The following is a 68586-nucleotide window of genomic DNA, read 5'->3' as shown; positions in this document are numbered from 1 at the left end:
GAGAGGGAGCTGATGAAGTACCCCATGACGACCCGGGACCTCCAGCATTTCCTCAACACCACCTGCATTGACATCTTGCGGGCTCAGAGTGCCTGGACAGGTCTGTGCCAGGGCTGGGGGTGGGGGAACACGGTGGTGTGGTGGCGGTGACCCCAGTCATCACCTCCATTCCTCTTGCCTCTTGCAGGAAAACAGAGCAGCCGGTCGCATGCCCCGCTGGTGCTGGGCCTGATCCTGGGGTCCTTTGCCTTGCTGGGCATGGCTGTGGGGATCTTCTTGTGCACAGGAGGGAGCTGCTAGCAGAGCCAGCAGCCATCCCATGTCACCCTGTGGAGGCAGAGGACAGACCCATCATTCACCCCGTGGAGGCAGGGACTGAGCCCATGCTCCGCAACAGATGCCGCTCCCCAGCACCACAGGCTTTGCTCCCAAAGGACACCAGTGGCTTCCCTGCCTGGTTCCAGCTCGGTTGACCCCCCCCAGCAGCAGCAGCCTGCCCTGGGGATGGTCCCCACACCAGGCTGGCGCAGTGCATTGAGACTTAATGCAGAAATATGCTTGGCAGAGGGAAAAAGTGGGGAAGGGGCAGGGAGGGAGGGGAATTGGCAGGAGAAACAGCCAAAAAAGGGTTAAAAGGATGGCATTGAAACCCTTCTTATCCCTGTTCCAGTGGGGACAAATGCCCTGGAGGGAGGATGTCACACCTTTGTGGCACTGCTTCAAGATGTCATGTAATAAAACTGCCCATCAGCTCCCAGGGCGTATTTGGCTGCTCTCATTTCCCCCCAGCAGCACAGACGTGGGGCTGCAGATCCATCACGGGGTGGGGGGCACGATTGCCAGTGCTGGGTGGGCTGGTCAGCGTTGCCAGCCCCTGCGTCAGACCCCAGGCCACACACCCAGATTGCAAGGCCTCTGGAGAGAGGCACCTCCTGAGCTCATTTCAATCTGCCCACAGCTTTTGTTTGACTTAATTATTTCCCCAATGGCCAAGTGGTGACGCTTCATTTATTTTTCATTTCCTCACCTTTGTAGGAGACACTCAGGTTGAGTACAGACAGCTGTAACAGGACAGTTTCTCTGAGCAGATTAATGTGTTCACCACTCTCCCATAAGGATGCTGCCCAGAGGGATACAGGAGTGTGGGGACACTGGACGAGTGGCAGGGCAGGCATGGGGTGATGTGCTGGGGACCCCAAGGCGAGAAACGGCTCACCAAAGACCAGCTAAAGAAATGCAGAGCTGTATTACTAGTACTGTACAACAGCATTCATTGCTTTATTTTCCTTTTCTGGAATCTAGATCTGAGCTAAAAACTGCTCGTTGACTGTTTAAACTTCAGTTATATTAATAAAAAATTCTTGGCTGCGTTTCCTTTTCACCCATTGCAAGATTTTCAGCATGACACCCCTCTCATGCTCAACTCCGCTGCCCCAGGGCAGGAAGGGCTGGGGATGAGCCAGAAGCTGGCTTGGGCCACCAAAAGAGGGGACAGCACAGGAGCAAGGAGCTTTCCTGGATTAACTTCCAGTTTATTCCTTTCCAAACACCCTTACCTACAGCTCAAAGCCAGAAAGAAAGGGTGGGCAGGGGGGAAGATGAGAAAAGAGCTGCAGGACAGAAGGGGGATGGGAAGATGACATAGTTATTGTCCTTAAGGAGAGATGGAGGAGGAGGTCTCCAAAGACCACATCTCATCACCCTGGCTGCTGGCCACCCCCTCTGAGCAGCCCCCGCCTCCACCAGGCTCCTGGGGCAGGGGCTGGGGTGCTCCCCACCCTTCAGCAGGCTCCTTTGCAAAAGGAAAACAGCAGCCAACAGGCCAGAGGATCCAAAACAAGGCAGAGGTATGTGAACATCATTGCTCAGCCTCTAAAGAAGTACCTTTGGAGGGAGCTCTGCCATGGGCCAAGCACTGTGCATTCCCACCCTGGGCATCAGGGGACATGAGGCTGATGCTGAAGGTCAAATGTGGTAGGTTTGCTCCCCGTGAAGGAATAAAACCACTTGTAGCCAGCTTCCAGCAGGGAGAAACTGCTGCATTCACAGCTCTGCTTTGGTTTTTAGACTTGGGGCATCTGCCTGCACATGGAAGCAGATGTTGCACTGCAGTCCCAAGACCCACAGTGATTCTTATGCCAAGTCCCGCCCCAGGCTGCAGCTCCTTGCTCTGATTGGGATGGCAGGGCATGGATCCTGCAGGAGAGTGATGCCCCAAGGCTGCGCTGATCCCATTGGACACAGGCTGGCAGCAGGGACAGCACCTGGGAGAGACCCAGTCAGGAGAAACTGGGGAGGTCTAGGAACAACGGGGCTTATTTTGCTTTTTGCTTCTGAAATGCGTCATCTTTTGGACAGATGAGGAAGTCTCTGCTTTAAACAACTCTGCTTTAAACAACTCTGGAAAAGCCTTTTTCCTGCCCCTGGGCCATGCCCCATGCATGCCTGTCGCAGCAGGAGAGCGCTCCGGAAAGGAGCTGACTTTGCTGCTGGTCTCTTGAGTCTCTGCCAGCGATCACAAGGGGATGCGGCAATGCCTAGCAGCGAGGATCCCCCCAAAACTGCAGGACAGCAAGAAACAGCCTCATCTCAAACTATGCTCACAGGCAACGCACCCAAAGCTGCCACACCCCCATCCCAGGGCCACCTCCCTGGTGGTGACCAGTGCCTGACCTGGGCATGGCAGCCAAGAGCTGAGGGGTTATGGCAGTAGCATCCACTGAGCACCCCCAACCTGCCTCATCATGGGGTCACCAAAACCTGCCCCAGTGCAGCATGCTGGGGACACAGAGCCCAGCTGCCCCAGCCTGGGAGCTGGGCTCCCTCCCCACCACCACTCCAGCAAGTACCATCCCTCCAACAGCTGGTAGCCACATCCATGGCCAATCCTCTCCCCAGTTTGGCTGTTCTTCCACCCTTGATTACAGCTTGGGACAGGCGCCAACAGTTAACCACGTATCCTGTCAACTGAGGGTTGTTTTTAATTTGCTCCTTGGTTGGGGATTTTTTTTTTTTTTTCTTTCTGCAAGAGGGTGAAGCAACCCACACACAGACCTTTGGAGGCTTTAACCAACTCCCTTATGCAGCTTCTCCCTCAAAGCAAACCATCCCCGTCACATGCACCAATTGCCACATGAGGCTTTGCTTTCCATGCACTGCATGGTTTCCATCACTCCGCTCTGCTAGCACTGGCTTGGATAAGGATTAAGATAAGACACCCAGCCTTGAACATCATTCCAGTGAGTAAGATGATGCCAACGTGCTAGGAACCAACTTTCCCCCGTGTCCATGTCCCATGCATGCTCCAGATGGGGTGGGCAGGTTCCCCTCCCACCTAGTAGGGACATGCAGTCCCCCTACTGCCTTTCGGAGATCAGCTCCCAGCACAAGGTCAGCATCCCCAGACATGTCCTTCAGGAGCCTCCAGCTGCTCACACAGCCTCCTTGGCTCCACACCCTGCCCGGCAGCTGTGGTGCCCTGCCCATCCCCAGGGGCAAAGGCCTGGACAGCTCCAGAGGCTGCTGGAAAACACAGCAAAGGGGTCCAATGCCTGCTCTGCTTGGGTGGGGAAGGCAGCAGCTGGGAAAAAAAAGTTGGACCAGTAGTATCAGTGCTTATCATGAAAAGGGGTAGCACCAGATTTAAGTCTCTGGGGACAGGAAAAAGGGATTATCCTTGATTATCCTTATAAACATCCCTTATGCACTCAGTGCCTGAGCTGGTGTAATCATCTCTTTTATGGACTAAACAAGGTCTGTTCTTCTGAATTCCCCCAGAGGTCACAATGTCACAGCCCCAGATTCATTTCTAGCACTGCTTTTGCAAACATCCTTTTTAACCCAGGGGTTGCACTGTGGTGAGGGGATTTGCAACATGTGCAGCCCTGATCAAGGGATGTTTTTTTTCAGGCAACATAGTTTTAGGGGTCAAGGCTGTTTGGGCTAGTTAGGTATCTGCTTTCTAGCAGCCTCCTGCTCCTGCACAAGAACAGGCAGGTCCCTTGAAACATTTAACAGCAGAGGAAAGGGCTGTGCTGGTGAGTCCCTCCTCAGAGGATGTACAGGTGCCCAGGACCCATCACTACCCTCTTCCCTTTCCTCTCACCTCCCAGGTCAGTGTGCCTGACCGAGCCAGAGGAAACAGGAGGAGAAAGCTGGCTGCTGGCCACAGTCAACACCGAGCAGGACTACGTGGCAGTTTGGATCAAGGGAGGCTTCTGGGCAGCGGGATACCACCAGTCCCACCACACCTCCCGCCCTGCCCCAAGCATGCTGTCCCCTCCCCTTTGGCCTAAGCAAGCTATGCCTTGCAAGATGCTCCACCACTGCTCTTGCAGTGCTGCTTATCAGCCCAATAGCATGGGAGCAGAGATAGGGGCTGCTATCTAGAAATCACATCGCAGACTCCAGTGAGGAATCATTGCTTCACCTGCCCTTGCCAGCCAGAGACCCCCATGGTCTTCAGATATGTGAGCAGATGTATTCAGGGACATTGCAAATCTGTGTCTTCAGAGCAATCTTCTGGCACCAGTCACTTCCCCCCTCCTATCTCTGCTGCCTGTCTCTCAGAAGCAGAAAAGTTTAGATATAGATAAGTACTTTAAAATAATAAGCTCTTCCGAGAAAAAACAAGCCTGCCTGCACTGTAATTGCAGAGAAGTTTCCATGGAGAAGTTTCTGCTGTTTAGGAACACTTTCACCCCCTGTCCAGACTTGGGGAGGAGGGGTTGCTCTGTGCAAGCAGCGCCACTTGCTGTGGCAAGAAACAAGACACCAGTAGCCCTCTGCATGGCTGAAGTCATTGGGAACAAACCACCCCCTTGGCCCAGACTGATCCCCAGGACCCACATACCTAACGCTGAAGCTCCTGTGAGCAGCTCCAAAACTTCAACATCTGGTCTGGAATGGGCAACATGACTTTAGATACAGGAAACCCAGACTGTGGAGGGACAGGAGAAGCAGACTAGACTGCTAGGGCATGATGCTTTCTGGAAAAGCAGATCTGAACTCTGTTTTCACCCCCATCATCTACCTGCTATGGAGTCCTCACCCCATCTGCTCCTTCACCTCTCCTGGGATGGGAGGCATCCAGCCAAAGGGTGGTAACATAGCACTGATGGAGGTGATGATATCTTAAAACGAGCCTGTAGTGAGGCCCTGGAGGAACACACACAACTTCTGGAGATGATCAAAGCCATTCACTTCAGAAATAAATCAGGATCCCATTTTAGCCAGGCAAGGACCATGTGCTTGTTTAAACTCCCCCTTCTCAAAACAGCAAGGACTTCTAGAAATGTGTTTCAAGGACAAGTATTTTGCAGAAAGAATTGAGCAACATGCCCATATCTAAACCCTCAACAATCCTTGACTTGTGCAAGGATTTAGGGTAAAAGCAGACCAGGAAATTAGTTTTTTTATTTGATCTAACTTGGGAACAACAGCATTTTTTAGAAGGGGCTGGCAATTAAGACTATGCATTACAGGATTCCCAGCTCAGAAGTTAGCATCTCCAGGCTGCTTACTTGGTCCCAAACCAAGAAGAGTTGGTGTGAACATCTAAGCCCCCTAAGAAGCATTTATGTGAGATAAATGAGTCCATGCACGCTTGACTCATTCACACAAGCTAAATGTTACTGAAATAAGGAACACGGGATGTCACAGACACTGAACAGCTTCCACATCTCCCTGGCCAGACACCAGAGGGCCGTTGGAGGACAAATACCTTCCCATGATCCTAGAAGCAGCACAACTTTCCTCAGGCAAGCAGACGAAAACAAAACCAAGTGGAAATGTTTGAACCAAACCCTGGCAAGCACTAGTGTATGCTGCTGCCTGCGGAGAAAGCACAGAAACCCTGGAAGCTTTGTCTGAAGGTGGGAAAGGCAGAGGACCCCAGCTCTGCGCACACCCCACAACAGGGGGGAAAAGGAAGATGGAAGGAAGCAGCGTTCCTTGGTATGATTCGGGGCTTTCTTTTTTGTTTTTCTTGTCACCCTTGTAAAAGCTGGGGCTTTGCAGCTATTATTGCTGTTCTACATAGCACTGGCCTCTCAGAGGAATACAGACCCACAATGAAAAAACAAAAAAAAAAAGCCACAGGAAGGAAAAGAATTAGCAGGGAAAGGAAAAGCAGCAGCAGGAACAAGTACTCATGCTTGAAATAAATGCACTGCCTGCTGCTAGGGGTGCAGGTAGGAAAGATTACACCACCTTCTTCTGTGGAGAAGTTGACTTCAGTGTCAAGTCCCAGCTTTTTGGCTTTATTACTACATGCAAGCACTGACAGCATGATCGTGCGTCAGTGGAATATGAAGGCAGACAGGCAATCAAATGGACCCTCAAGGGGCTGAGATAATAGGAACTAGCCCCATTCACAGGGATATTGGAAGGAGAGTTTCTTTGAAATCTGAGGTTTCTTACAAATCTAAGCTAAGGGGGAGAAGCAGGGGCAGAGCTGCCTACAGACACCTGGAAAGAGCTGGTCATCAAATGGGCAGACACTTGAGGTAGCAGCCTCAGCTGGGATTAACAGCTTATGCTTACAGATTTTGAAGAAGATGAGCATTGAGAGCGACCAAGGGTTTGGCATCCTGGGTTTGCATTGACCCCCTCTCTCAGCTGTTCCTGAAACCCCCTGCTTTGCTCTGCCAAAGCAAATGTACAAAGGATCCAACAGGAAGCCTTCCCGGTGCTGCTGCTTCCGCTGCATCAGCTCCCACTGGAGTTTAAGGGTTGGGTGGGACATTGCTAGACCAAGGGCAGCACACAAGGGCTGGGCCACAGCTGCCCTCCACCTCTCTGAGCTCAGATCTGAGCTACTTTAGAGTTCACAATGAAGAAAAGCAAACAACAAAAAACAGAATGAAAAAACCTACCTGGAGTCTCCTGCTGCTGCTCCCAAGCAAACATTTCTGTGTAGACAAAACAGATCCCATCCGCTTCCCAGGTAGGGGATGAGGTACAAGGGAGCAGCTGTAAGGATCCCACTTTATAGCCCCTAAGAGCCTGGAGGGAAGGAGCAGAACACCATCCTAAACAAACAACTGACTCATTTCTCTTGCTGCCTGCATCCCTGTCACCATGAAGCACAAGTCTGACACAGGCACCTCTGAGAAGTTGTTTAGCTACCACTTCATGTGGAGATAGGAGTCTCTGATGTGGATGCTCAAAGCAGCAGGGTCTTCATGACAGTGACCAGAGCAGCACAGGTACCTCCCTGTCAGGTTACCAGGCCCTCAGTTCAAATAAAAGCAGCTACAGAGCTTTTTCTTGTTCTAGCAGCTCTAGTTTCACTCTTTACAGCAGCTCACAGCTTAGATCACCGAAGGGACCATTCCTTGTCAGTCCAATGACTTGCAGCTGTCCCAGAGTATGGTCTGCTGAAATATATAACCAGGTAGTTTTTGCCATTCCAACTCAAACATCTTTATTTCTGTGCTGTTAGCTTCACCTGTCCTCATTGAGGATAGAATGCAGGAGGTAAGTGAACTTTTCCAGACAAGCTGTTCATTACATTTAGGGGCAACAAGGAAGAACCAAGGCCACGAGGAGCCATTCCCAATATTTTCCAAAATCCCACCGTGAAGGTCTGAGGAGCTAAGCTGTTGAGACTTCAAATGTAAAATGAAGCATTAACTTTTGGGACAAGAGGACTACTTGGTAGTTGAGAGAGTCCAGAGGAACCTTAAGAGACTCTTTTCCCCCTGCTTTTCCCCACAACCATATGTGGGGCCCAACACAGCCTATAAAGGCTCTCCTGCCAGTCCACTCCCAACAGCAGCTGTACTCCTAGCCCAGAAACACAGACTCTGAAGCAATACCACACTCTGGACTCAGAGGGGAAGTGGAGGAAGGGCTGGGATTAAGAAAAACCCAAACCAACAGAAACTCAGAAGAGACTGACACAAAGGACATAAAAAGCAGGAGAAGCTATGAAAATATGTCGAGATGTCAAGATAAGTCACATCAAAATATATTTAAAAACCAGAAATTCCAATCTGCGTGGAATTTAAAACTCCTTTCCCCACCTTTTTTTCCTGCTCAAGGAGTCTTGTTGTTCCAGGATGTGGAACATGATAGGCAGCACCAGTTATGCCCTGAAAAGGGTAGTATTTCCCCCAACTTGTTTGAGCACTTCCATCATTTACAAAGAAAAAGTTATATATACCTCAACAATTGCCCCACCCTCCCTCTCTTCCATTCTACAGTGGGCAGGAGAAGAGACTGCAAACAAATCTGACTTTTCATTTTCAGTTAAGTCCAATTTTTCCACACATCAGTATCCCTGCAATCCATTGTACACCTTCTGCACCGATCCTTGTTTCAACAACTGTTTGAGACCTGCAAGAGAAAGGAAAGTGTTACTGCACAGCACAAACAGGAGGAAGACTGCATTTGCTGCTCCTGCTGCATTTACACATCTGGCTTATAGGCCCCATGATACCAGCCTCTCAAGGCTGAGCCCACGTATCTGAACAATGCAACCGCTAGTACTCTAAGAGCGTCATTTAAAAAAAGAAAAAAAAAAAAAACCCAACCCAGTGGTGCGACAGCTTTACTCCTCCTCCTTCAGCATTCCTACAAGGAGAAACAGGACTGAGGTTAGTGATGCTGTTAACAGCACTTTCATGTGCTCTTGGGACCACACAAGGCCAGTGGTTCCAGGGAGAACGACTCCTCTGCTACAACCTAAAGCCCAGCGTGCCACCTCAAGATCCTCACAGCTCTGAAAGGGATAAAGCTGACTCCCAGAGCTGTTTTGCTGTTGAAGTTGTACTTAAGATGACAAAATTGTTGTCAAGTGCAACAACAAACAACTTGCTGAGTATTTCCAGAGTCTAATTCATCTAGCTCATCTCCCCAGGCTCCCTCTACAGCCCAAGAGAAATCTGCTAACAGCAAGCTTGGGAGGGCTATGTTTGAGGCCACCTGGACTTGCCAGCTACAGAAACCCTCATAGGTAATTAGAAAGCAGAGGTTTTCACACTGGTATGTGGTACCTGGGGACAGTACTGTCCACTAGAAGCAGTCCCTGAAGCCAAGTAAGAGAACCAAACTCATTACTTGGGGGCTTACGTATCCTACTGAAGGCCTGAAGTTTTTTTGAAATGAACTATTTCACAAAGGAGTCTAGATGACTTTTCAAATATCATCTTCCCCACCCCTGAAAGCCCATTCATAAAACATTTTAAAGAACTGACTGCTTTGAGGTCTTGTCAGTATCAAATTCTTACCAGAGCAGGATAAGAGAAGAGTGAGTCAGCCCTTAAAACCATAATAGCTCATCTACTGGGGTCAGTATGTTCAGGGAAAGACTGATAGGTCTCCACTGCTACTTAAAGGGCAAGTCCACACAAAACAGAGGAAGCAGACTGGCAAGAACAGATGTGTCACACTGTTTTTCCAGAGATAATCGGAGGGGACTCCCTCTTTAAAGTCAGCCTGGTCACACACTGCCAGGACTCTCACTGCCCTGGCCACGGGCCCCCTCAGGGCATGGCAGCACCTCTGCTCTGACCAGCACCAGAAATCATTGAGCCTGAGGAGGGGCTGTCAGGACCCAAAACAGAGATGAGAACTCCCCACACTATGGGTAACTTTCAAATAATAATAATAGAAAGCAAACTGCTATAATTCTGCTGCTGTTTTGCAACAAAGCACACAAGCAGCTGGCTTGCACCTCAACATGACAGAAGACAGGATTGCAGTCCTGCCTCAGATCAGCTTGCTCCGCTGCTCCACTGAAGCCAGAGTCATGGTGAAGGGGGGCTGGATGCTTTACATGTTTGTACAACAACTCAGATTAGACTACCTAGAAAACACTGCAGTAGTTGTTAACTTTAAGTGAGGTACATAGGCAGGGAGATGGAGGATCAGTAATTAAATCAACCAATCTACTTGTCCAGAAAAAAACCCCAACCTTTCAGGCATGCAAGTCCTTCTTCAGGAAGTCCAGCTGAAAGAGAGTATGCCTCCCTACAAACCTTGTCCTGCTTGTCTACCCTTCAATCATTCTGGCCGCAAATACTACTGTCCTTTAAGATCAGTGGTTGATGCACAAGGGTCACAGTAGCTCTGTTAAAATGCTGGAAAACTATCCTGGAAGTAGTAACTGGAACCAAGATGGCTCTTTGCTGGGCAAGAACTATTCATGCCTCTTGCTTGCTGCCCAGATAATCCTGAACTCTTCTACATTCAGAAACATCCTCACCAGCAGGGCAAAGTGAACCCCTATGGAGGAGCTGCTAATCATAAGGGATAAATCATTCTCTAGGGGAGTGCAAGGCAAGTTCACTTCCACTCCACAGCCCAAGAAAGCTAAAAGCCACTTCCTAGCTGATGAGTAAGAGGATGTGCCTCCTGGATGTGCAGTTCTTTGAAAGGAAGGACATAGCTGGAGAAAGGTGTGCTCCAGTAACACTGAAAAAAGTGGGATTAGCACCATTCCCATACCTTGTTTCCAGCTAGCTAGCTTTAGGCAGCTGCCTGCTGGCCTGAAGGACATTATTGCATAGGATATTTCAACATATATCTGATGTTCAATCAGGAATTCCAGCCAGGAATCCTGACATTTGGTGCTACTGCACCTCAGGTTTTTTTGGGGGGTTTTTTTGGTTTTTTTTTTTTTTTTTTTAAACTAGAGCCAACTTGGAGATTTTTCCGACACCACCAACAGGTGTCAGGTTACAATACAACCTGGGCACTGCGCTGCCTGCTGTTGCTCTCCGAGTACTCCAGAGGTAAAGCATGGGATCCAGAGCTCCAAAACAGACAATAAACAAGTGTCAGTAGAGATGAACGAGAGATATATCAAAGAGAAAGTCACCTCTGATCAACGGGCAATAAATTCCCTGATGTCACACTGGCAGGAAAGCAAGCATATTATTTCTCTAACTCTAAAGCTTAGACTGACCAGAGTGATGCTCTCAGAGTCAGAGTATCTTCTGACTGCCCCAGGAGCTGTGCATATGGTTATGAGATAAGAAGTTAGGACCACTGCCAACAATAAAAGGGATGTTTTGAATTCTGAAGCCTACAGTCTTCCTCTGAATGTGTACACTGAGCTGCTGCCACACAACATGAATAGACCTATTCTCTCATAAAACTCCTTAAATCACTGGATGTTTGGAGATAATTCTAGCACACAGAAATCCATCTGACTGCCTACCCAGTCACCTTCCCCTGGAAAGAATGGAATTGCTTTAGGAGGCAGTGAAACAGCCAAAGGCCCTGTGCCCGAGCACACTCATGCCAGGACCATCACCTCTCTGTCCCCGGGATATCTGTAAAGGCGTGCAAGTAATTTTGACACTCACAGAGGCTTCTGTCACTGCCCAGTCTTTTCATAAACTGTCAAGAGCAACAGCTGGAAAAACCTCTTGTCTTTTTGAGAGGTGCTGTTGCCTTATGAAGCCTCAAGAAGGGCAGCAGAGCCTGGAATGAGACTTCACACTGATGCAGTCACTGTGCTCTGTAGCCCTCACTGGACACACCACCTTGCAACAAGCAGGAAAGCACAAGTGTCAAAACACAGGGTTCACTCAAAGCATAGCCCAGAGGCACAGACCTCACAGTCCAAACAGCTGCAGAAAGATCCACAGAACATTAGTCAATCCTGGAGCTGCAGCTACCAACCAGGCTCCAAGTGGTAGCTAGCACAGTGTTGTCAACGCAGCAGTAAGTGCTGCAGGGCTGAGCAAAATCCACCTAGGGCTTGGCTTCCCTCTACAAGCTTGAGGAGTCCAGGAAAGCTGACAGAATTCACTAAAAGGGCACCTTCAGAAGAAGAAAGTATGATAGCCCTGACTAGCAGGAAGAAGTTCTGGGGATGGGAATTTTCTGAAGAACTACACTGGTACATGCCAGGAACTTCTTTGCCCCATAGCAAAGAGGATGGAGCCCTCAATGCCTACTCTGATGCCTTGTGCAGAACGGCAGAACCTACCACAGAGGCTGCTAAAGCAAAGAGGAATTTCTAGCTAGGAGTATAGTATTTACCCTCCTATCAATTTTAGGATTTCTACATGGTTCATCAAGTTCCCATTTGAGCACTGAAGCTGAGAAGCAGATCTCTCCTACAAAATATCTGCATTGCACCCTTCTTCCCTATACAGCCACAAAGCACTAAGGGTAGAAGGAGATGCAGAGAGGAACAATCCTTCTGATGCTGCATGACACTCTTTTACCATTGACAGTAGAGTGATTTTTCACAAGTCTTGTCTACAGGAAACTAGAAGCAGGGGCTGAAAAACCACTTGTGATCCCATTCCAGCAGAGGCAAAGCAGACAGAGGCTAAGCCCAGCAAGTCTTTCAGTTCAGACAGATGGCCAGCTACCAGACAAAGCACCTGCAAACTTGCCAAGTGCTATGTCCCAGCAGTGGCACATCCCAGCCTAATCTGGTTCCCTACAACTACAGCAGCAAAGCTCACTTGCTTCAAAGGGAAATGGAAGTTGATCACAGGCCATCAGCCAACTGTGTTATACGCTACAAGGGGCACAGGGAAAGGAGAGCCCCTCCTGACTGCTACAGGCCACTGGTTCAGCTGTGCCAACTTCTTATCAGCTTTGGCGAGAAGTCTGTGCAGCCCGCTGCCATGACAGAACTTTAAAAACACACACCTTCCCGCTGTTCGTTTGTTAATTGCTCTTTGGGGAACTCCACATCAAATGTTATTATTAGTGAGCCTTTGATATTATTGTTATCAAAGTTTGGAAGACCTTCTCCCTTCTTCCACAGTTTGGCCCCAGGTTTTGTAATTTTATCCCGAGCGATATGAACCTGGAAACAAAAGAAATTTCAGAACATTACTAGCATTCTGTGTGTGTACCCCAATACTCCAGTGTACTTTTCCAACATGCTGGAAAGCTTCAACTGATATTGATTCCTTGCCGAAGTCAGTGATATTCAAGGGATCCAGGCACTATTACTGCCAGGACACGTCCCAGAACTAACACCACCCAAGACAGCACACGCAGTAACTGCTGTGACAGCCTGGAAACGAGACCCACACTGAGCACCCCTTGTACAGAGCCTGTTTTGGCTCCATGGGAACTGGTCTGGAAGGCTCCAACACAGGGGACACAGTTATACAACCAGCAGCTGCACAGACCCTGAGCAAGTTAACCCTCAGCACAAGAGGCCTGCTGTTAAATTTTGTCTACACACAGCAAGAAGGCAAACCGTTGCCTCACCTTGTGCCCATCCAAGTGGGCAATATCCATTTCAAAGCCTGTAAGTGCCTCAACCAGCGAGATTGTCACATTTGTATACAAGTCGTCTCCTCTTCTTTCAAACACTGGGTGCCTGTGGAAATAAAACACATTAGAACTTTTCTCCTTCCCCATAGGGGAAATAGGTTCCTCCCCTCTGTTTGTGAGCTTGGAGAATTTGCAAATCAGAGAGGAAGTGAAGAAAAAATGAAACTTAGCTTCATTTTCCTGTGAGAGGTATGTACTACTAAATAACCTTTCTATTTCTAGGGCAATGAGTGGTGAGGTGTGTCAAGAAGTTGTGAGTCACACAACACTTTTCTTAGTAGTGCATTTCCTTACAACAGGGAGATAGCATGTTTATGGAAAAAGAGAGATATTTCATGTGATTCACACAGGAGCTATTAATGCATGGCAGAATTCAAGCCAAACAAAATAAAAGTGGAATTATCACAGCATCTTAACAGTGATGAATCCAGCTACTCTAGCATCATCAGGGTTGAACATCCTGCACAGCCCTGCATACCACACCCCTTGCTGCACCAACTCTGCTGAAGGGCAAGCTACATGCCAGCCAAGTGGGCAACACTGGCCAGAAAATTGTTTGCAAGCTTCCTTTATAGCAACCAGAAAGAGTGGTCTACCTAGGCCAGTTACTTACTTAAGAACTTTTATTCGGAAGCGCAAATCACCTGGCTCCCCATCCACATGGGGTTCACCTGTGAAAAAGAAAAGCTCTGTTTAAAGGAGATAGTTAGTAACAACTGAAGAAACAAGTGGCTTATTAAACACAACAGAGATTTGCAGCTCACATGTTAAAGGAAAAAAAACAACCAGTTGATCTTTACACGACTAAAACCCTGCTTACACATATCTGTTATTAAAGAGCCTAGGACTTTCCGAGTATTGCCTCAATGAGCTCATACCTCTCTGCTGTTCTGAAAGACTTGCCTGCATGTTAATGATGTCCTTTACTTGTTGAAGGACTTCTTGGGCAGAGGGGATTCCCTCACATACTCAAGCCTGGAACAGATGCTCCTACTCAAAAGTTCCAAAACATCAGATTTAGAGCTTTTTTTTCTTTTTGTGTATTTCCCCAGTACTAGCAAAGGGAGTGAAACTCAGAGCATTATCCAGACTTAGCAAAGAGTATGCTCCTGGATTTCAGCAGCATGCAGTGGACACAGCACTTAAAACCACATGTGCTGATCAGTTACCCAAAGCAGGGCTTGGACACTTTCACTGCCATGAAGACAGCCTTGCATCACAGAAAAGGAGCAAGTCAAAGCTGAGCAGCAGGGCAGCGCCCATATACATACCTTCACCAATGAAGGGATACTCCATACCATCCCTCACACCTGGCTCTATCTCCACTTCTAGTGTTCGCTCCTCATTCACAAGCCTGCAAAGGGGAAGAGCAAGCAAGCAATAAGTTTTCAACAGTAGGTGGTAGCACCTACTTATGTTACTGGTATATTGACAACACCCCCACAAGTTAACACATACTCTCTCCTTGCTCATATCTAAAACTGGAGGCAAGTGCTGCCTTTGTGTGCTGATACTCATCTAGTAGAGAAGGCAAAGTTAAGCTCCTAAATGCACAGTCAGCATCTGGATGTACGACTACAACGCCAGAATTCCATGTCTATTCCCAGCTGGAAACTGCAGGCCTCCCTGACTTTGTTTATTCAGATTTACTTATGGAACTTCCACTGCAGCATGACTCATTGTTCAAGGAATAAGAGGCTGAAAAAGCAAATTGTGGAGCTCTACATCTAATAGAGGTGGCCATCTCTACTATAAGAATAAAGACTGGCTCCTTGGAAATGAGAAACATATGCTAAGTTTTTCCAAATTCCCCAGGTCTTACTGGTAGTACAGGCACTTTCCTCCATCTAGTGGCAGGTTTTGAATAAACATTCACAGAGCAGTAAACAGCACCAAAACTCACTTGACATTCGGACATTCATCACAAACAACTTCTTGAGTCATCTGGAAACGTCCAGGACCCAACTGGGTGGTCCTCATCTCCTGCCGGCAATTGCATTTCCGTTTGCCAGGTGCCTGTCTTGCCACTGGCTTGTTCCTGACAACCTGCGTGAGAGAGGAAGAGGTTAGCACCAGCACAGGCCAGCACTCCTGGGTCTCCACAAGGGTCTGGATTTCTCAAGCAGCCTGAACACAGTTTGTGTGGGGTTTTTTTGGTTTTTTTTTTGTGCCTTCACAGCAGCTCTACACACCCTTGGTGAAACATGCCTGATAAATTTTCACCTTACACCTCTTGCTGTCCACACATTAAATACCAGGATATCAGAAAAAAAATGTCTGGCACCATTATCACCATTTTCTTTCTTTTTCTGGCAGACTAGGATGAAACATCCAACACCTTTGGTTATGATAGCTTCCTCATTCTACATACTGTGCAAAATTATTCAGAGTTCCCCATCTACCCAGACACTCACAGACTCAATCAATGCAAATTCTAATGTGCATAATAGCAGGGACTGTCAGCACCAGAAATGTAGCTTGCTTTAAAAAAAAAAAATTAAAAAGGCCACCATACATTTGCCAAGTATGTAATCCAGAAATTTGCAGTGGCATGTTTGGCCACATAAAGAGACTATGAAAAAATCATCAACATGGTTTTGCAAGAATTGCAAAATTAATTTGAGGCTTATGAATGGGTCCTCAAATATCACTAAATTCTAGAGAGAGACCACTTACACCTTTTCCAGCTGGGCTACTGCAAAAAGCTACAGCTAGTCACTAACAGCCAATAAACTATTATCAAAAGAAGCATCCCTTTATAGAGAAATTACCAGATGGCAAAGATGAATAAATGCATTGTGTCTTCAGTTAACTACTAGCAAACAGCATTACAACATCCTCCACTGTCACTGCCAGATACTGAGAAAATGAGCATTTATATTAGTTCTGTTCTTTGGGAGAAGACACCATTCTGAGTAGAGGCCAGGCCAGGCATCTCAAACCTGAGAACACACTGGAAAGACTGAGAGCCAAGCAGTCAAACTTACTTCTACGAAGTTTCCTGAATACACCTCCTCCAGTGTAACCTCCAAGTCCACGATGATGTCACTTCCTCGGGGAATGTTCCTGTCTTGTTGGCGAGGATTACCTCCAAACATGAATCCAAAGTCCCCAAAGAAGCTGGAGTAAAGCACATCAGTTAGTTCAGGAAGGAATTCTGATCAAACGAGGCTTTGATGAAGAGAGCCACGCAAGGCAGCAGCAATATGCTGCTTGGCAAATGCTTCTAGCCCCCTAGAGAACAGTCTCCTCACAGTACAAAAAGCACTGCAGTAAATCCAGATACCTCTTTTTGCTCTTCCAGGACACAAGCTAATGCCTTCAAACAAAGCAGTCACTTTGGAAGAGTTTTCTGTGCTAAAGAGAACAAGTTTTAGAGCAGGAGTTGAATGCCAACACCTCAAAATCTGACTAAAAATCTGAAGTCCTCTCCATACTGCACTGCTGCTCAGCTGCCATCACCAAAAGGTGCAAACTGAGTATAATTCCATCTCTGGTACTGCAAGCCAATGCTAGCAGGTTGGTTTTCAACAGTTTGAGGACAAGGGGGATAGGAAAAAACTTCTTAGCAAGTCTGCATATTTTTCCTCAAAGCAGACCCACAGACGGTGCAAGTTCTCACCCAGAAGGATCACACAAGATGAGCAACTTCAGGAATTGTTCTATCAAATTTGTGCCTAGCAGAACCAAAGGGGCCTTAAACAGAAAATCAGCTCCTGCCTGAGCAACATGCAAGTGCCTTCAGATTTTAATGATCCAAATTCTACAGTTGCTCCAAAAAGTAGTGTAAGTCACTACAGCATTACTTTGCAAAAGAAAAAGTAACTCCCAAAGCACACACATGGTCTGTGACAACAGGTTAAACATCAATCACATACTGGATAACACAAGAAGTTCCTACACGTTTAATGAAGCACCTTACAAATCACCCACGCTGGCAATACAACTTGCCAAGTAAGCAAGCGCTGCCCATGTGGGAAGACGCCACTCGTTCCTACCCACTGCTCTTGAAGCAAGGACTGATGCAAGACAGACTACTGAAAACTGCACATGGGATAACCACTGTAAATGCATTTCTTCAAATTAGCAACTGTCACTTCAGATCAGTGCCTCCTGAGTGGCTAAAACACCTTAATATAGAATTTGTCCACATCAAACCTGTGCACAAGCATCACAAAATTAGAGCACCAACTGTAGCATAGCCTGAAATTGCAAAATCTCCTTACTGTGAGAAGATGTCTCCATGTGAGCTCTGGTGCCCATCCTTCAATCCCTCCTCACCATATGCATCATACTGCTTCCTCTTCTCCTCATCCGACAGCACCTGGCAAAGGGATGGCAGGCCGACAAGACATTCACCCAGAGATCAGCTGGGTTATTTAAACACAGCTCTGAGCAGAATCTCACTAGTACTCTTAACTGGGAGACAAGCAGCAATGCTTTACATTACAGAAGCACTGGCTAGAACTTGCTTGTTGTGCTGCACTAGAAAAGTTAAACATTTACCAGATAAACTTATAAAAAGTACAGTTAGTTTATTAAAACAGCAGAAGCAACAAAGGAAAATATAAATAATACTGACTTTATCTTAAGGATTAAAAAAAAAAAATCAGGATGAATAATTCAAATCAGTTCCTACAAAGCAAGACACACTGAAAATCCACATAATACCAAATCAGTTTCTCAGTTTGTTCTTCAGGCACACAGAATATGTATTTCTCTGGCTACTATTTAATAACAATTAGCAACAATGGCAAGTTTGCTTACCAAGTTGAACCTGCCAAATATGGTAACTCAGCACCAGTGTGAATGCTGGCCCTCATTCCTAAGGGCAGCAAAAGTTAGAAGTAACTTCAGTACTGAAGCAGAATAACACATCCCAACACACATGACTTTCAAGACTGTAAAGCTCCAGTTTTAATTCCTAAGTATTGATCTTTGCCCTTTCCTCCCCCAGAGATCCAGAAATTTCTGGTCACATTTAGTCTTCCTTCCCCTGCCTCCCCTGTTGATCTATTTTGGAAGGTTAAAATTGCCAGGTTAGCTTTCAGAGGCTACAGAGGAGTGAAAACAGGTGGAGAAGCAACTAAACAGGTGGAGAAGCTGATGAAGCAATGAAAACTAGCCTGAAATTGTAACCAATGATAAATGCTAGCAACAGGGGAAAAAAACCCAACAGTGACTTTACCAGCTTCATCTAGTAGGTAAGAGTTCAATTCTCCCTTTGTCACTTCAGATTTTGCATTAAAACACACATTTCCTAAAACTGGAATAAGCTTTCCATTTTGTGATCTGTTGGTGTCAGAGCAAAATCCTGCTGGTAGAGTACTGCACAGCACAGACAACACCACAAGCAATAAGAAAGGAATTAAGAACACAAAATATTTGCCCTTCCAGTCATTTTGCTTCTTTCTGCAGGCTGCTGGAGAACACAACTCCAAGAACATAATTTCAAGTACTGTGAAGAGAGTTCTTGTTTGTTACGTTAGGTTGCCTTGAAAGCAAAGCAACTACAGTGGATAAGCTTAGGAAAAAAAAAAACCCAAACCCATGCAAACTCCACCCCCAAACCATCCTGAGACTAATGACTATAGGTAGAGGAGTCTCGGTTCCCTCACATGGGATCAGTCTCCTTTCTAGTCAAAACAACTGTGTTCGGACCACACAGCTGCAGGGTGGAAATCACTTAGGCTGTTAAAATGAAAGACACCAAGTAGTTTAATTAACCTACTTTCCAATTTTTCTGAAGACTTTACTATACATAGTCAGCTAGCCAAACCCTGAGCAGTGGTACCACTGTTAGTGGTTAGTAGTGGTTAGCAACAGAGGCTGTTGCTTTATGGCAAAAAGCATCCAGGTTTAGGTTATAAGGGAAATATAATTCTAGCTCTCTTTTGCCCAAAACAATCAAATTGACACACTGCATCTCATAGCTAGTTTAGTAGAGGAATTTGCAAGCTGTACTGCCTAAACAAAGAGACAAAGACCTTGCAGGATATCAAAACGTTACTTTTTCCAGACCTATTTTAAAAACCACGTATGTCAATACTGGATTTCAATATTCTGATGCATATCTCTTCAGCAAGAAGCGCATGAATGAAGACTTTGAAGGGAGGTTTCCTAGTTTAGTTTTCACCAGCACCCAATGAGAGCATGTTTCATTTGTACTGTCTGTGTTAGCACTAGAACTCCACACTTTATGTTGAACAAGGACACTGTTGTGTTACAATAATACCCTGGTTAGGGGGAAGCAGACTCAGTCACTGCTCATAAAAGTTAATATTCAACTACTCCTGCCACCACATCCCCTGCTGATTTAATTTTACAACCATTTTCTTCCCAACATTTTTAATAGAAAGAGTACTCTCAACTGTTACTATGGTAAAGACTTAAATAAACTGGGACTCGGGGAAGAGGTAGAGAAATGCTTCCCACACATAAGGTACTGTCAAATGTGACAAGATCCCAACTCACAGAAACAAGAAACTCACAGCTTCGAAGTAAGCCACATGCATCAATCTTCAGACGCTGCAAATAACAGGTAAGAAACACTTTTTTCCCCAAAAAAAAGTTATTTACATTCACTGATTTCCCTATGAGAGTTCAGGCAATTTATTTAAGAATAGATAAGTATGTACTAAAAAGAGGTCCCAGTTCTGATTAAAAAATAATGTGGTTTTTTTTCTGACCAAAGAGGAATGCGTTCAAGCTGCTTCTCTCTTTCTTACTCATTTTATATTTGCATATCTGAAGAGCAGAGGAGCATCAGGGATGGAGGCAGGAGCCACACTACAGCTGCAGGCTGAGCAGCACCACTGGACTGCAGCGGGAATGCAAACACTTTCCTTCTGAAGTTCAACTCCTCAAAGAGCACACAAACCTCCCACCCAAAACAGCCCACCAGTGCAGGCAAGCTCCTGGTGGAACCACTGCTACAAATTCTTGCTGGTCAACACCATCTTCCCTCAGGGGCCCTCTGCTCCATGGGGTACAGCAGGAACAGATGGAAACCAACAGTGACAGAAGAGAGACAAAAAGGACAGAGAATGTGCAAAAAACAGATCCCATCACGCTGCCTAAAACGCATTAACACATATGTACATGGCACAGAAAATAGCCTTTGACTTAAAAGGCTTGACTAAACCTATACGCAATTTATATAACGCACTGTGCTTTTAGTGTCAGGTATCATTTGTATACTACTATATTATCATGGAAATAACAGGAATCCTCATGCATATGTGACTTAACACTTACTTTCCTCACCTTAATGCCTTCTAAAAGGCAAGCCAATAACCTTTCATCTCCTATCAGCTCAGACTTACAGCCAGGCCCTATACATACACACACTTGCTCCTGCGCCAATACTTACAGTTGATGCAACTCTATTTCTTCCTCAAAGAATTATTAATAAATACCAAACAACTTTAACTTGCTGCCTTCACTTTCTCCTGTTTAAGTGAACTAAGGTCTTTTATTGTCCTCTGATGCTCTGACAAAAGCAGCTCTCTAATCAGCCTCTCTACCTTTGTTCTTTTATTTAGTAGAATGTCTGAAATTCAGTATAGTAATGAGGGAGGAGGGACTGCACTTGTGCCTCAAAGAAGGACCTTTACACTTCCTAGAAGCCCTCCTTTCTTGTTCCCCCAAGTCTTACAGGATGAAGCCTCATGAGACAACTTGTTGGCCAAGCTCAGCTTCACATGCTTGGCACCTTCTACCATGAACCCCATCTACCCTCTACAGTCTGAAAAGGGCTGGGAGGACTTAAAGTTCTCCGAGTTCCTTACAACAGGCTGCACAACTTCACCCCTACCTTTTCCCAGCAGCCACACCAGGTCTCGCTACACCCTGCCCTGCACCGCAGGTAGTGGTGCCGCTCAGCGGCGCCCACGGACGGATGCGGGGCACCGGGGAGCCCGCGGCCCCCGGCCTCACCTCGTAGGCAGCCCCCAGGTCCTGGAACTTCTCCTGCGCCCGGGGGTCGTCGGGGTTCCTGTCGGGATGGAGCTGCAGCGCCAGTTTCCGGTAGGCCTTCTTGATGTCCTTGATGGAGGCGCCACGGGACACCCCCAGGATCTTGTAGAAGTCCCTCCTGCCGGGAGAGAGGAAGAGGGGAAGGGAGCGGGGCCCCGTCAGCGCCGCGGCCGCCGAGCCAGGGAGAGGCAAGGCCCAGCGCTGATGCGGGGGGACAGAGGCCCGGTGGCGCGGCGCACTCACCCGGCAGCGGCCATCCCGCAGAGGCAGAGCAGCAGGAGGCAGAGGCGGCCGAGCCAGCCGGGGGCCATGGCGCAGCGGCCGGGCCTGCCCGGGGGGCGGCGGGGAGAGGGAGCAGCGCTCTCCGGGCGGGTCCGCAGCGCCGCAGCCGCCCGCCCCGGCCCGGCCACCATTAGACGTGAAACGGAGCCCGGGGACGGCCGCCGGCCAATGGGAGCGCGGCGCAGCCCCGCGCGCTGCATGCCGCTGGCCTATCGGCTGAGCACACTTCACCACCGGCTTGAAGGCGCCGGCCAATCGCCTGCCAGGACGTCAGCTTTGAGCTCGCCGGTCCAATCACGGCTCAATGCGTCACGCCGCGCCCTTCCCTATCGCCGCTCCAGGCTGCATAGCGGCCGCCCAGCGGCAGCCAGTCAGAGGGTGCGTCGTTTATTCCCGCCTCCGCGCTGGCTCGAGCAATCGAAACTGGCTCCTCGGGGAAAGGGGGACCTGCCCGGCCCAGGCGGAGTCCTCCACGCTGTGAGGGAAGGGCCGTCTCGTTGGTCTGCGCGGCCACCGCTCTGCGCGGCGCGTTGGCGGGCACCGGAAGCAGACGGCGGTCGCCATGGAGGCGGCGGCGGCCCCGGTGCGGCTGTGGGTGAAGACGGAGCCGTTCCTTGTGGGGGCCCTGCCCGGCCCGCCGCCCGCCCGCCTCGGTCCCCACTACCTGCGGAAGATGGCGGCGTACGCCCGGGCGCGGGCGGCCGAGGGCTGCTTCCCGCGGCTGTCGTGGCCCCGCTGGCGGCATATCGCCTGCGGGAAGCTGCAGCTGGGCCGTGACCTGGCCTGGCTCTACTTCGAGCTCTTCCACAGCCTCCTCCGGCGGGACCCGCCGTGCCGCCTCGAGTGGGCCGAGGCTGAGGCGGCCTGCGCCAGCGCCGACGACCTGGAGCGGGAGCGGAGCAAGGCAGGAGCCCCATCCCGGGCCGGGCGGGCGTGGGGAGAGCCCAGCCCGTCCTAACGCCTGTTTTTCTCCCCTCTTGGCTAGCTATCGGTAGACACTCTGCAGTTCCTGCTGTTCCTGTACGTGCAGCAGGTGAACAAGGTCTCTCTGCGAACGTCTCTGATTGGGGAGGAATGGCCCAGCCCCAGGACCAAGTCTTCCAGCCTGACTGGAAAATCTGCTGGCGAAAATAAGGTATTTGTGGCCGTAGGATTCTCCTTGTGCAGCTTTGTGGGAAACTACAAAGTCCTGCCTTGAGGTGGGTTGAAAAGTGGCTGGTTTGTTCCTGGGAGGGTGTAACCCTGCCTGTGGTAGAGTCTAAGCTAGAGTCAAATGGGAGATACTTTGCTCAATAGTAAATGAAATTATGTTGGTGTATTCTCTGCAGCTTTACCAGCAAAAGTTGCCCACAGGCATTTCATAGAGTCTGAGACCAACTGTGAAAGTTTTCTGAGAGTCTTGGCAATTGTCCTTTTAAGAACCAATTGCCTCTTTGCTTTTTCTATTAGTCAAGTGGGGAGCTTTCCTTATGTTGGAGGCTGCTTTCCCGTGATCCACTGTAGAGTATTAGGATCTTAGGATGGTTCCTAGCATTAAGTTATATTTCAGAGAGGGGAGTTGGTTGTTCAGCTGTAGATCAACCATGTGGAAATGCTAATGTTTCCTTTTAAAATACTATCAAGTATATTGAAAGAAGAGAAGTGCGTTGGATGTATCCAGTGCAGCTTGTGGGCAGCTCTGTATTTGAGAGTGAATTGTAGATTGGCAACATCATTATAAAGGCCAGCTGCAAACCTCAGTGGATTTCTGTCACGACTATGATGTTGTGAGCTGTATGAGCTAGTGAAATGTAGCTTGGGACAAACTGAACTAATTAAAAATAGTGACTGGGTAACTTTTTACCGAAAGGTTGAACAAATGAAAAAAGAAGTGAGAGAACTGGGGGGCTGTGAGTTGGGTGGCTGTGGAGCATCCAGTGTTATTTAAAAGCTGATGTTTTCTTTTAACTGTAGCCATTATATAAAACTGGACAGGAAGGAGGTGTGTCTTGGCTGCCACTGTACTCCTCCCAGAGGTTTTGGTTCCGACAGGACTGGGGCTGTCTCCGCTGGTGTTGCTTTTCCCTGTGTGATCGGGAGAGATTCCCCCAGCTTCAGCAATGCCCGATATGAACCGTGCCCCCTTTTGAAATGGTGCAGCGAGGCTTGTCTGGTGCAAGAGGGTCTCTGTCACAGGGCAGGGATCTCCAGCCTCTAGATAAGACGCTTGCAGCTGCTTGTTACCCTTTTGGCTACAGCCCTTGCAGGTGGTGAGGCCTATGTGTAATCACAGTCGTGTGTTGCTTGTTCTGCAGTTTGCAAGCCAGCAAAGGTTGTCTTTATTAATGACTGCCATAATTCCAGTCTTCTGCTTTTTTTTTGGTATGCAGCCCTTTAGAATTTGAATGAATGATTCTTTCAGAGGTCATTTGGTTTATTGGTCCGCTCACTATGAAGAAAGGACCCTCTGCTTTTTCCTGGCAGCACCTCGGAAAGTGGCACTTAATCATATCTGAAGGTCTGGAACAGACGTAGTGATTTTCCAATAGAGCAGTTCCAAGACCTTGACTGTCACTTACTGATTTGTTTCCTACCTTCAATTGCCAGCAGCAGCTGGCTGAATTTGTGTGGGAAGGATTGTAGGAGAGTCTGTTTCTGCTTTCTAGAGTGAAATATTTGGTACTTGGAGTTAGAATAAAATGTCTTTTTCTTTTTGGGGGGAGGTTGCTGATGAGTCCAGTTTCCTTTCTGTGTTTTGGAAGAGCAGAGCAGCAGAAGTAGTGAGCAGGAGAGAGCACCATGTTTGATTTGTTTTCCCTCTTTCAGAACAAGTGTAAGCAAGGATACATTGTATACTGTCAGTGGAGCTTGTCAGCTCTGTGAGGACTCACCTCATTCTTCTGTGTTTTTCTGCCCATTAAGAACTGGAATGATCAGGACCACCACGCCTTTGTGCAGAGCCACCTCTTGGATATGCTGGAACTGCTGCTGGAGCGGGAGCCACTCACTGTCTCCTCCCATTCCACCCACAGTAGCTTGGTGTCCTATGAAGCTGTCTGTGCCCTCAGCTTTCTTATTGAAGGGACTGTGAACAAATCCAGGATGGTCTATCCTCTGCATGAGCTTGCCCTCTGGCAGCCCTGTCACAGGCAGAACGGCTACTCAAAGGTCTCCAAAGCCTTCTCTTTCCCCAAGATAGAGAGCTGGCTGCGGTCTTGCCTGACGACAAACCCTTTTGGAATGACTGCCTGCCTCAAGTCTGGGAAGAAACTTGCATGGGCACAGCAAGGTAGCTGGTAACTTTCCAGTCTCAGCTTCTCTTGCTGACTAGGGATCTGGCAATGGTGTGGGGTCTTGCCTCTTTTTCCTCCTACTGTTAGTGGCTATGGGGTAAATGACAGCTTAGAGGTGAGTCTGGGGGACTAGAGGGTGCTGCATGACATCTGTGTGTATTTTTCTGGTCTTTGGATCACTTTTGTGAGCAAACATTAATAATTTTATTTTCAAAGGCCCGTCTGAGTGAGGTCAGTATCACTATCCTCATTATTCAAGTACTGCTGGACACAGAGAATAGATAATGTGATGTGTTTGTAGCAAAGCTTATTACTGATCTAGGTTTCCTTGCCTTGAATTGCAGCCCCTCGCCTGCGGAGACATGGCAGTGGAGCCAAGGCAATTTCCACCTTAGGAGAAAAAAATTTAGATGAATGTTTTGTTTCCTGTGGCTGCACAATCATAAGAGTGTCAGCGCGTTAGGTAGGACAGTGAGGTTGCTTGGGGATGTAGAGGGAGCATTTCACTGTCTTAAAACATGCAGTTCCTGCTTTCAACATAAAACTTGCCCTAAGTATCTTCCTGCCAACCTAAGTCTTGTGTTCAGGAGCAGGCTTCTGGCAATGGAGGTGCCTAGGTCAGGGCTGTCTGTAGCTTGTGGGAGGCTTTGGCTGCCTCTGAATAACCTTGAAGTGGTTTTGATCTTTCAATGTGCCCTGACTTCTGGAGCTTCTGACTGCTGCCTACTGCTGACCTGCCCAGTAGGCATCAGTGGATGGTATGACTGGTGCATGAAGTGATGCTGTTTGATGGTACCACCCTTGAAGTTTTGGGCTGATTATTTTCTTGAGGGATTGCTGAGTGATGTGGACAGTGAACCATCATGTCTGTGTCCCTGTAGGAATCATGTATAGCCTTTTTGTACTTTTTTTTTTTAAATTTTAAATGCACTGGTGAACTTTATTTTGCAGTTGAAGGAACAACCAGGAGAGCAAAGATTGCCTGCAATACTCGTGTGGTGCCTGAGGTGTTCCCCATGGTGATAATGAGTCAGGTGTACAAGCAGACGCTGGCCAAGAGCTCGGACACCCTGGTGGGGGCTCATGTAAGAGTTCATCGCTGCAATGAGTCCTTCATTTATCTCCTCTCTCCTCTCCGGTGAGCTTTTGTTCTCCTGGAACACAGCTAGACGTCTTTTCAGCAAGTTTGTTGAAGCACTAAGTTCTTGTTAGATGGACTAAGCAGTGAAAAAGTCCTGGTTTTGCTCTTTCCTGCTCACTGTGTCCTTGCTCTCTTGTTCTTTTGCAGATCGGTGACCATCGAGAAGTGCCGGAATAGCACTTTTGTCCTTGGCCCTGTGCAGGCATCTGTTCACGTGCACAGCTGTGATAACGTCAAGGTCATTGTGGTTTGCCATCGTTTGTGCCTTTCTTCCACCACTGGCTGTACTTTTTACATCCTCACGCCTACCCAGCCTCTCATCCTCTCGGGGAACCAAGCAGTCAGCTTTGCCCCTTTCCACACGCATTATCCTATGCTTGAAGACCACATGGCTCAGGTGGGATTGGCCACTCTGCCAAACTACTGGGACAGCCCCATGCTGGTGTGCAAGGAGAGTGGTGACATGAGTGTCTTCCGCCTCCTGCCACCCTCGGACTTCTACACCTTTGTGATTCCTTTTGAGATGGAAGGAGACACCACGGAGACGCCGGGTGGGCTTCCCCATGCGTATCGGAAGGCGCTGAGTCAGCGAGAGCAGAAGGTGCAGATCTGGCAGAAAACTGTGAAGGAGGCAGGCCTGACCAAGTGAGTGCTGCGTCTGAACAGGAACGTGTGAGCTGTGTTGAAGCTCAGACATACAAACAGAAGATTCATTTGATGTGGTTCAACAAAAATGCTTTAATAATGGGTTAATTTGCATGAGCCGTGTCTTGCATGCCATTTCTAGAGCACTAGTAATGAGCAATCTTGGGATCCTGGTCTTTGCTATTAATATACTGGGAAGAATAACGCTCACAATTGTAACTCTGAAGGAGGCGCTTTGTCATGATTGCATTTTCCTACCTTGTGAGACTCGAGGAAAAGCATGCCTAGATACTGTTGAGGGCTGAGGTGAGGGATCCACCCTGGCAGTAAGAGTTTACAACTTATCTCACACTGGGTACTGTCTCTCTGCTGTCTCTCTTCTGTTTCCAGTGTCGTGTGCTGCCGTGGGCATGTATCCTGAACAACAGGTCAGCTAATTATTGGCTTGCAGCTGATTGGTGGCTACTTTTAGCCCAACCTTTACATTGAGATTGAAGCTTTAAAATACTGTCCCATCTGTTGCTGCGGTGAGCTAAGAATGTGCATGTGGACCATTACAGTAGATCACCTCGTGGACAGTAGCTTTTAAAGTCCTCTTTATCAGATCACATCAAATCCTCTGCCCAGCTTTTACTGTGCTAGCTAGGCTTGTCCTAGCCCTTCTCATGTACTGATGTGCGTCTGTTTGCTTTCTCAGCACCAGTTGCAGAGTTCTGAAAAAGTTCGCCTTGCTTCATTTGTCAACGTGCTTTCTTCTGCAGCCAGCCAGGGCAAGGGTACAAGTCTCTGCCGACTTCAGTTTAGCTGCTTTTATCTTTTTGTGAACTGTTTTGATGCAGCAACCCGAAGGACCTGGCTTCCTTTGCAAGTACAGAATGGGGATAGAAACCCAGATATGCAATTGTAAAGGCTTGAGATGAGAACAACTTTTATTCCCTAAGCTGCACTTGAGCTGTATAGATTTTCTTTCTGTTCTGTGCTCAGTCGATGACTTGTAATGGGCGTGCAACTGTGTGCTGATAAGCAGTGATCTTGGAGGGGTTTATCCTGTGGGGAACACAGAATAAGAAAACCTCCTCTTGGGTCAAGCTGTCCACACTTCCCATCATACCAAGCTGAGGAGTTCTAGTCCATTTGATTGTTCATTATTTTGGAGGGGGTCCCTCTGCTTCCCTTGTTCCTTTCTGAAATCCAGGTGCCTCTGTGCCGAGTGTAGGGGAGCCTGCAGTTTGAAAGAGCTCTAAACTGGGAGGGAGAAAGGGTTCTGGGGCAGGATTTTGCTACGGCTGGAGGGTGGCTGAGCAGTAGTGGTGGTGACAGAGGTGTAAAAACCTTTAAAACTCTTAGTCCTTGAGTCTTGAAGAGCAGCAGAGAGGAAAGTTATAACTTCAGCCCTTGTGCTAGTCATCTGTTGTGTCTATCAGCCTCACCTAAGGTGCTTCTTCCCCCTCCAGCCATTGTTCTCCCTTCTCCCAGGGCTGCTGCTTCTCACCCCAGGGTTTTGTGAAGGTGTTTGGCCTGTCAAAATCTTACTGTTAAAGAAATGTGAGGTAATACAGATGATGTGCTTAGATTTAACATCCTCTACAGCAGGAGGCAAGAGCTCGGTACTAGAGGGGCTTATTTCATAAAAGGGGGGAAACTGTGCCAAGTTTAGAAGCTTGCTGAAAAGAAACTGGGCAGCTGACAGTGTAAAATGTCTGTCTCCTGCAGGCAGGGAAAGAACTAGGGAGACAGCTAGGAAGCTTAGAGCAAACAGGATATCAGACTTGTAGAAAGAAAAAAGCTGCCATGTTTGAATGGGGAGGTGAAAGAGAATGTTAGAAATAAGAAGACATCTTTCAAGAAGTTGAAGTTGTCTGAATCAGGAAAGTGGGGCAAAAAAAAAAAGAACATAAATCCTGCTAGGCTGAAAGTAAAAACCCCGTAAGACAGGACCAATAAGACAGCTTGAGGAACAACTTGCAAAAGCATAAAATCCTGTTTATTCATTTTCTGAGTGAATCAGACAGAAAGGCTTTCAGGGTCAGCAGCAGATCAAGGTATATAAAAAGCACTTGGAGAAGATAAACCCTAAGAGAAGAAAGAAGTAACTGCCTTTGTGTTCACGTTCACTGGGGAGGAATTTAGGTTAGTTTCTGTCCTAGAACCCTGCTTTCTCGGGAATGTCTCAAATGGAAGCGATAGTACAAAGAAGAGCCTTTAACTTGAAAAAAGAGTCTGGGTACCTTGAGCCTCTCTGAAACTGAGTGGCACAAAAAAGAATAAGGCCGGTTTGCTGCTTTTCCCAGTACAGGATGGCATCAGCACATCAAATTAGGAATGAGTTCAAAGCCAAAACACGTAAAATCTCCACAGGACATTGAAAAGGTTCATGTTTTATGTGGGTTCCGAAAGGAATTGCATAAGATCATAGAAAAAAAAAAAAGTGCAGCAGGAGTTACTCAATACTCATGCCACCTTTGGCTTAAGAAATTGTGGAGCTGAGCTGATCCCAGATGGCTAGGATGCTATTCTGGAGAAATACTGCCGTGAACCTGTACTGCTCTTGGACATCTGACCAGTGCCAGAGACAGGGAGCCTGAGCTAAGTGGTATACCTTGTTATTGCTGGTCTTACCAAAAACCACCCCAAAAGTTATTTATCAGTAATGGGAATTAGTTGAGGAGTGTTGTTTATATGCACATTCTTTTCCCTGATCTCCATCCTCTTCTTTCAGATGCTGTCAGAACAGAATTTTGTGTCTTCAGTGCTTAAATGCTGGTTACTATTCTTTTTTTCCCTTTTCAGACAGTTTTTAATCTGTGCTCTAAGAGTAAAACAGAGGCAGCCCTGTGGAGCAGGGTTGCTGTGCTAGTGGGATGGGGAAGCTTGCATGATGACTTCTGCTTTTGGGGTTCACTGTGGTCATATTCACTTGGTAAAAGCTTCTTCCTGGTACAGGCAGTTCACGAACCAAGCCCAGCTCTCAGCTGATTTATATGGAGGTTGTTTTGGTAGTGACGGTAAGGTTTAGAAGTATAATACTCTAAATAAATGTGACCTTTACACAGTTCCCTGCTGATCTTCTTTTGGTTTCAGGTATCAGAGGAAACAGTTCCAGATGCTGGTAGAAAACAAATTCTATGAATGGCTGGTTCAGACAGGGAACCGTCAGCAGCTGGATAGCCTTGTCCCTCCTGCAGTAAGCTCCAAGCAGGCAGCAGGATAGCATCATGTTCCTATACAGCACAAGGAAAAGAAGGGTGAGTAGAGGGCCTATTTCTCTTGATTCTTCTCTGTCTAGAAAAATTGTCCCATGTTTGTATGCACAGCCTAGGCAGAGGTGGAAGAAGTAGGAGGCTGTTCAGTGGACATTCTCCCAAGAGCCTTGCATTTGGTTTTAGTTCTTACTTTGCAGTCAAAACCTCTTTTCAATTTGAAACTGTTCCCTGTGTACTCAGCACCTCCCTTGTTCTCTGCAGGTGTTCTGTTTGATTTGTCAGGGACATCTGTGTCCATCTGTAAAGGCAGATAGGCATATTGTACATAATCTGATGTAAAAACTTACTTGAACAGCTGTTCTTTTGAAAAGGCTGTGTGTATTAATGTCTGTACTTTAACTGTCTCACTTTTTGCTTAAGAGAATCGAGTGAGACTTCAAATAATTCTTAGTTTGTAGTGTCTTTCTATTCCCAAGTAGAAGTGGTTTAGAAACCGGAGACAAGCCGTTCTCACGCTTTGCTGCCATTGCATGTTTCAAACGATTAGAAAGTTGGGTTTTTTCCTTTTCTTTAGTCTTTGAGTTGCTTTTTCTTTGCCAGTGTTGGGAGTAAAATTTGCTCCTCTATTTTGTTACAGAGTTCTGGGAACAGGCAGCAATATACTGAAAATGGTTCTCGTTAAGACTTTGCAGCCATCCTGCCTGAACACACTTGATGTGGACCTGACACCCAGCCTCAGTGTGGATTGGACTTGTCCATCTGCTTTAGGATTTCTAATCACTGCTGCTTTCCCAGGAATGTGCAGTATGGTAACTGAGACAGCGCATGTCACTAGAGGATGATGAACAAGTACACCTTGTTGCAGATCCTTTAGTAGGGAGGCTGTCATCATGGTTACTGTCAGTGGTGTGCAAGTATCCAGCAAAGGAGCCCTTCCTGGTGCAGAGCTGGGCACAGGGCCCTGGCTGTCATTTGCATCTTTGTGGTACGAGCTAGCTGCACTGTTTTTTATAAATGTGAAAAAGAAAAATGTTTGATTTTTTTTTTTTATGAATGAAATTCAATGGATTTTTTTATATGAAGATGGCACTTAAGTGACGTGATTTTATGGAATTAACTTTCTTATACATTTACACTGTTTTGACAAATGTCAATAAAACAGAGTTCTCCGATAAGCCTGGCACATGTCCTGGGGAAAGGGTTTTACCTGTACAGTGGCTATTAGAGGGACATAACATCTTTACTGCTTAATGATGTGAACCAAAAGTGCTAATTTATTAATAGCCATGGAGTTGAGGGTTTTGAAGGCTGCCCTAGCACAGCATTTTGATACAAACACTGTTTCCTACCTTTAATATTTCTTGTAAAGAGTATCAACTTGAATGAGTACCATTCTCATGTGCTAGTGGAACCTGTTTTGGAGAGATGGGCTTGTAGCTGAGCACCTAAATGAGCTGGGCAAAATAGGCAAAGACCAATTGCATGCACGACTGAACACAGCAGCTGTATGTGACTTGTGAAGGGCTATCTAACCTGAGAGTGAGAGGAAGTCAGGGGCATTTAGTACTCTGGTGTGTACAGTTGTTGTGATGCTAGAAATTTTTCTGAAGGTCTCTCTTGGCTCCTGGGGAGGCAGGTGATGCAATACAAGGTGAGTTTGTTATATTTAACTGACTTTTAAAGGAGGTATGTGCAAAGTGACTGCAGTGGAGCTTTGAGATGTCCTAGTGAACCTACTGAGTTGCCTTTTAATAGGACCTGGATTGTGGTTGGACTCTGATCTTTATAAGACAGCATTTAAATTAAAAAAAAAAAAAAAAACAACCCTAAGTGGCCTCACAGCTTTCTAGCAGTAAAAGCTGTAAGCAACAGCACTAGATAATTCAAGACATGTAAAATGGAAAGAAGACAAGATGCTGCTGAACATGTCTGTCTCAGACTGCTGTGTCTGACTGCATTTAGGAGAACTGTGGCAGTGTACGTGGGGTGGCATGCAGAGTTGCTGTTGTAAGACTGCTTGTCCTGACAGATTTGAAATAGGGTCTGTGTGTATCAGGCGCTGCTGTGCCAAATTCATTTCCCTTTGTTTCACTAAGCCTTTGGGCTGGTGCAGTGAATAGCTGCAGAGGTGTGTTTTCATAATGCACTGGCAGGGGGGATTGTGGGTATACATAAGCCAGCAACCCTCATCCTCCCTACTCAGGGGACCAGAGTGTGGCTAAAAGAAAGACTTTTGCTCAAACCTCAGACAGTGGTGTAAGAGTTTTGAGTTGAATTTGTGACACTGGCAGATTTTGTCAGAAATTTGGGCACATTCTTTACTATTTGATGTGTGAAATCACTCACTTTGGGGGTGTGTGGCCAGACATACTTCTTTTCCTCTATGTCAGGCACAATCTGGAGCAACATAGCTATAAAAATATGCAGCCACTTTGCTGCACAGATGTTTCCATTGGGAGCTTTTGAAGCAGAGCCTCTACACAGAGGCTGTTCTTTGCAAGTCTGTGGTGTCAGCTCTGAGCACATGTTGACCATTTCCTAGCTGGATCCTTTGCTGCATGGGAACATTCTCTGATAAATATTGGGTCTCTTCCTTACAAATGGGGATGGGCTTTTAGAGCTGATGAGGATGCCTTCTTGTTTAACATGCTTGAAAGGGAGAGAGCAGCCAAATTGCCTCCTGTCCTCCAGGACTTGGCAGGGGGTATGTGTTTTGAGCGCATTTGGCAGAGTTTTGGTGTTCTGACTCAGCAAATGGTAACAAAGGGAGGATGGCGAAGCCTTCCTTTATTCCATAATCCTGTTTGCTTTTCTGGAAACAGGCTATAGCCTCGGAATCACTGACTCAATTTTTGGATCCTGTTCTCATGACAAAGCGGCTGTCTGGTTTAAAACAAGCCCATTATAAAAAGGGTGTGCCTTGGATCCTGGCTGTTGTAACAGCTTCTGATGTTCCTCCAGCACTGGGGAGCTTGGCTGGAACGCAAAATGTCCATAGCTGGAACCAAGGTAAGTTTATTTGCAGCCTAGTCATGATTCTGGCTAGGAGTACAGAATTTATCAGGGATAAGTTGTGGAGAAACTTTGGTTTCTTTGTTCTGCTGACAGCTTCGCCCTCTGTCAGTCTGTCGGCAAGAGGAGGTGCTTGAAGTCCCTCCTCAAGTGGAGGGAAGCTGGAGCTGAGCCCTCCCTTGTTTTTTCCCAGATCTTGGCTGTTTTGTCTAGGTGTGGCTCTGTGAGAAGATGGAGTCAAACACAGTGACTGGTGAGGGGATATTTTAAAATACACCAGGACCTGATGCCTTGTAAACTGATGGCGGAGGCTGCTGTGCCAGCAGTGAGTGTGACAATTTACATTTGGAGAGCAGAGTCTTGTGGAAGGTTTCCCAACACCAGTGGCAGCCACCACATCCCCCCTTCCATGGTGGAGCAAAGGGTGTGCTGCAACAGAAAGACGGCTGAATGATGACCATAGCACCGAAGGCAGTAGCATTCCCCAAGAGATGCGAACTGGCTTTGTGATTTGGTGGAATCGGCAGAGATTAATTTAAACTGGAGAAAGAGGTAGATCAGAAAGCTCAACTTCAGCTAGAGTGACGTGCATCAGATGAGGATCCAGCTCTAATGCTGTGTTCTTCAGTCTTGGAAGTTAGCAGAGCTGAGCTGGTTGGTCAGGCAGACGTTGTTGCAGGCAGGTTTGGGACTGGGCAGGGATAAACAGCTAGGAAAGGAGGGTGAGAACTTTGAGCCAGTGGCCAGTTTCTCCTGTGAAATGTTAAATAACTGTTAAGAGGCTGTGGACAGACATACATCTTTCCATTGTATTAGTTTTGCTTTTGGGTTACATTCCTTTTAACCTGTGGAGACTGTAAGACCCAAGGGGGCAGAGGGCTCAGAAGCAGTGTGGTTTTGTAGGCACTGGCTGATGCTATGGAAGATCTGGATTCAGTCTCTGCTTCTCTGCACCTTCTGGCTGTGCTCTTGGCTCAAAGTGATTTGCCTATTTCTGAGCAGTCTTTAGAAACTGAACATGGTGTGCTACTTCCTTCTAACCTGGTGGCTGTCAGATTGCAGTCGTACAGTCTTTATGTACCTGTGCATAAAGAAGGTGCTAGGGAAATGTAACTGATTCATGCTCAAGTCTCCTGTCCACTTGAAGAGACTTAAAACACATACTGCCTTTATCCCTGCTGAAAGCCATGTCTCCTGTGAGCATGCTACAGCAAATTTGTTAATTATCATAGAATTATAGAATGCTTTGGGTTGGAAGGGACCTTTAGAGGTCATCTAGCCCAGCCCCCCTGCAGTGAGCAGGGACAGCTTTAACTAGATCAGGTTGCTCAGAGCCCCATCCAACCTGACCTTGAACGTTGCCAGGGATGGGGCCTCTACTACCTCTCTGGGCAACCTGTTCCAGTGCCTCACCACCCTCATTGTAAAAAATTTCTTCCTTATATCCAGTCTAAATCTATTCTTCTTTAGTTTAAATCCATTATTCCTTGTCCTGTCACAACAAGCCTTGTTAAAAAGATTCTCCCCATCTTTCCTGTAGGCCTCCTTTAAGTACTGCAAGGCTGCAATAAGGTCTCCTCGCAGCCTTCTCTTCTCCAGGCTGAACAACCCCAACTCTCTCAGCCTGTCCTCATAGGAGAGGTGCTCCAGCCCTCGGATCATTTTGGTGGCCCTCTTCTGGACCTGCTCCAACAGGTCCTTGTCCTTCTTGTGCTGAGGGCTCCAGAGCTGGACACAGTACTCCAGGTGGGGTCTCACCAGAGCAGAGTAGAGGGGCAGAATCCCCTCCCTCAACCTGCTGGCCACGCTTTGTTTGATGCAGCCCAGGGTATGGCTGGCCTTCTGGGCTGCAAGCGCACGTTGCTGGCTCATGTTCAGCTTTTTATCCACCAGTATCCCCAAGTCCTTCTCTGCACGGCTGCTCTCAATCCCTTCATTCCCCAGCCTGTATTGATATCGGGGGTTGCCCTGACCCAGGTGCAGGACCTTGCACTTGGCCTTGTTGAACCTCATGAGGTTCATGCAGGCCCACCTCTCCAGCTTGTCCAGGTCCCTTTGGATGACATCTCGTCCTCCTGGTGTGTCAACCGCACCACTCAGCTTGGTGTCGTCTGCAAGTTTGCAGACGATTATGTGCGGCTGTGGTGCAGCAAAATGTCCAAAAGGAGTTAAGTCAGTGCAAATCTGATCTTTTCTGTGTGCCATGCTCTTGCCTAGCACATTGCAGGGAGAAGAAAAGGCCGAAGGAGAATTAAACACTATTTCCCGCAACCTAGGCAAGTGGTCTGCCCTAGAAAGGAATCACTGCCTCCATGCTGCTTTCTTAGAAAGCAGTGGGCACTACTTGTTATTGGTTACAGTTATTGTTTACAAGTTTCCTTCTAACAGAGCTGCTGTTGGGAAGAAATGTGATAACTACTATGTGGTGGCCAAGGGAGTAAGAGCTTTACAGTCCCGTAAGGAAGATCTGCTATGGCAAATCTGTTATCTGCCAGGTAAGCCCCAAAAAAGCAAAGTTTGGGCAGCAAGCAGTTAACGCGTTAGTGCTGTAAGCAGAGCAACTTGATGGCTTTACTGAAGGAAGATGATTCGCATCAGAATAAGATGCGACTGAAATGAACTGATGAACCTGAGACTGAAATCTGTAATTCACCTGTCATTATCAGTCTGCTCTGTTTGTGCCTGAATCATTGGAGGAAAGCTGAGAAGCGCTCAGTGTGAAGGTCTGAAATGAATTGAGGGTGTGTGCAAAGGGCTGTGATGGGAGAATGGGTGGGCAGGAGCCCTCTCCTTAAGTCTTCCTATAAATGGTCTAAGAATAAAACAATGAACGATGCTTTTGGTGGGCCACTGTTCTGTGGGAATGGCCATACCCTTAATGTGCTCTTGGATTTCTTTGGCTTTGTAGCCATATAAGTACAGGGAAAAAAGCCTCCTAGGAACACCAGGTAGCTTTGCCAAATTGAAGTTCAGTTGTGTTAGGCTGGGTGGGGAAGGAACATCAAATGAGCTTTTCTGTTACGAAATTAAAGGCCAACTTAACCAACTTCGTGCAGAGTTGCTGTGATAGGGCATCGCAAGAGGAGCTGATTCTGCTGGATGCTAGCCACAAAATCAAGGCAGCTCATGTGGAACCAGGACCAGAGGTGGCGGAGATGTGTTCCTTTCCCACTACCAATTGCTCTGCTGTAAGGCAGAAGGAGGCATCCCTCTGCCCGGGAGGGGTGCTGCCTGCATGGAGACCAGACCTGTGGTCTTACAGATGTTGGGCAGAGTTCATCATCAATCGTGCTGGATGCTCACTGTGTGGACAGGAGTGGGACTGCAGATCAGAAGGTGCTGCAGAACTTAGGGAGTGAGGTTGAAGAGGGGGAGAGCGCATGCGCTGTCCGAGTGGAGGGTAATGGCTGAGCCATGAAGAGATGCATCCCTGTGTACCACCCTGTGGAGGGTATTACAGGGATGCTGTGGCTTCCTTGACCACTGGCTTCAAGAAGAGGATTGCTGGTGGTGAGTGACTGCCAAACCTTAGTGAGTAGGGCTTTCAATGTTGCCTCTGGGCACATACTGGCAGATTTTTCAGGTGGTACCTCTAGGGACAAATATACAGAAGCAGGATCTGTAAAACAACAGCAAGGTTGTGGCTGGAAAGGGCTGACTAGCATGGTTAACTACCCAGGAGTAGCAGTGTGGGAAAACAGGAATTGGATGTCTTAGTGCACACCTTTTACAACCTTTATTCACTAGCTGGAAAGACGATAATGATCTCCCAACTCTCCATTGCACTGAAGATGGGAAGAGCTTGCTCAGGAGGGAGAGACGTGGGGACAGGTTGCTTTGTATGTGCTGACTGCTTTGTAATGGGAGATCAGTCTCCTGAAAGTAAGAGGAAAATGTGAGGGAGATAACATTATTCTAATAAAGGTCTACTAACAGGCCACAAGACCAAGGACATAAATCCTCTGGCATGATTAATCCAACTCCCCAGATACCTGGTCAGGCTAGTGGGACACACTGACCAACCAGCTCTAGGAAAACTGTGACTAAGTTATTTTTCAACACAAAATGAATGAAAAAAAAAAAATACTGAACAGGTTGTCCTAGATTTGAGTCTATCTCCTAGGTTGAAACTGTGACAAAGAACAGTATTTTTAAGCAGTGATATTAGATCAATACAAGTAGCCGAAGCACATAGGTGAAGTACAACCAGCTAGGAGCAAAATGTGATTGTATATCTTAATACTCAAGCTATGGAAAAACCATGGGGAAAAATGGATTACAGAGTTTTGCATGTTAGATGTTAAATCACTGCGGCCAGAAAAATTCTCTCCAGAGCACCTGGGGGAATTGGCTGAGGCAATCTCAGATGCTACCAAATAACTCAGCAGCATGTATGGGGCTGATGCCATACTGGAAGGCTGGAAAAGGTGAAATGCTGTCTTGAGTATGAATGGCATTGGATCAATCAACTTGCACATCAGTTGATTCAATGCAAGGCTCTAGAAGACACTGGAGTAAAGTAATCAAACTCCTGTTAAGGTGGAAGATGGGATGGTGATTGGGTGCAGCTGAATGGGATCTACTGAGACTGATTCATGTCAAACTAATGCAATTTTTGGCATGGTCTGGCATCACAGTATCATAAGCAAGCAAGGGATATAGTCAAAATAGACATGATGGTTTGGGAACCCTTATTGCAAAGAGCAGCTCTTGATGAATAATTGTCATCTGGAAGGATCTAAAAATGGGGCTGTGCAAAGGACTGGTCTGGGTCTAGAGCTTGGCAATATTTCCATGAAGGGCTTTTTGAAGAAAGCATGCGACATCTCTCCAGGGCTAGCTGGGTTGGTGATACCTTGGGCAAGAGGAATGGGATTTGCTCACCAGCTCTCAAGATCATTTCAAAACAGGTTGTGATCAAGTAGGGGAAAAGTGTCCTTAAGCAAAGTGCTTTGCAGTCAGCTGCCTGGCTGTAGAGCAGCTCTTGGGAAAGAAATGTGGTGATGGATTGGAAATTTGTCAGCTGTATTGCAAACTTGCAGCAACCAAAGCAGAAAACTGCAAATGCAGTCCTAAGATGTCCAAAGAACTGTGCTATCCACCATGTACATGGAGTGCTCCTTTAATTTTTCTTGGCACTGGTAAAGCTTTTGTGATGTCCAGCTTTTGTCATTGACTTTTGAGAAAGTAAGCTGTGGACTGTTAGAGTGGGAATGATCACAGGGCTAGACGATTGTGACCCAGGAGGAAAGAGACCTCACCACCCCCTTATCAGTAAATGTCTAACTGCAAACACTCAGTAAGCCAGTATAAATGGTCAATATACTGCTTAGTACAGTCCATTATACCAGGGGAGGTTTAGATTGGGTATTAGGAAAAATTTCTTCACCAAAAGGGTTGTCAAGCATTGGAACAGGCTGCCCAGGGAAGTGTGTTGCATCAAGAGAGGCTTTGGAAGGTACCCAATTTATCGTTGTAAGTCCGGTCGCATTCAGTACACTGAACTATCACGATTACGGATTCACAAATAACGTAGGCACCTTTCGTCTAGTCGTGCTGCATGAATTATCATGGCCACACTTAAAGCGTCTGGTCGCGTTCAATGACCACTATCACGGCAAGACCAATAAATCAAAGCAATTTATTAAAGCAACAGACACACAGGTTCTTTGGATTACTGGCGATAAATTCACTGACTGCAAGGCACATGCAAATACCAAAGCTTTGGATAATACAGATGTATCAGAAGACATAAAAGCGACTCTATAGAGGTTTCTAAGTTTCCCGGGGAGGCACTTGGTATAACCAAGTGTTAGATTCTTACCCAAAGGCATCCTGATACGGGGGAAGAGAGGCTCAGCCCATCGACTGATCCCAGAGGTCAGAGTAGCACACGATGGTATCTTCCCTAATATCCCCTCTCTCTCAGGCTAGTTTATACTATTTTTTACCTTTCAGGTGGAGCTTGAGGGACTCTAGTCATACATACTTTATTACGATTGGTGTAAAACTTTCTCGCTTCGTTTTAAAGGTACAGGCTCAGAAAAATTCAGAGCGCAGACTCAGTGAGGAGTGGTCTCACCTTGGAGGCAGGTAGGGTTTGGGATGGAGGTGTGTTTTGGTATTATAATGATATTATAATGAGCAAAGTTTACCAAAAGGACAGCATTTTGTCAACATCATGACAGTTTGTTGACTCAGGGTATCACTTATGCAGCTTATCAGTTCCATGGTGCCCCTCCGAGTTCCCTTATCGCAAGGCTTGGCTGTGATGTCTCCACACCACTCCACCCCCTGGGCAGTTCCTCTTAGAATCAGCACACCAGGCTCCCCTGGGTTGCGACATCCAAGATTACAGGCTTAGGGAATTTCTTGTGGAATAAATTCCAGCTGCATACCACCTGGGCAGCTTCTTCAATGCTGTGTTTTTCTTGAAATCGTAAATCTAAGTCTAATGTCCAAGTCACCTCTAGCAATTACTCCACAGAGTGGTTGAGTCCCCATCCCTGGACATATTTAAAAGATGTGTAGATGTGGTGCTTAGGGACATGGTTTAGTGATGGACTTGGCAGTGCTGGGTTAACTGTTGGACTGGATGATCTTAAAGGTCTTTTCCAACCTAAACGATTCTATGATTCTATGATTGACTACTTATGGCTCCCTTGGACATAATTTAGTAATTACTGATCTAGAGAAGGTGGGAGGAAAATGTATTAATAGTGTTTGCTGCAAAGAGGACAGGGACTTCACCAAGGGAGCTTTGGGTTGGATTGGGACAGAACTAGGTGCTGGGAAGGGCAAGACATTGGTGGCAGCTGGAGGTGTTGGGGCCAGACTGGTGAATTGGCTGCCAGGGTTAGTTGGGATGCGGAAGATCCAGCTCAACTGTTGGGCTCAATGACTTTGTGACATCTTGAGGGCTCTGTTTTCAGGTATTTCACACGGTGATGTGGCTAGAATATGGATGCAGGCATGTGCTGGGGGATGAGGAACCTCCCTGCTTTCCTTCCTCTACTTGTGTTTCAGGTCACCTTCTATGAAGACAAGAATTTCCTAGGCCGTTGCTACAAGTGCGACAGCGACTGCCCCGATTTTCACACCTACCTGAGCTGCTGCAATTCCATCCGGGTGGATGGAGGCACCTGGGTGGCCTATGAGAGGCCAAACTTTTCTGGGAACATGTACATTCTGATGCGTGGGGAGTATCCTGACTACCATCACTGGATGGGCCTCAACGACCGCCTCAGCTCCTGCAAAGCCATCCAGATAGTAAGTGTGACCTCTTCCCAAGGGACATTTTAATTTACACAGCTATCATTAAAGGGTTTCAGCATGCTTGTGGGTGGCCCCCATCTTCCTGGGGACCTGCAGGAGCTCCCTTGGAGAGGATGGCTATAAGGGGTTTGCTCCCGCAGTCCTGCTCCAGGAATGGCAAGGTGTTTGGTGAGTGGAGAAAGTAAATCTCTTCCACTCTTGACTGCAGTGGGAAAAAGCAGATCCCTTTGAGTGCTTTGTAGGTGAGTTTCCATAGGAACAGCAGCGTAGTTTTATCTGCATGTTCCTCTAGGGACTTCAGTGTCCAGGCAGGTCATTCCAAGGTTTGTGTCTTGCCTTTCGCCCTTGTGTGATTCCAACGGATCCAAACCTTGATGGTGGGCACAAGGCTTGTAACAGTAGGATGTAGATTTTGCAGGAGCACTGAGAACGAGGGGCAGTTTGTTTGCCTCTCTAGCAAGCCAGGGCTCCCTTCTGATATAGGAACCAAATCTTAGTATCACCAAGGCCCTCTGGGCATGGGGAGAACAGCCCCAGGAGCAGACCTGGAGTGACCAGGAGTGGGAGGGATGCCTGAAGCCATCCTTGGGCATGCTTGGAGCAGCCTGGTGTCTCCTGCTGTTAGGAGAGCACAGGGCAATGTGAGTTTCCCTGCTGCAGCGCAGGAACTGTGCTCATCGCCTCCTAATTGATGATGGGGAGGTGCCTCTGCAGCCCTTGGCAGCCCCTGTCCTTCCACCAGCAGGAGATGGGATAAATGTAGGTTGACAGTGAGCAGCTTTTACACCCTGTGGAAGCGCTGGAGGGGAGAAAGGAACAGAAGCCTATGGGGAGAAGCACACTTTAAAACTGGCAGGGATGGGAGTGTGGATGGAGTGTGGATTGGGGTTGAGATGCTGAGTGCTGCTGCTGCTGTGTTTTTGCCAGCAGTGGGGCAGATGCTGGTGATCTGTGCATCGCTGACTTGGGAATCCATGGCTGTGCTACTCATTGGGTGGAGCAAGTCTCACAGCTGAGAAGGGGTTTTGCTTTTATGTCTGGAGGTCTAACGCCACTTTCAGCCTGTTCTGGGTTTGACCTTAGGTCTAAATCCCTTTACATAGGGCAGGGAGATTTTCTAGCCAGTTCAGAGCACTGATCTGGCATAAGGAATGGAACCAAAACATGTGGGAGATATAACAGCAACACAGCTTCCTCCATCGGGATGAAATGCCGAGGCCTTATCCTGGAGGTCCACCTGGTGCCTGACTTCCCCTCTGGCACCTGGGGAGGTTGCATGGGGACCCGACGCGTGCAGGTGTTAGGTCAGAGCGCCCTGGAGAAGCTGCAGCGGCAGCACAGATCCGAGACACCCTGCAGAGCTCGGCTGTGGCTGGCAGAGTGGGCTTGGGCAGATGGGGGAGGCGAGGGAAGATGGTGTCCAGGCGGCTGCAGATTAAAACTGCTGCAGTGCCTTCAGGCAATGCAGCGCTTCAAATCACAGTGGAAAATACATGTGCTACATTTGCCTGTAATACAACCCAGCTGGGGTCACCAGCTCATTAAACTCCTCATTGCCTGGAGGAGCGGGGAGTGGAGGGGGTCCATCTCTCTGGATGCTCATGTGGAGTGGCTGAAGGGTTCAAGCCAGCAGTGGGATGGGCAGGCTGCCTGGGATAGAGAGCCCAACACTTGCTGTCTTGGCCTTATCCCTCCCTGTAGCCTTCTTCCCTGCGAAACTGGGGCTGCGGTGGGGGTTTGAGCTGAAACAGCTCTGCTCTGGCTCAGTGCTTTTGTGCCCTCTTTGCACATGATGCTCGGTCAAGACTAACCCCGGTTGCCTCCCCACTGTGCTTTTGGGGGCTGACGGGAGCTGTTCAGCCCTGTCCTGGTGTGCTGGGGGGGGTGGTTTGTACCCGATATGGGTCTGACCGTGCCTCAGCTCTGCTTCTATCTGCTGGCAACTATCAGAGCCAGGGGATATGTTGGTGCCTCCCTCCAGCCTCTGCCATTTTCTCTCCCCTTTTTCTAGCCAAGTGGAGGCCAGGGCCACATCCAGGTATTTGAGAAGGGAGACTTTGGCGGGCAGATGTTCGAAGCCACCGAAGACTGTCCTTCCATCATGGAGGAGTGGCACATGCGTGAGGTCCATGCCTGCAGAGTGCTGGAGGGCGTCTGGGTTTTCTACGAACATCCCAACTACCGGGGGAGGCAGTACCTGCTGCCCAAAGGGGAGTACCGCAAACCTGTAGAGTGGGGAGCAGTGAGCCCCGCTGTCCAGTCCTTCCGCAGCATCACTGAGTGAGGCAGCCCATTGACTGGGCTGCTGGGGGTCGTCAATAAAGCAACTGAGTCACTCAGCTCAGCCTGTCCTGCTTATTCCCAGGGTCTGCATGCAAGTTATCCTGCCTTGGGGGAGCCAGCATGGGGCTGAGCCTTCTCTAAGCAAAACACCCTCTGCCAGTCCTGACTGCCTCTGTCTCTGCTGTTATCTCCTTCCTCCAGGATGGTCCCATCCTCTCCCCTCCATCCCACTGCTCCTTTCCAGGGAAAAGCCATCCCAAGGCAGAGCTTGTGCTCCAACATTTGGCCAGTCCAGTGGAGCAGTGGGACCACCTGTCCCTGGGACTCCAGTTTTTGGTGCTGGCTGTGGGTGGCTCATTCTGTCATGACCCTGCAGAGTCCCCACTTGCTGTGGTGCTGCTCTGTGGTGGCTCGGGAGAAGGGGCTGCTGGTGGCTGGGGAGAAGGGATGAGGTTTACATCCATGCCACATGCAGCGAGAGCCCCCCGGGGAGCCTGAGTAGGCAGCAGATGTCCTGTTGCTGGAGAAGCATGTCCCTCTCATGATGCATGGGGCAATGGCACCAATTAGAAAGTGGAGGTGAGGCAGGGCTCCCAGAGTGGGCAGGAAGGAGATGGCCGCAATCTCCATGGGTGATGCTGGGGACCCCAGAAGCCCAGTGTGTCAGGTGCTGGATGCCCCTTGTAGGTGTGAGACAATGGACCTGGCTGCTTAAAATGGGGCTAAGCACCACATCAGGTTGGGCACCTGGAAGGGGAAGAAGAGGCTGGATGTAGACAGAGACAGTGAGTACCTCTGAAAGCTGCCTGGGATGGGAGGTTGCTGCTGAATGATCTCGAAGAGCAGGAAGAGATCCCCGGGCACCTGAGACATGCCAGGAGCAGAGGTGGGTGTTGGGCTCCCTAGGGCCCCCAGTCAGCCCAGTTTGCCACCAGCTGGAGCACTCCATTTTGCCCAGTGCCGCTAGGTGTCAGGCTGGGCCTGCGCTGCGGCAGCGCAGGAATAACTGATGTCCGCTGCACAGGGCACTCTCCTCCTGGGCACCCTGGGGACCTGCAGCCCGTTTGCATATTGAGCCAAGGGGCCTTGGGATAATGACGCTGGATGTAGAAGCAGAGCCCTTCTAGCCATGCTCTGCAGTCTCTTCCCGGTTGATGTATGAGGTTATTATGGAGCAGGGAGGCAGGTTAAGTGATGCTCGTCAAGCTGTGGTGCTGCAACCCCCGGGGAATGCAGCCGCTGGCGGGGAGTGTGAAGGGGCTGCCCTGCAGGCTTCTTCCAGCACAAAGATGGACTAAAGAGAGTCATCATCATCCTCCTCCTGCTGTGACCCTGCACCCCCCCGACCTTAGCCTCCTGCACTGTTTCAGCCCTTTGCTGCAAAGGGCGATGCATCTTCTTGACCAGCTTCTGTCCCTTGCATTTCTCCTCTGTTGCCTTTCCATCATGGGTCAGCAGCATGCAGGATGCAGATGTTTTGGCTTTACAGTTGGGTCTTGGTGCATTTTTCACCAAAATATTTCTTCAGGACCAACCAACCTAGCTCCGGCTCCCCTTTTCCCCATGGCTCCTGGCAAAGCTCTCCAAGCACCTCCAAGGGCTGCTGGCTCCTGCCTGTGCAAGGCATCTTGCTTGAGCATCGCCTGGCTGCCATTTTTTGTGGGGAGCCTGTTGATGTCCCTGTTTTGGAAGGAAAATCTGCAGGTAGGTTGCTGTGGCCAGTGCGTTTCCACCCATCTCCCACTCTGATTTTCAGGAATGTCTGCCTGGGCAGTGTGCGTCCCCTGCAGTGGCATTTGTCCCACCCTGCAGCAGATGCCAGAGTTGCAGTGGGCAGGTTGGGGGTGCTACAGCCTTGTGGCTGCTGGTGTACATCCACCCCGGAGCATCAGAGGAACCAGACCTGATTCGGTTTGCCCTTACAGTAACATTTCCTCCCTGTGTCCTTCCCTTACATTGCTTGATCTACCCACCATGAAAACACAATTATCCCAACTCTTTTCCCCCCTCCTCCTCCGGCTAGCTCTTTCCCTCTGGTGAATTTTGCGTTGTGCCATGAATGTTGGCAACCAATGTGAATAACAATAAAATATGCTAGTTGGGTTGGGTTTTTTTATTATTTTTTATTTTATTATTACTATAGATTACTTTTTCCATCGGGGGCTCCCTTGTCATGGCTGCACGCCAAGCAGAGTGCATGTGGATATGAGCGGCAGCGAGAGCGAGCGGGGAGCGCAGGCAATCCAAACCCAGCTTGCTGATGTCGTTTTTTGCTTGACAGCTAATTTCCATTTTTCAGTATCAGGGGGTCTGCTCTGGTAATTGGCATGCAGATTGTGTCTGATGGGCCTGTTAGACACGAGAAAAGACTCTGCTAGTTAGAATAAGCCAACCCCAGGCTGATGGATGGGGCGTAAGGAGGTCATTGTGAAAGAGAATATACACATGCCTGTGCACATGCACACACCTACGAAATTTCACATTTTGTGCCCTCCCCCCACTCCTACTTTCTTTATCCTGCAAACTCTAATCTATCATATTTCATTGAGACAAATCCGGCTCCATTTCTCTCTCTTTCCTTTTTCCCTTTAAGGGAAATGTGATGGAACCTACTCCTGGATTTAATAAGAAGATGGTGCAGCATAGCAGGAATTAAAGCAGTGCCATGCTTCATTAGCAGCTGGGGATCACACAGAGCTGGCCCAGATGTTAATTACACTTTGCGAATTAACTGATATAAGGCGTTCCTCTCCTACATCATCTGTAATCTGGTGGGTGTGCAAGGACTTCTGGAAGTGGAGACTGCCGGGTGGGTGCCTATCTCCCCTCCTCAGCCTGTCCAGTGCTGGCTGTGACTGAGATGCATGGGGTGGCTTTGAAATCTTGAAGCCACCTTCATTTCCATCCCCTTGGTGCCCAAAGACCTGCTGCTATTTTTCCCTCTTTTCTTTCCTGTGCCAATCTTCTCCAAACTTTTTCTCCAGCTGCTGGGGAGAAGCAGGTCCAGCTGGGACTGGGGAATGGTGGGAGGTGGCACTGCTTTGAAGGAGGAAAGACAATTCCCCTTGAAGCTGTCCATCCTCAGGGGACTCCAGGACACCCTCTACGAGGGCTGGCAGGATGGTAGCTTCCCTCTCTCCTGCTCCCCAGCCCATCCTTGCTGGCCCATTCCTTTCCTCCATCTTGGGGTACAGACCTGTGCTGTTCCCTGTGTCGCATAGGAGAGCCTCAGTCTGCCCCCACAGCACCTTTCTGCTGCTGAAATCCCTCCAGTTCTTGAAGGAAACTGGTCTCCAGTTTCTTCTCTCCCCTTTTCCACCTTGGATTCAACCTGATAAAATGCAAAAGCTGCTAAGCAGCTGGGCGGGGGGCTTTTTGCCAGAGGACAGAAATGACATGCTTGGAAATGAAGAATATTCCTCTGAATGCTGCCAATTTGTTCCTTTTCTGAGCTGGCTGGTGGCAGCCCAGTGTGGGGCATGGTTATCTCTGCAGTGGAGCATCACATCTTAGGGCTTCTGCCTGGGCTTGGAGAGATTGCTTCACGGCCCCAGTGGGACACTTGTGTTCAGCTTTGCCTCCCTCAAATTGCTCCCAGGCCCTAATAGTGTGAGCTTGCTGTCACCGCAACCACAGCAGGGGCTTGGCCGGAGCTCTCACCATGGCAGGTGTGACAAGATGAGCCTGTGCTCCGTGTTTGCCCTCCTCTTCCAGGCTTTCTAGTGGCGATACTCCCAGGTTGCAGCAGAAATCCTTCTTGCTGCTGGCACATCCTGAGCTTTTGTACTGCACATGGTGGTCCTCAGGGTTTTGTGGGTCTTCTCTTGGTGTTGTTGACACTCTTCAGTCTTGAGGTATCAGCCAACTTGATGCAGGTCCCTTTCTCCCCACCAGCAAAGGTCATTAATGTCACTTCAGTGCAACACTTCATTGCCATTTGGTTCCCTTGGATCCTTTCTTGCTGAAACGAAAGGCCCTGTAGGTTCAGCTACTGCCTTAGACCATACCTGGGTGGTCTCTGAAGGTCCTTACTGGTGATTATGGCAAATGATTTGGTTTTGCCAGTATGGCCCTTCCAAATGTCCTCTTTTCCTCTGTTTTATGTGTGAACCACCCTATGCATCCCCTGTTGACACCGGCTGAAATGCAAAGGTTGCATGGAGCAAAGTGTTTCAGGAGCAGATGGTCAAGACCAGCTCTGTCCATCCTGGTTTGAGCTTGTTGGAAAGTCTGGCCCCACTCTGGTCACACAGAGCTTTTGAGCTGTGCACAAACAGATGCAATAACAGAGCCAAGCTGCTTCGTATCTCACACATGTCTGTGTACCAACACACATGTCCTGGAAACCCTTCCAGTGTCTGCTCACTGTCATGCATATCCTCTGTGGCGGATGTGCTGGACACGTGCCAGGTTGGCCATGCCCACGAGCGGGTGTGCAGTGCTGTGGGCAAGAGCTGCCTCTCTGGGACATGTAAGTGGTGACGGGGGTTCACTGCTGCAGGATGGTGCTGGCACCCCAGCCTGGGGCTCTGCAGCTCCCCTGAAATTACAGAGGGAGACGGAGAGGAGAAGGCACTGCCCTGGGGATCAGCCTTCCCTTTGACAATCCCCAGCAGAGGGCAATAGAAGCAAATGGAAGAGACAAGACGTTACAAGTGATGTGCAAGAGGAGCAGTTTTCAAGCTGGAGCAACCTGCAAGCAGAGTGATGTGCGAACAGGAGCAATGTGCAAGAGGGGGCAATGTGCAGACAGAGTGATGTGCAGTGGGACCAGTGGTTGGGGGGGCTTGGGAAGGAGATCAAAGCAAAACAGCAATTCAAGGATATTTTGGTAGGCATTAAGGCAAAACAATGCTTTCATAGGTCCAAAATTAATTGCTTTGAGTTTGGATGGAGAAAGGAGGGGAGATATTTAACCCTTTTGTTTAAAATGTCTTGATTTTAGGTCAGTTTTTAAGTGAAAAGTGATGCAGTGACAGGCATGGCTGAACACCTCCAGTGAAGGGTGATGGAAGCAAAGGCACTGAGAGTTCCCAGCACCAATTATATTCCACCTGGCCAATTTGTGTGACTAAGCCGAGCTCAGTTTCTGGGTCTCTTTCTGGATGCTCTTGGTCTCTTGGCGAGCAAATTCTGCCATAGCCACACATGCCTGGAGACTTTGGGTGCTGACCTCCACCCTGGCCAGAGGGATGATCTGGGCTGGGGCTGGCGCTGCCTGCAGGCTCCCTTCTACCCTGCAAAGGGAAAACCACAGCCGGCCATGGGGGGAAGAGCATCCCTTGCACCTCCCTGCTGCTGGACCAGCTAGGGCAACAGCCTCTGCCCTGCTGCATTACTCATCCCTGCACACTCCTGCCTGGCTTGGCAGATATTCACATCCCACATGCAGGTTTCCTACATATGTTTTTTCAGCTTTTTTTGTCCCAGACTGCTTGGAATTACACAGGGATGTTTTAGCAAGGAAAGCTTTCCATGGCAGGAGCATGATCCTACAGATGCCCTCCCAGCCAGGACAAGACATCTGCACAGACACTGCAGGGAAGTCTTTCCAGGCAGTATTCCCACCTGGATGCAAAGCTGCGACCTGATCTTTTTTGGGGAAAGAAATGCAATTATTTCAAAAGGAAGGGCAAAATCCATGTGTCAGGGAGCTGTGAGTGGCGGGGAACAGCAAGCACCCTGCCTGGATGCAGGGTGCCCAGGAGGGCTGGATGCCCCAGCAGGTAGCTGGGGACATTATTTGGGCAGAGACCCACACCATGGTGCAGCTGCTGTGGTGTGGGGTTGGGGGCAAAGCCTTGGGGAAAAAGACATTTTTCGGGAAGGCCAGAATAGGCCTTTTGTTGAGATGCTGCTGCTTGGAGAGGGCACAACTGGACTCCAGCCCTAAAGGAGAAGAACAAAGGGGCTCCACCACCTTTGCTCTGCAGAGCCCCCTGACCAACCTCATTAAACCCCTCCTTGCTGAGATGAGTAAGGCAAAATCTCCCCATCTTGGCGTTATCTCTCCATCTGCTTCTTCTCCTGCCACACTTCCAGATGCTCCTTATCTCCTCTCATCTTCCCCAGAAACCCACGGTGTTTCTCCCGCTCCCCTGGCTGGAGGCAGAGACGGCTGCCTGTGCTGAGACTCTGTACCTGTGATCTCTGCAGCTCTTATCTGCTGCCGGGAGTTTTGATTCAGCCCCTGTCTCAAAGTCAAATGGATTTCTGGCAGGACGAGTGCGGCGGTTGGAGCGAAGGTCGGTGGAGGGGAGGCGGGCAGGGACCATGCTCTCCCCCTCCGCCCCGCTCAAGCCAATTCTCCAGGTAGTGCCTATCCCCATTTATTCTCAAACATTATCAATTACATTTGGATTATTATTACTCATTCAAGCCAAAGTGAGTCACAGACAGCTATTTCCTAATGGGGAAATGTTACAGGCGACTTATTAATGAACAATGCATCATTAAGGGGGGAGAGCTTCAAAGGCTTATAAATGCATTTCAAAGGACACAATGCGAGCAGAGCCTGCAATCGCATATCTGGGGGACATGGGCAAAATTTGTAACAAGGAATATACTGGGCCCAATGTAATTAACTAATTCTCGATCAAAGGGGTTTTAGAACTGAATGGTCAGGGAATTCAATTATGGGTTTCCTAATGAACCACTGTGTGCCAAGGCAGGGGGATGTTTTCTCCTGGAAAAGCAGGGCTGAGGATCAGGACTGGGATTTCCAGGGAGGTTTGGGGAGAGAAGCACCAGAAAAGCTCATCCCAGGTGGATTTGGTGCAGGGGGACAGAGTGATGCACCACAGAGGGAGGCACTGTGCAGGTTCCCCGTGACAACTGTCTGTCCTGGAGATGGCCCACGTGGTGGGACACATTCACCCAGCAGCTGATTTTTGGCAGACCAACAGCTCTTTTGAAGCCAAGGCTGGTGGAAGGGGCTGGGTGATGCAGCTTCTGAGCCCCCAGGAGGGCAGAACATCTGCCCTGGGGCTGGCACCACCTGATCCCCTCCCTGGAAAACCTGGTCAAGGGAGATTTCCTCCTCTGCCATCTGAATCCAGCCTCCAGTAAAAATAGTGTCGTTCTCCATTTATGAAAGGAGCATCTTCTAGTCCTCCACTAGTTTCTCTCATTATAGAAATTTGGTTTGCTCACTTTACAAAGGGAAATGTATTATGAATTTTCCCTTCATTCCCCTCCTTTTTTTTCCCCACGTTTAACAACCGATTTGTGTGTTGCATGAAAGTTACACAGTTCTTTAGATGCATTTGCTATTTTATTTTCTTTCATTCAAAAATATGTCAGTAATCTTTTTGTTAACATGAAAGATAAAGGATTAGTAATGCAAGATGCAGTTTTCTTGTAACCTTCTTGAAAGCAGACTATAGTTTCTTATCTGGCTCTAACATTCATTTTCCTGGGAAAAAAAAAAAAAAAAAAAAGACTTCTTAAAATGAAATAAACTATATTCGATTCAGACGAGCAGTGCTAGCAAAGAAATTTATTGCAGCTGGCAGAATGGAGCAGTGGCACAAAAGTCCCTCCGTCGCAGCAGTGAGCACCTTTCCAAGAAAACAGCATACACACGTGTACATGCACACACACATGCATAGTCTGCATGGAAAATGCTGCTGTGAAGAGAAAGCAGCATGACCAAGCCTTGCATTGATATCACAAAATATCCCAAGATATGCCTGTCTGTTTGACTCCAGCAGCTGCAACGCTTGCCTCAGGGACATCCAGGAGCAGGACCCTGCTAGCACGTCCCACACTGGAGATGGGCCACCCGTTTCCTGGGCTTGATGCTCACTGCAGATGTGCAGCAGTGGGCTGCCTGCCCGCTACTTGCTGTGTGCACCACTGCATCCCTTCTGGGTTTGGCCCAGAAGTGCTTGTCAACTGGGGTGTCTTTTGGGGCTACAACAGCACTGGGTGTCCTGCAAGCCTTGGGGACTACAGAGGACAAGAAGGAGGAAAGTGGTAGGTTTTTTAATGCTGATGGTCCCTTGAGAAATGTTTCTAATGGAGCCATACATTTGAAGGAAGGTTTTCTCTGCCAGCAGTTCACAAGTCTGGCAGGTCACTGTGGTGGTCACAAGCACAGCCCCAAACCATCTGATGGGCTGTGGAGCATCTCAGGGTGTGACACGTGTGGGCAATGCCCACTGCAGCCTCCTCCTGCTGCCATAGAGGCACAGCACTCTAGCTAGTGCTTGCAAGCAGAGCTAAGATATAAAGTTGCTCTTTGGCCTCTTCTGGGCTGTCTCTGCCATTCCTGTTAGACTCCAGCAATTTCCATCTCAGCATCTTCTGCTCACAGCTCATGAGCAAATAGGGTTTTGCAGCACTGCTGGCTCCTGATTACTTATTTGAGTGACACTGGGTCTCCAGGAGGTCCCACCTTGCAATACCCTACCTGTCTTGGCTGAGAGCTTCCTCTCCTCCCTGCCGACCGGGGACAGGAGCTCCTGCTTCGGGCTGTGCAAGCTGGTGATGGCAGGCAGGGAGGAAATGAGACAGAAAAACACCAGGGAGGGGAAAAGACAGATGGGGACAGGAGGAGGAGATGTGTGAGCAAGCAGGGGACAGTGCGAGGGGCTACCAGGGACTGGCAGGTCTTCAAGCATCATCTGCTGAAGCAAAGAACTTAAATTTGATGGAGCTGATTTCTTTGTAAGAGCAGAGAATGAAAGCAAACTCAGGGTGAGCAGAGGCTGGTTTTCACAACACTGAACTCCTCCAGTCAAAAAAAACACTGCCCTTTTCCATGAGCCTGACAACTCTGCAAGGGTTAAATCACTATATAAAATGATGGATTTCTATGGCAATTACCTAATGGGTCCTCAGCATATAAAACAAAGTACTTTTCCCCCATCAGGTGGATTTGGTTAATATTGAGTTAGCATAATAAGGAGCTAGTGTTTACAACTTTGTTTATAACCTCATTTGCAGGGAATACTTTGTTTTGCTCTGGAGAAACTTGATATTTTCTATTGCTGATGGAAATCATGATTTCTGTCGCACACAACATGGACTACATTCTGCTCCCTTTGCAGGGCTTAACAATTAAAAAAAAGAGCGTCATCCTTTGGGCTGAAATCTTCACCTTTAGAGTTTAATGGGTCTCTTGTCCTGTGCTAACAGATCTGTGGTTTCATTTGAGGAAAAGTGTGTTTTCATATCAAAGGAGCCCCCCCCCTCACTGACCCAGCCTTCCCTTCCCCCTTCTCTGCCCCAGCACACATGCTATTTTAATATTTCATATATTTCATAAGCTTTTATGCCTCTAAAAGAGAAGTGAATTTGTGGAGAGTTGAGCTCCAGGACTGTACTTCAGAGCTGGGAAGTAATTCAGGGTGAAGCCTGTATTAATCTCAGGTGAGAGAGATATTTAAATTCAGGCTACCAGTGTGAATATAAAATGGGGATCTCTTTACAAAAATTTCAAATTGTAATATGCAAAGCTTAAAGAAAAGCAACCCCAAGGGAACAGCTTTCTTCTATAACATTTTGTTCCAACCATCATCTCTTTACCTTTATTTTTTTATTTAAAAACCCTCCCTTTGCCATTTTGTATTTTTAAATTAAATCTTTCAGTTTTTAAAATGAAATTCTTTAATGCTGGGAGATAGTGGTGAGGGGGTGGGGAATGTAAGTGCCTGGCTATGAAAAATGGTATATGGGCCCAAATTTTAGCCAGAGCAGAAGGAATAGTGACCAGCTGGCAAATACAGCCCTGCCTGGTTGGGCCCATGTGCCCCCAGGAATGTGGGGCCACCAGCCACCTCCCCACTTGGGGGTTGCTGTGTGCACCCCACTCTTGGGGCAGCTGCCAGGCAGGAGAGGAGCCAAAATTTCTGCTTGGAGGGAGGGGAGAGGCAGTGCAGTGATGTCCATGCCATCCTCCTCCAAAAGCCCTGGGGCAGTGCTGGGCTGAGCTGGTCCTTCACCACCAATGCCTGGTGCACATTCAGCGTTCTCCTTCTAAGTAGATAAAATTTTAATATTGATTTGTGATCCTAGGCGGCAGACAATTTATTTGTGTGCATTTTGGTAGGGGTGGGGATCAGCTTGCAGATGTCCATGCCTGGTGTATTGAGCAGTATAACCCAAACCCCGTATTACCACTCCTGGGAGAGCCCCATAGTAGCATCCATGGCAAAATCCTCGGGCTGCAACCAGCTACCAGGTCAGGAGAAATGGTGACAGATGACATGCTATTATCAGCTCTGTCAATTAATTAAATTATACATTATGCTTATGAGGGTGATATACTGAGCCACTCTAGATTAAGTGTCTCAATTAAGTCTTTAATTTAGATTTAATAAGTAAGTTATTATATGTTAATAAAAGATCAATTAGTTGTTAAAAGAGCATTGATCCAGGTACAATAAGTGTGTCAGGGAGACATCAAGCTGTCATTGAAGAGACTGGAAGATCGTGTGCACAACACATGTACAATTAGCTTTTTAATATAGTCAAACTGGAGGGGACGAGGAGGCATCTAGCTGGCGCTCAGCCGTGGGTTTGGGATATCACACCACGCTGTGAAGCCTGGCTCTCCCCAGGCTGTAAGGGCTGGGACAGCCAAGTCAGACCCAATACTTTGGTCTCAGTGAGAGCAAGCGTTTCTCCTCTGTGGAATGACCCCAAGGAAGGACCTTCCATCAAAATTGGAAAAGAGGTGTCTCCAAAACAGCTGGTTTTACTGCTTGATGCTATATAAACTCTGCATTGTGGAGCCTTTGCACATGTCTGATGTACCTTCCACCAGGACGCCCTTCCTCCGTGATCCACAGCTGAGCCCACTCATTCCCATGGGGAAATTTTGGGTGAGTGCGGACCGGTTGGAAGCCTGCGGCTGGGCTTCCAGGCGGAGGGGAGGGAAGCGCTGGGCTCCAGTGGAGCTGAGATTTCAGCTGAATATGGATGACATCATTATACTGGTGATCCTTTCAGCAACAGTGAGCCGGGTTTTAAAGTAGCGACCTACAGCATACAAATGATGGGTTTAAAGGAAATAAAAAAAGAGATGATTTGAATAGCATACATTTATAGAAGAAAAGCCTTCCCCCCTCTTCCATTTCTAATATCTTTCTACGGGGCAGGCGCTGTGCATTCAAAAAGAAATTAAAACACTCCTCCTAAATACACTCCAGGCAGTAACAATGGCAAAGTTAAGAAGGTTACAAGACTTAGTTGTCCCAGCAACATGTCATCAAGTTGAAATGAGCAGGAAACACAGATAACGTAAGAAAGAGGAGGGGGGAGGAGAAGAATAAAACCACAGGAGGAAAAGTGCCAAGAGATTGAGAAAGAAAAGGGAAACCCCTTTTTATTTGCTGTTTCATTAGGATGAATCTGATTTTATAGTCTCTAAGAGAAGCTAAAATATAATCTCCTTTTGTGTAATGTGCATGTTAGGAAAATGTGTCATCAGCAATTCTTCTGCACACTACAGCAATATTAAAAAAATTAGCAGGGATATTCAAGTCGAGCTACAAAGAAAAACAAATAGAAGACTCACATTTCAAGCCCGAGCTGTCATTTAAGAACGTTTTCAACTTTTTATTAACCTTTTTGATTGTCCCTTATGGTTGAAGAAGAGCTCTGAGTTTCAAAAGGAAGACAAAGCACGTGAGAGAAAGAGGTTTGAAATGCAGCTCTATTTGCCTAGCAAACCCAGGGTTCTCTTGACTCTTCCAGCATGTCAGGTTTTTGTGCTCGGTGCTGTATGTGGGCACAGGGAGAAAGCATGCTTGCCTTGTGTGGTGCAGTGCCTGGCAGAGGATGGAGAAGTGGTGAACAAAGAGAAACGGGAGGCTCATCTGAGCCATAAACCCCAATCTGCCTGGTCAAACACAGGCTAGTTATCCTTATTCAAGGCACCAGCCCAGTGCTAAGGCTGTATGGCACATCAACACCAGTTTGCTTTCATTTTACAGGGGCAAAAACCAACCGAGTGTCACGGGACACTTCAGTGGACATCTCTCCAAAGCCTTGGGAGTTTGTATGGTGGTCATCAGTGCCCGCCACTCCTGTGTCCTTCACATGTGTGTTGGTTTTGCGGTGTCCCAGAAGGACATGTCTGGTCATTGACTTCATGTTGGCATCTCCCCCTGATGTTGAGGTTTGATCCCTGGCTAGAGTCACTAGGCAAAACTTTAATTAAAAGAATAGTAATTAATCAAGCAAGCAAGTGCTCAGCCTCATCTGTGGTTGCTGCAGGAGACTCAGGGCTGCTGAGAAGCAGGCTGCTTACTTTACTTCCCTTCCCAAACAGAGGGCACTGGAGTGGTTGGCAGCTAGTTCAGTTACAAGGGGATACTGCTACTGGAAGAAATGGGGCTGAACTGGGAGAAACTTAAGCTGACTGACTGGCGGTAACCAGTTTCCAATCGCAGAGAGAGGAGGCTGTGGAGGAGCCCCTCTACCAGCACACCAAGCACGGCATCCCCCAGACTGGACCCTTCCTGGAGAGGAGCTAGTTTTATGCTGAGATCAGTGAGTGATGAAGAGGATTAAACACCAGCATTGTTCATGCTGTGGGGGAATGGACTTCATGGTCCCAGAGAGCTTTTCTAGTTACATGTCCCTAAATGTGGACTGAGGAACCCAGTTTTATGCACTACTTTTAAAAATCTTGATCCAGGAATTTTTTTTGTGTGTGTATCTCCAAACTCATGACACCCCTTAAGTCCCTCAGCTACATTTTAAAACCTCAGCAGTACGTCTTAGCATGCTCCTTGCTGAGATATTTTTGGTGCTTGTGCATTACATGCAACCCCCCCCCCCCAAATTATTCTGCTCTCTGATAAAAATCTCTTCTCTCTCCTTCCCACCCTTTTCTTCCACAAAAATATTTATTTGTTGTGCTTTTTTAAAAATTGTCTCTTGCTGTGGCTTCTTGTTGTGGATTATATTTTAAAGCAAGGATTGATTTAGTTAATTGATGGAGAGCTTTGCCTGTGAGGATTTCATAATCCTTGATATTTTATCTTTGCAATAATTGCTATGTTTGTGATTATTTCAAAGGACTAAGAAAAAGCAGACAACAAGAAAACAAGCTCATCCACTCCTATTTTGCAGCTTCTCCAGGCACCTGGGTGGGCTTCTTTGCAAGATGTTCTCTGTGCAGCAGCTCAAAGACAACCAGGCAATGCATGGGGAAGGGTGAGGGCCTGGGCACCTGGGGCAGGCAAAGCTCTGTCATGAAGATCACTTAGGGCCTCAGTGGCATGATGACACTGAGGACTGAAGGCCATCCTTCTGAGGGAGAACAGGGAATAGCCACCAAGGAGAACTCAGGATCCTGCAGCCATATGTATTGCCACAGTTGACCAAGGATTGTGCCATTGTATAACTGCACCGGAGTGAAGGGCAGTGAAAGAGATGCAGCCCTTCACACCACCTTGCTGCTGGGATGACATTGTCACAACATCACATGTCCATGCAACAAGGGCAAGGCCTTGCCTGCCTCATGCGTCTGTACCATTTCTGGACAGAAAGGGAAAAGGCTTGTTCCTGCCCATGCAAAGGCAAGTGTGATGGTGCTGTTGAAAACCTGCCTTTTTGGTAAAAAGGGTATCATTTGATTTATTTCCTTCTGCCTTTGGGCCAACTGTGAATCCCTGTGGGCTTAGATCTGATGGAGGGGATGATGGTGCCACATGAGGACACTGTATGCAAAGCCATGTTTGTATTTGCTGTGGGACTTTGGAGGTGAGGCCATGTTGGTGTTTGGCGTGGGATGTCAGGCGTGAGGCCACACTGGTGTTCACTGTGGGACATCGAACATGAAACCACACTGGTGTTTGCCATGGGACGTTGGACATGAAACCACACTGGCATTTGCCGTGAGATGTTGGATCTGAGGCCAAACTGGAGTTCACTGTGGGACATTGAACATGAAACCACACTGGTGTTTTCTGTGGGACATTGGACATGAGGCCACACTAGCGTTTGCCGTGGGATGCTGGACGCGCAGCCATGCTGGTGCTGTTTGCCAGCCGGCCGCTGGAGGCTGCTGCTGTCTTTGCAGTCATTAGCAGCTGCCTGCAATCCCTGAGCACGCGCCGGTAGCTCTGCCCGGCAAGCACAGCGTAGACGTGGGGTACAGTGGAGGCTGCCTGTGCCTCCTCCAGCAGCCCAGGGCTGAGCAGGGCCGAGAAGCTTCCTCCCTTGTCTTTCTTTCCTTCATAGGAAGGCAGGCAAGGGGCTGGGAAGGGACCCTAGGATGGGAGAGGGGCCTCTGTGCCACATTTTGAAGAAGCAGGATGGTCTTCTAACTTAGCAGTGCCCAGGTGTGTTTTTGTAAGAAATACAGACTTTTCAGTGCTCTCTGTATATTTTCTTTTTAGATTTAGAAGCTGTTAAAAAAGGGTCACAGCCCTGATATTATAGACATCCCTGATACAATGCCAGGGCCTTGAGTGTACTAATACACCTTAGTTGCCCAGAACAGGCTCACCTGGGACCCAGGCCCACACATCCTGCTGCCCATAGGCTCAGGAGCTCCATTTAAGCCCAGACCTGGGCACTTGCTCCTGGCTTGCACCATGTTGTAGGTGTGCTTGTCTTCAGTCTTGCCTCTCTCCTGGGTAGATATTGAATGTATATTGTATTTAGCTTATTTCTGCCCCAACTTCTGAGGGGGCCGTATGGATGGACCTTGGACTTGGTCCATCCCCTCATTGTGTCAGGGACTGTTAATGGACTCTGTTGCCAGCACTTGGCTCTGTGGTGCTGAGGAACTGTGCATTGGTGGATGAGGGCACTGCCTGTGCTGGGATTACGCTTGGCTCCCAGCTCATCCCACCTTGCACAGCAGTACTGCTACCTGCTGTGTAGTGCTGGATACAACCTGATTGTAGCTCCACTGCTGTATGCAGCTTGCTGCTGAGGAACCTGGTTTTCCTTCAACCTAAGAAGCTCCTACTACTTCGAAGTTCATGGGTGAGGAAGATAATCTAGGTAGGGCACATCCTGAAAGCTACTAGATTTTAAAGCATCGTTGTGAAGAAAACTCCAAGTTGGACATCCAACATGGAGAGACCTCACTTCTCCTGTGGACATGGTTTCACTTGTGCTTCCATGTTCCTGATGCTTTTTATGCGTGCATCATGCAAAAGCTGATGCTTCTGTTGACATCCTACTAGCCTCCTATCTTAAACCTGCTCTGTTTGTGAGAGGTCAAAGCACATTCTAAGGTGTTTTCTTAAAAATTTGACAGTGACCAAAGGTATGCTGAGACTTGTTCAATGTTGTGACTAATAGTCATTCCACTGTCATCAGAAAAAGGTGGTGCCTATGGGGAACACAAGTCATCTGAGTTCCAGGCTGTTGTCTGGAGAAGTAAGAAGGGAATGATGTGCTGTTTTTCAAGTTTCCATGGATGTGGTGAGTGCAGAGCAGGCAAATCATAAAAATGATCTAAAAATTGTTTCAGACATAGAGGACACAAAGTCCTGGAAAGATTACATAGCTTGTAAGGGTGCTGGTAACTTGCATTTATCTGCTTGACTGTTGGGATAATTTTTCCCCCCATTGGGCTGGGAGGGAAAATCTCACTGAAAGATATCAGTGCATGCTAAGTCTAAGGAAAGCACTTCTGTAATTCTCCAACTGCTATAACCTGGGTTTTGGTGATTTCCTTTGAATCATTCCCCTGGGCTTTTTTGCCTGTTATAATTTGATCAAGCCCTTGGAATACATGGGAAAACTCCTTAAATTACACAAGTCTTATGTCTCTCAACAAAATGCCTTCAGTGTATGGAGTCTGCCAAGCTTTCAACAATTGCAGGTCATGTTTCCCACCTTCTCCTAAGTGTCCTGATAGTCCTTTTGATCTTGGCCTCTCTGCATCATCTTGGTCTGGTTTGTAACCAGCTACTTCAGGTGTGTCTCATCACCTTGTCTGCACCTGGTGTGGTGGGTGTATGGTTGCTGGGTATATGCTCAGTGGCAGTGAGCAGCAGGGAAGCAGGAGGGGGCAGTGGGATTTTGGGGTCTCTCCCAGCCCCTCTGCAAGGCAGAACTGTGCAGGGATTGAGAGCTCACGGCACAGGAGGGGGTCTTCTTCAGTCTGAGTAGACTGGATTAGCTCCTAGCAATACTTACTGGGTCAGCCCCCTCCTGCTGCTGCTTCATATACATGTTCCCAGTGCTAAATCCAGGGAAGCAAAGTCTGGTGACGTGACTGCAGGAATGGAGCTCTGCTTGATCAGCTCCTAAGCCCAGTTGCTGAAGTCCTGTGTTTTTTCCTAAACCTGTAAGGGCTGGAATAGCTCAAGACACTCCTGAGTTTAAGACCTGCCTAACACCTGGGCAGCTGTGCATTAAAATTAGCTGCTATATCTGGAAGGAAGTAGTATCAGGCTTACCTTTGGGCTCTAATCCTCAGGACCACCTCCCTCAATGAAAGTAATGTTAGCACTGGGGAAAGAGGCTGAGTCAACTGCTGGGCACAGATGCTACAACTCTGCATGAGGTGGGACTAACAAACATGGCTCTAGCAAAGAAAATTGGGTTTCGCTTAAAGTATTAGGGTGCCTCAGTCCAGAGTTTTGTCAACATGCTTTAGGAATCAACCTCAAAAAAGCAAGCTTTTGGGTACTGAAGGTAAGGGTGGAAATGGGTGCTGCGATGCTGCAATGTAGAGGCTGAATTTGGGAGAAAATGAGATTTTTTTTTTTTTTAATTGCAAGGGATATAGTATTTCAAGAGAGAGGGATGCTTTGGACTGTAAATTCACAGGGCAAGTGGGAGAACAGCTAGTAAGAAATCTGAGGGTCTGAGACCATGCTTTTGGCACAGGTTACAGCTAGGGATGGTTGGATATTTCCTCTTCAGCTACTCAAATAGCAGGTCCCACTCAATGGATGGACGTCTCCAAGGTCATTGATTCCAGTCCCTCCCACTCAACTGCAGATGGATCCCAAAGGTATTTAGTCCGCCATGGCCTCTCTCATACTCCCTAGATGCAAACTTTTTTCCAATACCTGTAGCAAACAGATGATGTCATCAGGTCTCTGCTCTGATGGTGATCTCCTGAACTTCTGGCTCTGCTCCCAGAGCTAATCCTGACTTGGAGGTGACCAGAGAGGGATTTTATGAATAAAAATAAAACAGGCTGATGGAATCTATGCTGAGAAAGACTAATCATGACAGAGAGGTAGTGGAGGCTCAGAGGCTCATGTGGTAGCTTTGCCAACATCATGAGAGACTCACTCCTTCCAGCATCTATCTGGCAATACATCATAACAGAACCACTCCCAGTAAGAAAAACCTGGCATTTGAGGCAGCTTCTTTTCTGGCAGAGCAGAGATGTTTTTTTTTTTTCCTCAGTGGGAGAAATTTATATGCAAAATGATGGATACAATTGACTCCTTGCCTTTAGGCATCTAGGGTAATAGCTAAAAGATGGAGAACACAGAAGGCAGCAAGTGTGGAGAGCTGTGGTTGGCTAAGGTGAGCCATATCACTACAGAAGCAGATCTACAAGAACTTTATATTCCCAGAGGTAGAGTCGTCTGGGGTCTTTACGAGAGACCATCTCTTACTACATGACTCTAGTAAGAAAACAGATCCACAATGGATAGAAGGACGTGTTTCTTTGCACAGTGTGTTTTTAAGCTGCTGGCTTTGTTAGTGGTGGATGATCATCCAGTGGGTGTGCTGGGTCTTCTGGATAAATTTCTGGGCCGCCTTTGTAAGCTACTGTCCTGTTCGACCCAAATGCTAAGCAGGCATGTCATGGCGTAAGTGGATGGTCCTTACTTGCTCCCAGCAGTATTTTGAGTTTCCCAGAGTTCCAAATACCTTTTGCCTTGGAACATCGAGGGGAAAAATGCAATGCTTTCCCTGGAAATTACTTGCTATGCTAAGGGTTAGTCTCTGATCCCACTCTTTGAATGCAGAACTTGCTGCTGGGAGTCCTTAATGTTTGTGCTGCTTCGTCTTCTTGGGGTTTGCATCTGGCACTTAAGGTGTGAGCCATTTCCTGAAAGCCTCAAGCATTTGGGCAGCTGGTTACAGCATGTTTGCATCCACTACCTGCCAGCATATTCCTCCATGGGTAAGCAGTAGGGGCACTTTCAAAATAAAGGAGAGAGGAATGCTACGGTTTGGAAGCAGCAGCACTGGGGGAAGAAACTGTCCTTCCTTTCATCCAGAGAGGCAGCCCCTCTGATCACAATATGTTTTTATATGCCAGGGAAGGAGGGGAGCAGGGAGGGAAATCTCATTAAAGACCTTGCTATTGGGAATGGCTAGATGTCTCATTAGAGTGGGCAAAATGACTTCTTTCCTCTCTGCAGGTTTTTTTCCAGAAACTCCATGGAGGGAAGGAGTTCATTTAAAAACAAATATACGTGCCAGCATGCCTGCAGGGCACGCTGTTTCAGCATGGGGCTTCTATCCCAGCACCCAGGGAAGAACTCGGCGGTCGTTTCTGAAAGGGAAACCTAGTAGGTGTTTGGCTTTGGTTTTGGCTGTTGCTTCATTTGCCTTGCCTTGATTTGAGTATCACGTAAGTGCTGAATGGGGATGCATGGGTTTCCTCTGCTGGAAATCATATGCTATCGAAAGAAAGAGGGGAGGAAGAGCTAAAGTGGGGGGTCTGAAACTCCCTTCCCACCACCCTATCTGCGCACATGGTGTGCAAGCGCACACACTTGCACATGCAATCACTGCAGTAGTACTGTACTCCTGCCAACAGAAACTTAGAGGGGAGAGAGACAGCGAGACAGAGCAAGCATACTTATCAAGTGGCTTGGACCGTAGCCGATTTGAAATATTACTAACCTTGCATTTTCAAATTTGATGCACAACAACCAAGATGCTAATACTTTCCTTAGTTTAGAAAAAAAAATCCTTTCACCCATCTCTTCTAGCCGAAGATTAGGAGAGAAGCTTTAAGAAGATTTAAAAAAAAAAAATCAACTTCTGAGCAGCGGAAAAAATGGTTTGTGATTCAGGGGCTCCGGGCAATTCATCATGGAAATTGGGTTTCTTAGCCGACATCATGTGAATCCTTTCGGCCCTGTCAACTTTTTAATACATTACATTGAGAATGTAAATCGTGTTGGTGAGGGGGAAAGAAGAGGGGAAAAAAAGGAGGAAAGAAAAAAAAAAGAGAGCTTCTTCATTTTGGGTTTAGAGGGGAGGCAGCTTGAGGCCTGTAATTCATATTAACTAAATAATAACACTAAAAAAACACCCCTCTCTAAATATACAGATATGTATATACACCTAGCAAGGGAGGGGGGAGGGAAGTGAATGAGGCAGACCAAAATTGAAATAATTTTATCCTTTTGAAGGGTGAGTATTTGAAAGGGGGTTGTTATGGATTTATTTTTATTTTCTTTATCTTTTTTATTTGGGTTTATTTTATACCTTTCTCTGCTTGAGCTAGTTCTTCCATCAAAGAGAAGAGCAAAATGAATGTTTTGGAGGTGGAGGAAGATGGAGGAAACAGAAAAGGGAAAAACTGCAATAACAGTCCAGGATCTTTTCTGAGTTTGGCTGTTTTCTTTGCTCACATGCTATATTCTGGTGATCTTGATTAACTCTTTAGTGGACAGTGAAAGCTAATGCTAATTTGTTGACATTACAGGGCGTGAAAATAAAGCACTGGGTGGAGAGCTTGCAGGTATTGCTATGAGATCTCTGAGACTGGGCTGTGTGTACTTTGAAGCATGAAACTTGCAGTGCATTTACTCTCTGAAGGCATTCTTCTGGAGGTTCAATACAAGCTATATGCAGCACAAAGGCTCTGCATAAACCCCAGGATAGGGCTTAGCCACTGTACCAGCTCCCAGCTAGCTGGGCAGTGGGGAATCTTCACCAAGCATGTTTTCATTATAGCTGGTTGCTTCCCTTTTGCCTTGAAATACTCTCAGCATTAGAAAACTGGAAGTGATCATGAGCTAGAAGAGACAGGGAAAACACAGAGCATCTGACCTTGCAGAGGGGGCTGCCTTTATCTTTTGTCATTGGATGAGCAACATGGTGATCAAGAGACATATTTTATACTGGTCATAAAATAATTCAGGTTGGAAGGGACTTCTGCAAGTCTCTACATGGATGTCCCACTCAAAGCTTGGCAGGCTTCTGCACCCAAAACCTCTCTGCACAAGGGCAATTCTGGAAGAAGACAGTGAAACAAAAGTGTGAAAGCAATCATGTCAAGAAGGATAATAGCAAATAGGATGAAGAAATGATTGGTTTCAACACAAGTTATGAGAATCTTGAAGGCTCCTTCAGTACCTTCAGAGAGGGAAAATGGCTGGAAGTGGGAACTGTAGCTGGAGCACGTCTAGAAAAATCAGGAAAAAGAGCTTATTTGCTCTGCTAAAGACTTCTTGGAAGGCATTTGAAAAGATTAAACCACTCTTACAAAAGCCACACCGATGCTTCCACTCTGAAATGCAGTTGCCAGTTTGGATGTCTGCCACAGGCAGAAGATGGTGGGAAATAAAAAGTGCAGAGGCAGCCCATAAAAACCATTGTAGAGGTTGGGGAAAAAAATGCAGCTGGACAGAATGTCTGGGTCTGCTTTCCTTTAAGAGGAGGGAAATAAGAAATGTGTCCAAAATATCAGATGGTACACATAAAGGAGAACTGGAACACAAGGGACAAAGGCATGGCTGGTGGATCTGACAGCAGCTTTGAGCTGATAACACAATGCGTTTTTTGTCAGCAGCGTCTGCTCTGCAAAGCAACACCCAAGTGGAGTATTTGACAGCATCACCAGTATGGCACATGTGGCACTGGGCTTGCATATATGCTGTCATGTTTTCAGGCAAATCCAGCATCCAAGTAATGCATAACCAAACTGCTATCTGGGGAGGTAGTTCCTTTAAAAAGGGCTGTTAGTGACTAGTTAGGACAGGGGTGTGTTTTAACCAGCTAAGTTCAACTCTTTCCAGCTAACCACATCTAACAGTTCATCTCTCTCCCTTTGCATTTCAGCTGCAACAGGAATGAGAGTGCATTTTCCACCTCTCCCATGGGAGAACTGGTTTATCACTGGTGCCTTCCTTGTTCAGCATCTGCGTAAGTCCTGAAATACTGATGTAAAGCTGAATGTGTTCCCTTTACTGAGAAATGTGATTTATTAAATGCAATTTACATAGTGTCCTAAAACCAAATATAAATTCTGAACACTTCTATTAGGGTTAAGAATCCTCAGTTTTATTCCCCTTTTGCACTGTTAGAATCAGGTGCTACTCTGCTTGTAGCTCAGATTTGCAACATGATAACTGACAGCAAACAGTGATCCTTCCATTTTCCTAGAGACATTTGCAGGTAAATTCATGGATACACACATGTAGACTAGGCAGTTATGCAAATCTGGGGGGTTGATATTAATAATGCACAAGAGGTTGGGTGAAGGTGCTTCACGCAGTTGTTATTTTTATGCATAAGAATATTCCTGCATGTGATTTTACTGAATAGACTGTAGTCAAGCAGCTGATATCATCAAGGTATTATTTAGCTGGTGTCTGAAGTTGAGTACAGCATTTCCAGAGGGGTTTTCTGGGCCTGGTGTCCTTCAGAAATAATTCATTTCCCTTTTTTCTGCTCCTAGAAAACAGCTGCAGTTCTGCTCTTGGAAAACAGCTCTTCTCCTGTGTCACTCCCATTTGGGCAATGCACACAGGCCCAGAACCTAATCCTGGATGCCTCTAACTTCTGCCAAGAACCTGGTCTGCTCCACCTTTAAAAGGCTCCAGAAGGGTGAAACCAACACTCTGTGGGAGTAGACTCAAAAATATTGGAGTAGATGGAAACTTTGGTGAGCTCACCTCTGAGAGTGTGGAGAAATGACTTGCAGCCTCTTTCTGTGTGTGGGTCAGAAGGGACAAATTTCAGCAAATGAGAAGATCTTGGGTTGATTCAGGTTTGACCTGCAAGCGGTGAAGTTTGTGTGCTACTCCCCACTTTAACCTCAGATACGTCTTCACCCCATTCTGCTGAACCTGGCTGCCTGCCTCTAGCCTAAACACTCTTATGTGGTGATCTTACAAGCATCTCCTTTTAAGGAAGCTTCCAGATCTTTTGCATCCTCACAGATGAAGGCACTTGTTCCCAGGTCACTTCTAGGAAATCTTTCTGCTGCCGTGCTTCAATCCTTAATGGCCACCTGCTCAGATCTTGGAAAGGAATTGTTGAGGCTGTCAGGACTGTACAGCACATAATAAAGTGCACACACATACATATATATACATGGCCGGCTTATGTTGTGATGCTGTAGTACAGCTTAATTATGACATCATTTAGACATCTGGGCCTATGCCTAAGCTGGAGATTTTTCTTTTTTTTTTTTTTTTTTTTGTTTTCTCATTTAGGTTTTAGTCAGATTCCCAAGTGAAATAAACAAAAGGCTAATTGCTTTTGGATTTTAATTACCACTGCAATACCTGGGTTTATTGTATGAATTGTGTTTTATAGGTGGCTAAAGGATGCCACAAATGACAGATTCTCAGCTGACAACAGCAGTGTTTAAACCAGAGTAATTCTTTGCAGTGGGATCCAAAGGACAGCACACACATTCATTTGTTAAGCTCCTAATTTTTTGTTGTAGAATGTAACTTAAAGACTTGGCTGACTTTTAAACACGATATAATTAAGCATGCCTGAAAATGTGTGTTTAAAAAAAAGAAAGATGAAAGTAGAAGTATTTTATAATCCAGACAGTTAAGGCTCTTCAAAATTCCTTGAATAGTTACATTTCTGCTTTAGTTCAGAGGTGGCACAGCACACTCCTAATATGTAATCCCCAAGTGACTCTTCACACACAATGACTCACTCAATCGTACTGCTGTTTGGTTCATATCTAGTTATCTTTGATGCCTTGATCCATATATGCTTCTGTATGCCTCCTACTTTGCCAGGCGGGTTATTAAACTGATTTTAAAAGTATAAAATGCTAGACAGATCCTCATTCTACATTCACTTATTAATCCTAAAAATATTTGGCATCCTTTTTCTATCCATCTGTATTTTCTTATTTGTGATGTGCTGATTGAACAATTGCAGGAGAAAAATTCCTTTCTTAAAATATTCTTAAACTTTCTTTTTGACAAGTTAGAAACTCTAGATTTCTGTTTTCATTGATGGTCAAAGGAAATCAGAGCAGAAAGGTATTTTTGAGATATTTGTAATAAATACATTATCTGGCTATCTTAATTTGGGGGTGGTGTGAGTCTTAAATAAGTTTTCATACAGTGAGCTTTGCAAACCTGTAAAGTGAGGAAAATAAGGAACTTTAGCTGAAGGACTTTGAGGTTTGTACTTCAGATTGTGAAGAAATGAGAGGTGAAGAAGTGAACTCAGAATTATGTGAACAGTCAAATCCTGACAGCCCTTGGGCAGAAGTGGAGTGTGGATTTGATAGGATTTCTGATGTTTTGAACATATAGGTGGGAAGTTTGTGGAAGGACAAAGCATCTTCTGGGCTGAGACCTTCTTGGAGGTATCCCCACAGGTAAGATAGTTATGACTTTTAAAGGGCTTAGAGTTCATCTGTAGGGAATTCAGAAAAAGGGTCATACAAATTTGAAGCATGGTGGTCGCTTTCAGCAGAAATCTAAAAGAAACTCTTGCAGACAACTTGTTCTTAGAAATCACAGTAGTACTCAAAATTAAACTACATGTCTCTTCAGAGATCCTGTGCTGGGACTGTGTGCCTGGGACAAGCTAAATGATTCATCACTCAGTTTATTTCAAGACTGGCAGTAAGTGTGCACTTAAGCATGTTCAAATAAGTGCATTTGCTCACACCGTCGTGCAGCTCCATGATTTATGTCCAGTTGGTGCCATGCTCCTTCAGCCAACAACTTTGGCTCTTTGATGGACTCCACAGAAATCTCCTTCCTCCTTGTTGCCTTGAAAACTGTGGTTGTCCCAGAAAAGGGGATGAACTTTTGGCTGTCCCAGTCTTCTGGTTTTGGGCCGGAAGGACCATGCCTGACACCAGCCTCTCTGCTAAATCAAGCAATATATGCATTTAAGGACAAAACCCAAGATGTGTGGGATGGCTTCCAGCCTTTCTCTTCCACTGGAGCCAGGATGGTTGCTCCCAGAGCTGCCTCCATGATAGCTAGGCAGCAATGGCCTCCTCTATGGTATCAAGTTGGCCTGGAGCTTGCAGGCACCATGGGTCTCCCCTTGGCTGTGGGCTGAGCATCATCTTCTCTCACCCATGAGGACAAGATTTCTGCTGGTGACCTGTGACTGTTGTAGGCTCCTAGCATCCCACCATGGGGGGAGAGTGCTGTGGTGGGTCCTGCTGCCTTTAACCAGACATGGCAGGGAAACCTACTCTGCAAAGGTGGACAGCTGTGTCCAGCTGGTTTTATTGTTCTGCTGAAACTTGCCATATACCAGCCCCCGCAATAATACCTTTGGTTCTGAGGGAGAGGGGGATTTGCATTTTGCCAGGATTATTAAGGTTGCGTGGGATTTATTATTGTTGCTTCACTTTTATACTGTGGACATAATCCAAAGATTGTGGTCAGGCTTGGCTCTGCTGTGACAGGGAGCAAGTGAGGTAAATGGCAGCACTGACTATGGTGTTCATGGCCTAAACCAATCATAGAATCATAGAATTGTTTAGGTTGGAAAAGACCTTTAAGATCTTCCAGTCCAACCATTAACCTAACATTACCAAGTCCACCACTAAGGCAATTAAGGGTAGAGTAGCAATTTCATTTTTCCTGGCTTAGTGTCTGGATTATTTTTAATGAAAGTAAAAACTAGGAATCATTAAGATTGGAAAAGACCTTTAAGATCATCAGTAGAACCATCAACCCAACACCACCATGTCCACTAAACCATGTCTCAGGTGCCACATCTACCTGTTTATTGAACACTTGCAGGGATGGTGACTCCACCACCTCTCTGGGCAGCCTGTTCCAATGCTTGACTACCCTTTCCGTGAAGACATTTTTCCTAATATCCAATCTAAACCTCCCCTGATGTAGCTTGATCCCATTCCCTCTCATTGTATAGCTAACTACTTGGGAGAAGAAACCAACACCCACGTCACTACAACCTCCTTTCAGGTAGTTGTAGAGAGCGATAAGGTCTCCCCTCAGCCTCCTCTTCTCTAGGCTAAACAACCCCAGTTCCCTCAGCCGCTCCTCATAAGGCCTGTGCTCCAGACCCTTCACCAGCCTTGTTGCCCTTCTCTGAACATGCTCCAGCACCTCAGTGTCCTTCTTGTATTGAGGGGCCCAAAACTGGGCACAGTATTCCAGGTGTGGCCTCGCCAGCGCCGAGTACAGGGGGACAATCACCTCCCTGCTCCTGCTGGCCACACTATTCCTGATACAAGCCAGGATGCTGTTGGCCTTCTTGGCCACCTGGGCACACTGCTGGCTCATGTTCAGCCGGCTGTCAGCCAACACCCCCAGGTTCTTTTCGGCCAGGCAGTTTTCCAGCCACTCTTCCCCAAGCCTGTAGTGCTGCATGGATGAGGCGGAACAGCAGGCCAGGCATGAGGTGTGCGGTCACTGGGCTATTCCTTTACCAAAATGTGGGCACTGATCAGCCAACAAGTGACACTGGCCATGATTAACCTCTGCCCAGCTTCAGTCAGGCTGCCCTGTGCCTTGGGGGAAAGACGAGAGTCCTATAAGCCACCAAGGCCTTTAATTTGTCTTTTGGCTTTTAGCTTGCGCTGGATCACATTTTTAGTGGTTTTTAGTAGGAAAAAGAAGACAGCCTTGTCTCTAAAATGCCTCTCTCCAGCTCATCTCTCCCCACATCTGTCCCTGAGAGCCTCCCTCATCTCTCCTAGTGCCCATCAGCAGTGGTGGTGTGACCCACCACATCCTGTCATGAAGCCCGGCATGGGATGGCATAATTCACAAATTACTACATGATAGTGTAATTAACACGTGGTTTATTCCTTTGGGAAAATGCCTCATTTTATAACCTTGGTTGCTGGGTTCTTTCTGACCAAGGGAAATGTGAGAGCTGGCCCAATTTGTGTTGAGTGGATGAACTCTGAGACTAAAATGCACGATGACCCTTGAAATGAAGAGTCTTTGAGAAGCAGGTATGACTGAGTGTGCTGTTCTGGAGCTACACACTAAACTGAGAAAGAAAATCACTGAGCTTTCTGGTGATGGAAAAAATACGTGACTGTATTAGTGCTTCTCAATTAAATTGCATGAAAACAGAGAGCAGAATTTCAAGGCTTAAGGACAAAGTGAAACATCATCTATTT

The 68586-nt window shown here is 47.3% G+C and overlaps 4 protein-coding genes across 4 annotated transcripts in view; 3 read left to right on the top strand and 1 right to left on the bottom strand.

The window, feature by feature from the left end:
• The window catches only part of PROCR (protein C receptor), a 1864-nt gene extending 1564 nt beyond the window's left edge, over positions 1 to 300 (top strand). Inside the window, exons 3-4 of the mRNA XM_075717217.1 lie at positions 1 to 100; positions 188 to 300. The exon at positions 1 to 100 is cut by the window's left edge and continues 167 nt beyond it. Of these exons, the coding sequence (XP_075573332.1) occupies positions 1 to 100; positions 188 to 300 (213 nt within the window). The remainder of the gene's footprint in view (positions 101 to 187) is intronic.
• A 7712-nt stretch (positions 301 to 8012) lies between these two features.
• DNAJB11 (DnaJ heat shock protein family (Hsp40) member B11) lies at positions 8013 to 21548 on the bottom strand. Its single transcript, XM_075716481.1, has 10 exons — positions 21481 to 21548; positions 21199 to 21355; positions 17487 to 17584; positions 16248 to 16380; positions 15164 to 15306; positions 14532 to 14614; positions 13874 to 13931; positions 13195 to 13306; positions 12622 to 12781; positions 8013 to 8340 (listed from the first exon to the last, which is right to left on the bottom strand). The coding sequence occupies exons 1-10, from the start codon at positions 21546 to 21548 to the stop codon at positions 8276 to 8278; spliced, it is 1077 nt and encodes a 358-aa protein (XP_075572596.1). The 3' UTR covers positions 8013 to 8275.
• Positions 21549 to 22081: 533 nt separating this feature from the next.
• Positions 22082 to 30446, top strand: TBCCD1 (TBCC domain containing 1). Its single transcript, XM_009487993.2, has 7 exons — positions 22082 to 22423; positions 22505 to 22654; positions 24421 to 24787; positions 25743 to 25929; positions 26080 to 26577; positions 29659 to 29822; positions 30418 to 30446. Exons 1-6 carry the CDS (start codon positions 22082 to 22084, stop codon positions 29786 to 29788), a joined length of 1674 nt encoding a protein of 557 aa, XP_009486268.2. The 3' UTR covers positions 29789 to 29822; positions 30418 to 30446.
• A 2322-nt stretch (positions 30447 to 32768) lies between these two features.
• On the top strand, positions 32769 to 42351 carry CRYGS (crystallin gamma S). The gene is made up of 3 exons (XM_009487992.1): positions 32769 to 32789; positions 39819 to 40061; positions 42079 to 42351. Exons 1-3 carry the CDS (start codon positions 32769 to 32771, stop codon positions 42349 to 42351), a joined length of 537 nt encoding a protein of 178 aa, XP_009486267.1.
• The last annotated feature ends 26235 nt before the right edge of the window (positions 42352 to 68586 follow it).

Source organism: Pelecanus crispus, chromosome 9 (genome assembly GCF_030463565.1).
Source record: "Pelecanus crispus isolate bPelCri1 chromosome 9, bPelCri1.pri, whole genome shotgun sequence".
Lineage (NCBI taxonomy): Eukaryota > Metazoa > Chordata > Aves > Pelecaniformes > Pelecanidae > Pelecanus > Pelecanus crispus.
This window is presented reverse-complemented; position numbering and strand designations above follow the sequence as displayed.

Coding starts and splice junctions, on each gene's coding strand:
- CRYGS (XM_009487992.1), top strand. CDS start 32,769: ATGTCCATAGCTGGAACCAAG. Junction 32,790..39,818: donor TGTCCATAGCTGGAACCAAG/GTAAGTTTATTT, acceptor CTTGTGTTTCAG/GTCACCTTCTATGAAGACAA. Junction 40,062..42,078: donor CCTGCAAAGCCATCCAGATA/GTAAGTGTGACC, acceptor CCCTTTTTCTAG/CCAAGTGGAGGCCAGGGCCA.
- DNAJB11 (XM_075716481.1), bottom strand. CDS start 21,548: ATGGCCCCCGGCTGGCTCGGCCGCCTCTGCCTCCTGCTGCTCTGCCTC. Junction 16,381..17,486: donor CATGGAGACATCTTCTCACA/GTAAGGAGATTT, acceptor GCTTTACTCCAG/CTTCTTTGGGGACTTTGGAT. Junction 13,307..13,873: donor TTCCGAATAAAAGTTCTTAA/GTAAGTAACTGG, acceptor TTATTTCCACAG/GCACCCAGTGTTTGAAAGAA.
- TBCCD1 (XM_009487993.2), top strand. CDS start 22,082: ATGGAGGCGGCGGCGGCCCCGGTGCGGCTGTGGGTGAAGACGGAGCCG. Junction 22,424..22,504: donor TGGAGCGGGAGCGGAGCAAG/GCAGGAGCCCCA, acceptor CCTCTTGGCTAG/CTATCGGTAGACACTCTGCA. Junction 22,655..24,420: donor AATCTGCTGGCGAAAATAAG/GTATTTGTGGCC, acceptor CTGCCCATTAAG/AACTGGAATGATCAGGACCA.